Source organism: Paramacrobiotus metropolitanus, unplaced genomic scaffold (assembly GCF_019649055.1).
Source record: "Paramacrobiotus metropolitanus isolate TYO unplaced genomic scaffold, Prichtersi_v1.0 Parri_scaffold0000092, whole genome shotgun sequence".
In the NCBI taxonomy this organism is placed as follows: Eukaryota; Metazoa; Tardigrada; class Eutardigrada; order Parachela; family Macrobiotidae; genus Paramacrobiotus; species Paramacrobiotus metropolitanus.
The window spans coordinates 85,022-155,661 of record NW_026570312.1 but is presented as its reverse complement, the minus strand read 5'-3'; the positions used below and the strand labels follow the sequence as shown (position 1 = coordinate 155,661).

General features: G+C 46.0%; 5 protein-coding genes across 8 annotated transcripts; 2 read left to right on the top strand and 3 right to left on the bottom strand.

Annotated features, from left to right (window-relative positions):
• Positions 1–20,482: 20,482 nt before the first annotated feature.
• LOC129596571 (uncharacterized) lies at positions 20,483–21,956 on the bottom strand. The gene is made up of 3 exons (XM_055493898.1): positions 21,732–21,956; positions 21,625–21,663; positions 20,483–21,476 (listed from the first exon to the last, which is right to left on the bottom strand). Exons 1-3 carry the CDS (start codon positions 21,754–21,756, stop codon positions 20,890–20,892), a joined length of 651 nt encoding a protein of 216 aa, XP_055349873.1. The 5' UTR covers positions 21,757–21,956; the 3' UTR covers positions 20,483–20,889.
• A 12,401-nt stretch (positions 21,957–34,357) lies between these two features.
• Positions 34,358–35,755, bottom strand: LOC129596577 (probable hydrolase YcaC). Its single transcript, XM_055493904.1, has 2 exons — positions 35,402–35,755; positions 34,358–35,081 (listed from the first exon to the last, which is right to left on the bottom strand). Exons 1-2 carry the CDS (start codon positions 35,621–35,623, stop codon positions 34,548–34,550), a joined length of 756 nt encoding a protein of 251 aa, XP_055349879.1. The 5' UTR covers positions 35,624–35,755; the 3' UTR covers positions 34,358–34,547.
• A 13,731-nt stretch (positions 35,756–49,486) lies between these two features.
• Positions 49,487–53,745, top strand: LOC129596583 (uncharacterized). Its single transcript, XM_055493910.1, has 3 exons — positions 49,487–50,340; positions 52,253–53,062; positions 53,354–53,745. Exons 1-3 carry the CDS (start codon positions 49,729–49,731, stop codon positions 53,504–53,506), a joined length of 1,575 nt encoding a protein of 524 aa, XP_055349885.1. The 5' UTR covers positions 49,487–49,728; the 3' UTR covers positions 53,507–53,745.
• A 4,449-nt stretch (positions 53,746–58,194) lies between these two features.
• On the bottom strand, positions 58,195–60,980 carry LOC129596552 (putative per-hexamer repeat protein 5). 3 transcript variants are annotated; one of them, XM_055493869.1, is made up of 4 exons: positions 60,842–60,980; positions 60,324–60,777; positions 59,442–59,797; positions 58,195–59,123 (listed from the first exon to the last, which is right to left on the bottom strand). In XM_055493869.1, the coding sequence occupies exons 2-4, from the start codon at positions 60,508–60,510 to the stop codon at positions 58,434–58,436; spliced, it is 1,233 nt and encodes a 410-aa protein (XP_055349844.1). In that variant the 5' UTR covers positions 60,511–60,777; positions 60,842–60,980; the 3' UTR covers positions 58,195–58,433. The 3 variants fall into 3 exon arrangements, with proteins under 3 accessions (XP_055349844.1, XP_055349843.1, XP_055349845.1); XM_055493868.1 differs by lacking the exon at positions 60,842–60,980 and having other exon boundaries at positions 60,324–60,792; XM_055493870.1 differs by lacking the exon at positions 60,842–60,980 and having other exon boundaries at positions 59,442–59,779; positions 60,324–60,792.
• Positions 60,981–61,147: 167 nt separating this feature from the next.
• LOC129596561 (uncharacterized) lies at positions 61,148–63,662 on the top strand. Of its 2 annotated transcripts, none has more exons than XM_055493887.1 (3): positions 61,148–61,476; positions 61,830–62,567; positions 63,006–63,662. In XM_055493887.1, the coding sequence occupies exons 1-3, from the start codon at positions 61,425–61,427 to the stop codon at positions 63,053–63,055; spliced, it is 840 nt and encodes a 279-aa protein (XP_055349862.1). In that variant the 5' UTR covers positions 61,148–61,424; the 3' UTR covers positions 63,056–63,662. The 2 variants fall into 2 exon arrangements, with proteins under 2 accessions (XP_055349862.1, XP_055349861.1); XM_055493886.1 differs by having other exon boundaries at positions 61,150–61,476; positions 61,830–62,642.
• The last annotated feature ends 6,978 nt before the right edge of the window (positions 63,663–70,640 follow it).

The window sequence follows — 70,640 nt, the reverse complement described above, 5'->3', positions numbered from 1 at the left end:
CTTGCTAGTTGTGTCGATTACCTTCGTCTCTGGATCGCGGTTATTCTTTACTTCCTCGGCCACTTCGAGCACGAAACGTCCATCGCGGCTCATCTTTTTGAGTAAGATTCCAGCATTAATAGCGTCGCCGAGGAAGAAATCCACTCGTTCTTCCGTGAAATCATCGTGCATTTCCACAATGAATTTCTTGATTGATGACATGTCCACATAATATCCCGTAATGTCAGCCTCAAGGATGCACGCGGGGGCTGCCGTATGCATCACCAATTGTCGACGGTTTCGGATGGTTTCGTTTGGCTGCAGAGGCTCCGCCATGGCAAATGACGCTGGATATGATTAAAATAGAATTCAAAAGAACAACAAGAGCTAGTAATAAATGAAACAGACGCACCAAATTCACATGAAAAAATCCACTTGTCGCAGCTGTCGAAACCGCCGCTGTCTATCGGTGTCAATCCGTGTATTCTGTGTTGTATTTTGGTAGTTTTTCGCGTGTCGGTGCCATGGTGCACCTCGGTTTTTGAGTTTTATGTCGGTGCCAGTGCAGGTTGTTTGTTGTGCTTTTTCTTTGCACTCCAGTTTTCTTTGCGCTCTGAATCTGCTGGCATTTGTTTTATTTTTGTTTTCCTTGTCTTCGTACGATTTGTCATTTTCACGTTTTGAGAATGTCGCCTCCCGCAAAGAAAGCGACTGCGCGGAAGACTGCATCACGTACTCCGCGTCCGAATCGTGCAACAGCGGGATTAAGTTTTGGTTATTCTCCGGACAGCGATGAAGCCCGTTCTTCATCGCGTGTCACTCGATCTCGCGTCTCTCGCCGTACTTCTGCTCAGCCAGTGTTTTCTGCACAATCTCCTGCACCATCTGCAACTGTAAGTGCAGCAGTGAATCAACAGTCTTCAGCCAGTCGGGCAGATGCGATATTCGATGCTTTACAGCGCCGATATGATAAGCAACGGCGACGAACGATTTTGCGACGCAATGCTGCTGTGGTTCGCCGTCAGGCCCGCCGAGGATCGTTCCCTGCCAATCCTGACGTTGAGATTCCTCAGCCATCACCGAAGAAACTGCCGACACAGGCAGAGAGACAGTTGGGCACCCCTGATTTGACTGAAGAGGAGCCTTCATCGTCTGAGACCCCATCTGTGCGAACAAAGCGAGGTACCATTATAATACCTTGCTGTTGTGGTTTCTTTTACGAAATAATAACGATAGTATTCATGAGCGTCCTGAGTCATTTCTTGCCAGATTTACTGGCTTAAGGCTTCGGTTAAAATACTGGTGAATCTGTTTGATGTATTTGGTTGAAATTAACTGATAACTAGCCTCTAATGTCGTTGTCTGTCAGTGATACCGTTTAACGGGGATAATTCTTCGCCCCTGCTTGTGTTAATTGCTGGCTTTTGTTAATAACAGATGAAGAGCATCTGCGTAAAGGTGGCATCCTTTATGCCCCGTATAACCCGGATGCACCGCGGCCGGTCTTCAAGACCAAGCAGACGGCTCGCAAACGAGCACATTCGGGCGTCTTTCCAAGAATGGCTGTTGCGGATAAGCGCGGTGAGATGGTTATTTCTTCAGCCTACTTCCCTGGCTTAAATCGCTTCCATCGTTATTATCCTCGGCTTTATCTGTCTCGTTTTTTGTTTTCTAATGGCCGATTGATTAATCGCTACGACTTGTCTACAATCACTATGAAATTGCCTACTGAGCTTGCGTTCGAATTACGACGCCAATTCCTTTATCTTCACCCTACTTTTATTCGTTTATTTGAAGAATTGGGGAAGCACCAGCGTGATGCGGTGGCTCGTCAAGCTGTTGTTGATTCTGGTCCTGTGGAAAATGTTGAACCGCAGGCTTCAACTTCTGCTGTCCGCCCGTATAATTTCCGCACTCGTGGGGAGAAGCGCAAGTACAGGGAGGTCTCGCCGTCATCATCCTCTGCGCCCAGTGAAGTCTCCGTTTCGGATGATGGGGAAGATCGTGAGGATCCTTCGGCCGTGTTGTCCCCTGATCAGAGTGCTGATGTCGAAACCGACGAGAATGTTGATATGGAAGTTGATTGTGAGGGCGACGATGGATCTGACTTGGAGAAGATGGATGTAGATCCCTTGCCGTCTCTGCAGCCGGCTGTTCCAGCTTTGCCACCTGTTGCTGCTGTCGCCCGCGAGGATTCGCCTGAAATCGCGGAACCGGCACCTTTCGGTCAGCATCAGCCGCATTCGGATGAACTGTAAATTGTATTTCTCGGTATCGTTGGTCTCTTCAGTTGATATCATGATGGTTCCTTTCATTTTATACTTGTAGTAGTATCTCGTAGTGTGGTATTTCATCGTCGATTACAAGGAGAATTTTCTGTCTTATTTGTATTTTTACTCTTTCAATTTTGCGCACTGAGTCAATGAACTGGTCGTTCAGTATTTTGTATTTGTGCTGTAGCTATCAGTGCTGAATCTTTCGTTGTACCTGGATTAGATCTGATCTTCCGATTACGTTGAATTAAAGGGATATAGCGCGAAGCGCTGATTGGCTGTTTTTCTTACCTGTGTGGAATCTGCCGCACTCTAAATTTCGCTCTAGCAGACGCGTATAAAATCACTTGCGAGTGGCGTGCAGAAATCGGCATTGTGGATTTTTCGTTTCGGCACCAGTGGTGTATTAGATTCCTTGTTTCTCTGAATGTGATTCTGACGCTTTTCTCTCTTTACTTTTAGCGTTAAAAGGTCACTAGTTTTCATTAGTTGGGCATGCCGCCTATTGATCCTAACCGAGCTTTTGATAAGCTGGTTGACGCCATTTTTCATTCGTCTTCTAACCAGCAGCAACAGCAGTATAATGCCGGTTATAATCACCGAGGAAGGGGTGGAGCCCGTGGTTCTTACCGTGGCAACTTTCGTCCGTACGGCCGAGGAAATCATAGGAATTTTGGAGACAATAACTTGCGTCGTGGAAACGATCATTGGCGTCGTAATGGCCGACCTCTGGGCGCACCGGAAGTTATTGAAGTACCTGATGGAGTCGATCACCCAGTTGCTCCAGTGGAAGCTGCCGCCGCAAACAAGCTGTCGTGTATAAGCGGCGTACAGTCACATTGGGCATCGGATGGACGCGTGGATTGTGCGGTGGATCGGGATCAGGATGGATGGAAGTGCACAATCGCACTGGGATGTTGCGGGATGGATTGTTTATTTTGGCACGGCCAAGCATCGTTCGTGGGGGTGACGTATGGGAGTAGGATCATACGCCGGATGTACGTACGGATGCTGACTGTCCGCCTTCCACCTGTAACACAAACGGATAATCTAGTCGATTTCTTCTGTGATTTGCTGTTCTCTTTTACTAGCGGTGTATATGATGTCATAACGCAAAGTCTATATAAGTTCGTGTCGCCACTAATATCGGCAATCAGTAGTCTGAGATTTACTTCGGAGACTGCTTTCTAATGACAATTTCCTAGCGTTGTGAACTGTGATGTGAATTGGATAAAGAGACAGCAATACTTGTTCCTACGGAAGTGCATAGTCGTTCCCGGATTATCGCTTAGTATACAGGTTTGCTCGTGACACAATCGTCCTAGCTCTTGCCGATCCTCACAGGACTTACGACCGGAGGTTGTAGTTGGACTATCGTTTAGGGATTCCTGAGTTCCTGCGTTCCTGAATCGTTTACCGCTTTCCTACCGTAGTTCTTCTGTTACAGTTTGAGAGTACGAGTGCCTACCGACTGACATTTACAGGCGTGGAAGAGTAAAGATAGTTCATGGAGCCTTAAACGGCGTGAACGCTTATACACGACAGGAGTGATCAAGTGGTTGGTGGTATATCTCTTCTTCACTTTTACGCTTTTTCAGCTTCAGGGCTTCTTCAGCTTTCTATGCTTCCCAGCTGTTGCAAAACGCTAGTTATTTTGCATTTATCGCTGCGAGCAGAAAGCCGCCGGGGACCGTGAGGAAATCAGTTATTAGCGTGACGAATCGCATGCGCGGCACCCGGATTCTGTCTGTATCAAAACGCCGAAAGTCTGCAAAGCTTATGCATTTATTATAATTTCGGTTCAGTCTACTTTATTCGAAAACCGAATCGCACATAGGTAAAAGAAAAACACCACAACATAAGAGCGTAAGAGCGAGCGAAATAGCTACACTACAACATCAAGAGCTCATTTAAGTTTTCCGCTTCGCCCGTTGTACCCATAACTGACGCCGCATTGCCTCGCTTTGTCTCCAGTGAGAGTCGCTGCCGGAGGAATTCATGCGAGCGTTTTTCTCCTGAGTGGTCCCGCAGACGCTTTCCTAGCTCCTTGGTAAGGGCGGTAGCCGATGGTCCCCACGGCCCCATTGTTTTGAGAGCTATTGGAGCGAAAATGTATCTTACGTTCAAATTACGAGTACGTTCCGGACTTCTTTTCTTCCGCCTGAATGGCGGCCGCTTCCAGATATGTGGAAGTGGATTTGACATGGGAAGCAGCGACAATATCGACGCAGGTTACATCCCATTCCCCTTTTACACGCAGAGGTTGTACACCCATCCGAACGTCATTCACTTGTGTGAGAGGTGTCGCGTGGTTCCACTTTAGCTGGGATACCGGCCGAGACGAAGGCACGGCCGGTGTCCCAGCTATTATTCTTCGTTGCCCAGGCTTACGCTGCGCCGGTCGATGCCACTTGAGCCAAAAAGTAAGTAGGAAAAATGAAAATGCAGCGGGCCCAGCAGGAGCGGGCGGTGGTGATGCGACGGCGTGAGGAACTAACGCTGCTACGGGAAACGATGATGCGACAATCCGTGCTGGTTACGGGGATTTTCTTCTTTCTCTTCTTGAAGCACTGAACAGTAGCTGCAATGTGAAATACGAACGGCAGAACGCGCGCGCGATTCGCACGCATTTGAAGGCGAAAAGGAAGCCGTGGCGTATAGTGCAGTTGAAGGTACAGGCAGATACAAGTGCAGCGATGTGTGTTCTCGCGAATGTGAATAATGCCCAGTGTCCAGTGTATGCCGTAGTAACTGGAAATGAAAGACTTATATTTGTCGTCCATTTTACCGGGTGTACTGAGTTGTGGTGTTTAAATACGCTGCAGTGTTCTTGTTTAAAAAGCTGCTGTATTATTGTTTAAAGCATGATCTGAAATATGTATTGTGTAATCTGGAGAGTTGTTGTTGTTATGAGTGTCTGCGGCCTCGAATTGGGATCTTTCCCTGAATGTGTGCGGACGTTTTAAACTAAGCGCTAACGTAAATACTTAAGACAGATCAACAGATTGGAGTAGGAATTTGAAGGCAGGTGCCCAACTTGCACCTAGAATTTTAGGGTTAACAACAAAAATTTTTCAAGATGTTGCTTTACCCGCATTTCCATAGTCGACTGTCTTCCGTCTATTCCTGCTACGCTTCGGTCATGCAGTGCCCGCCAAAAGCAAGTGCACTTTCCTAGTTATCTTAGTCCCAAGAGCAAAATAATTACTGCTAGATTTACGCGAGAATCGATTTAAATTCGGCTCCCTCGTAAAGCAAGCAGTAGTTCTTTTGCGGATGCCCTATTCTTCAGCAATCGGATACAAACATTTCCGGACTAAACCGGCTAAGCTAGACGACCCATCTTGCAACAGAATAAAATTGAAAGACTGATAATTTAATTTTAGCTTTTTTCTGTAGAAATAGGTCGGCCACGTATAGCGTCAGTTGTTGAAAGTTCCTGTTCGTATAGTGTATAACGAATGCAGCTTGTCTTGAACATTTTAAAGTTCTCGTATCAGGAATTCTTTATCAGGAACACGAACACAATGACAACTGTATAAACAACGCGATAACGATAACAAGTAGAAGATAACAGCCATTACTCATTACTGCACAGGCGTTCTGAAAGTTGCTCTACAACAGAAGTGCAGATTAGTGGGATTACTGTAATTTATGCATTAGGCAAACAAAGTTGAGTCAGACCTGTGCCGTTACCGAAGGTTACCCGAAGTTAGAGTTACAGAGAGCATGCGAAATGATGCAAGAAAATCGAGTTCAGACTTATACCGCGAGTTACGCTACCATAAACAATAACGCGGTAACGAAACAACCGCAACGGCTGCGATACATGTATATGAGCGCCCCAACTAACGGTAAAACTAGTTATACCTAGCATACGGTAGGGGCAGCAGTGTATAAAGAGCGCGAAAATTAGAAAGTCTTTCCATTTAATTAATTTGTATGCAAATAAGGGTGAACAACTTTTTGTACTCGACTACACGAAATCACAGTAGCCAAAAAACCTTATGACAAATTTGGGTTGTTTAGTGCAACTTGGGAGTTGTGTCCATTGATATTCACCGGCCGATTCACTAACCCGTAGGGGCGATTCACGTACCTTTTGATTTTGCCACAAATTAGTTGTTGTTACATGTACAAATAGGAAAATTTACACCGCACTCTTTTTTGGTACGTAATATTCATTGGAGAAAAATGGATGAGCTCGTCATTACACGACATATTTTATCGAAGGTACTATCATACGCGCCAGGCGAACTTAATCCAAAACCGCATTGATCAAAAACTGTCCCAGAAAAAGAAAGGAACACACGCCGTTATGTGCGACCTTCTGAAAGAAAAACAGCATCTCTAAAGCAACACCAACGCGGTATCGACATTTCCGCGGTCCGTCCACGTAGGGAAATGTATCTGGACATCACAACTGATATACTTAATAGCTACTTTCCAACTAAAGGACGGCAACATTACTGAGATGGAGTTTGTTTCTCAGTTGATCCATACTTCAGCTAATTTAAAATAGTTTTGGATCAGTTCGTATCATAACGTTGGCAGCACTAATTAAGTCACAAAAACCCTAGTCATAAGTAAATTGTTGATAATTGCTGATAAATGAATGTTCATCGCGTAGCGACATTGATGTTTTGGTTGATTATTGTAATAAGTGAAACAAGTAGCTAAAATAATGGTGTACGGGTAAGGTTCGTGGATCGCTCGTGTTCCACCGCCAAGCGAATCGACCAGTTACTTGCGTAAACTAATTAGCGAAAAATACAATGCGCCATTTTCATTCTACAGCCATTGCGCACTATTGTTCGCGAATCGCCCTCTGGACCGTACGTTACCGAGATCTTTACAGTGTGATCGGTAACAGTCGGTAAGGTGTCTTCATGTAACAGACTACATTTTGTCTTCTCAAACAGAATGCCATAAAATTAATGTTGCATTTCCATCCTTACTAACGGATCACCAGTACTATATCACCGTCAGTAAATTCCTGATAAATTATTTGGGTTTTTCTAATCGTAACTTCGTAGTTACGGAAATATAAAAAAAATGTCATTAACTGGATGTCATAATGTTGTACACCCTCCAGCTTGCAAACCGATCTTTGGTACATACTTGACATACGTTCAATAAGATTGATATCCCTTTGACCACATCCTGCCAGTTAATTGTAAGTTTTTTAAAAAACACAAAATGATCAGAACGATACACTCGATTTCACTGGTTTGTTTTCTGCCTTAGGGCAAGCAAAGAATTCGCCTTTGACAAGTAAAGAGGCAACAAAATTTGATATACGTATTACTGGCACTCGCATTTTTCTTGCCCGGTGATATGGGGCTAGAATACCGTATAAAGCGTGAACACATTTGCTGCCAGTTGCCACGACACTTTTACCACAAACCGGTTGCAGTTGATTTTAAGCGGGAAAAGAAACACAACCTTTTTGACCGGCTGATATTTTGCACAGGCAGCTTGCAACATCATGTACACATGCATTCACCAGTAGCTACGCCGATGAAGCAGCCGACATTTTTAAACATAACAAATTATTTTTAACAGTTTTGTAGCAGCTCAAAATTCCTCCATGACAACATGAATTTTAAGATTTTTCGTATTTCACAACGTTTACAGCGATAACAACTGCAAGTCTGCAGCAGCAGAAATGTGTTTTTGCTATCAAAAATGTCGTAAAACGTCCGAGAGACCTTACTCATGCCCGTCTTTTTAGGTTACTTGCAATTAGCATTTCTGTTTGGGCACATGCTCCGGTTTGGCAAAGTAGGTTCTCCCCGATGGCCGGCCACCGCGGCCCTCCTTATTCTTCAAGCATTTCCCGTCCTTCCCGTTGACCACCTGTTTCGCGAAGCTCTTCAGCCGGCAGCTGCCGCCCATGTGGCTGACCCCGTCCGCCCCGATGGTGTACCCATTGCAGCCGCTGTACAGCGCGCACAGCATCCCGCACTCCTCCTCATTGACCCCGATGGCGCCGCCGTACGCCGTAAAGCTCCGCTCCGAGCAGACAGGCGTACGGCGGCGCCATCGGGGTCAATGTTTCACTTGAACGACCATCGCTCATTCACTTATCATAGTGTTTCACTTGAACGAACATACTAGCACAGAGTAGCTTGCTGCGACCACAAGAAGACGCCCGAAATACGATAGTGGTAACGGTCTGGTATCTGTACATAATAATTATATCAGTTTACCGAATCCGCTTGAAGATACAGTAAGAGGGATAAGAGAGGTAATACAGTAACACGGGTAGGAGAGGCGGACGAAGAAGTGAAGTTTAATAACAAGCCCTCAAGCAACCGCGTGCTCATTACATTACAGTTAAAATTTAAATATTAAAAAAAACAACCAAAATTTCATTCGAGCCGCGGGTTAGAAAGCAAGCCAGTTAAAGCAGCAGTAGCATTTCTCCTTAATAACAGCCGCATTGAAGGTTGCTTCATACATGCAATTCGGCGCGCTTCTCCTGTTAACTCACGGTTTTTTCTACCCGTAAAATGTACCAGTTGCTTGCAAATCGGCCGTAAAAAACACCCAGCTTTGCTATCACGAAGGGATAAAAAAGGTGCCGATTTTTTCTTTTTGTGTGGGTATGAAATGCTAAATGAAAGTGTCCATTTAATGATAACACGAAGGAATCGGTGCATGTGATTCCGGGAAATAAGGGAGAAAGCATGCTTCTGTCGGATACAGCGCCGTGATGTGCATTTGGTGCGTTCCCTCACGGTATCGTCATGGGATTTCTATATCGCGGCACAACTTCCAAGAAGTAGCGTACAAAAGGTTACTGCGCTCTTGGAATAACACATCCGGCTTAACTGCCTTAACGTAGCTTAAGTTTACCAAATTAGCGGAAGCTGATCTGTGTCTTCATTCACGAGGTGCAAGATTTTGGTAAGGAAATCTGTATATTATTTGGACGTACAAGATCCGCCTTTAGTCTGTTTGGTCTGTCGTGTGGTTTGCTTAGCCAGTATAAGCGTTGAGTATAAAAGGCCGGCGTACTCTGTCATTCCCCTTCGCATTGCTGTCATTTGCAGTTCGCAAAATTTTTTTTTGTTGTTTGTTTGTTTTTGTGGGTGTTTCGGCTCGGCGTGTTACCTCGCCCTGGATGTTTTGGCAATAAAATCCAATCCCCCTTTTACATAGTTATGTGTTGTGTTTAAGCGCGATACCACAAGTACAAATAATAGAAGCATCCCTGTGTTCGCCATCCATAGCTTAAGACCGGAAGAGGTATCACAAAGGCCAAGTTAATTTCCGCATCGTAGTATTTCTTTTGCAATTCCTTACCAGTAACCAGTACATACCTCAGATTAGGTGGCTCCCTATCGGTCTCTCCGTGCAACATAAGTCCATGTCGGATTTTATCTGAATCTGCTCAGTCCCGTGTCACTGTATAAAAGTCAACCACACAATCCAGCTCAGAAAATTGTTGACTCCTTTCGTTAATTTTAAGTTATCGCCTGCCGTTTGCAACCACTGTTCCCGTTTCAGTGTAGTTTTTACTGGACAGTGTTTCTCCGATAATTATTACTTGAATGGAGCTGCTAGTCAATGCGACGATGCGCAACGCAACAACCCACATGACCGCGATTGGCGGATTAAAACTTCAAGCTCATGCTACACCCCTTTTCTGCGTTAGGGTGTTTGTTACCCGTATCTTTACACGGCTACGTCTATGACCTTTACGATATCCCGTAACAACGATGTTTAGTCGTTTAATACCGTAAGCTGTATTCTGCACAGATCGTAAAGTGAGAATGATTCCATCATTTCCGCCAGAAGCACACTACCACAAAATGAGACCGTCTAGCCGCATGCCAATGCATTCAGTTCACAACATTTCCAAGGACATTCCTCTCCGTTATCACACTTTCCAACATACCACCCAAGACTATCGATACACTTCCCATGACAAATGAAAGTTAGTTATGCAACAGCATGAACAACAGGTGCACGCGCCGGTCATGCGCATCCACGCATCAACACGCGACTGGCAGCGCGTTGTTAGTATATGCGGTTCCCCTTGGGAAGCGTTATCAGCGTTATGCGGCTAGCATATCCCCCTCCTTAAGACTTTTGGTCCTCCAAAAGGAAGGGACGGTCAGGCTTCAGGCAGAAATCCCACGACGCGCAGGGACGGATCCGTTTCCTTCTTCCAGGTTACACTATCCTTGTTGACGGCCACGCTCGAGGCTTCCTCCAGGTCCACAGGGGCGCTTCCGGATCCATGCATCCGACCACCAACGCCATCCTCCATGTCCGTCGTCGCTTCTTCCATCACTCGCGCTCCACGTTCGGATTTCCGTTTCCGGTTTCCTCCCCGCGTCGGGTATCGCCATAGGCACGCGAACAGTTTGGGCCATACTTCAAAAACAACACAAGCAAACAGGCGCAAATAAGTATACCTGCTATACTTCCACCAATGCTCTCCCACAGTTTCATTCGGTAGAATAGTTCTGGCACTTGTGCGGACTTCGACACACTTTGCACAATCTGGCCAACATCAGCGATCCCATGCTGATCCATCGTGCCGGCAAGTTGACCAAGCAAGCTGAACTGGAATGAGTGATCTTTTTCAACCACCGCTTGCAGTGCCGATCCAGACAAGTCTGTGGACTCTTTGAAATGTGCCGCCAGGAGCAGGTGATTGACACTACTGACCGGTTTCACCAACACCCACTGTCCGTTTCTTGCTTCATACGGTTTACCGTTGAAATTCACAACCGCAGATTTCCAGTAGCACTCGGTGTAACTGGCAAGGGTGTAACCGTCGGTAGCAATTGTGAAGTTTCCGCTCCTAGGCTGTGGTCCACATTTGGAGCCGTTGTGTACTTCGAAATCCATTACCGCTGCTCGACACTGGCGTATAATACCAAACGTTCCCATACTCTCCAGTGACTGGCATTTCCGAAGTTGCATTTCGCGCGCCGCTAGGACACCGGACAACCGCGACAGCGCGTAAACATTACTCAGGCGCGCACGGGCCACTTGGCAGTCGAGTGTGTTCACCGCGTCGCCCACAGCATTTAGGTATTCGGTTTGCATGTCTTGTTCGAACTGCAGATGCGGCTGCAGGATCTGGTCCAGGTCAAGTGTAAAGTTGTCACCACCAACATCCCGTCTGCCGCGGCGCAGTGGCCTCCTTCTCTTGAACTTGCTGGGCGCCGGTTTCTTTACTCCGTTCAGCTGATCCCGTGCTTGACTGACATTCAGCGGTTTCCTGTCTTCAGTGTACAGTGTAACAAACAAGTCCGGTTGTTGCGCTATAGTAATCAACTGATAACGTACTGTACCGCACACCGCTGTGACATTTCCCAGGATAAAATCCAGCTGATGAACTGAGTCGCGTAATCGCAGTCCATCCGCTTCAGCGTAAAGGCTTCCCTGCCACTGTGCCATTTTCTTCACTTCACATGGCTTCCTTACTGCTTCCACTTCTCTCCATACGAACATATGCTGCCCTTGAACTGAGTATCCATCCGAACGTTTATGGCTGATTTCCCCAATCACGCTTACCACCGGGCAGCTGTCACAATTCTGTTCCAACGTTACTTCTTCCATTTCACAGTTTCTGGTTGTGAAATCTTTTACGCTATTCCAACTTCCTTCGCCAGTTGGCGTAGCTGTGTAACTCCATACGCGTCCTGCTTTAACCATAGGTGAGTTACCGCATTTCATGGTCTGCACCATCGTCCAGCAGTCCTGTGCGCTGGTGGGCACATGCGCCACTTCTCTTGTGGTATCCGTCTGCCACAGAAAGCTTTCCGCAATGTGTAGTTGGCTGTCCCACTGCCGGCATACATAACCTTTGAAGGTTTTCCCATCCGTCTTCCGAGTCCACAAGTCGAAATTCACTGGCATAGACTTCAGGCTCGTATTCTGTGCCTTGCAGTTGAACAGTTGCTGGAAACTGACCACTCCCACATACTGCGGCTGGTTGCAGTTGCAGACGTCCACTTTCATTCCCAAATTTCCGCTGGCGATGCTGAGCACCAACATCGACATAAACAGCAGTCGGGACATCGTCGCTTGCGGCTCAATGCGCGAGTTAAACACCGTTGACGTGTTGTGGTTACCGGCCGGCTGTTGCTGATGACCATTCATGTTATACGCCAAGGACGTACCGTACTCTTCAATGTAGCGCTTCGTGGTGCGTTCGCCTTTGTTTGGACGGCCTGAGCGGCGTGTCTCGACCACCGGCTCCGGTCCAACATTGTTGTACGGTTGGCCATACATGTCCACCCCGCCTGCCGGTTCCCCTTGGACTTCCCCTGTGGCTTCAACCGGGTAGGTATCCACAGTGTTTGCACCGTCCATCTCGTCGCCGGCGTCACTGCCAAACTCCTCATCGTTCGAAAAGTACCGCGTTTCATCATTAATGTCATCTTCCAACTCCCGGTGATCGATGGTCTCGTTACCAACACGATCGCCGTTCACGACCACAATGTCCTCTTCATCTTTGACCACTGTATCTTTCAGCTCCTCATCGTCGGAAACTGATTGACCACTAACTTCTTGGTAGCCACCATTGTCATGGTCCATTTCCGCATTACCTCCGGCCGGCTCTTCCCAGCATCCATGCGTACTGCCAACGTTCTCTTGACCATCGACGTCTTCTGCATCAGATGACTCATTTCCGTCGCCGATGTAGAAGGTGGCTTTCTTGGTCGGAATATCGTCATCCGGGTCATCGTACATGGCGTTTCTGTCCTTGAACAATTTCAACTTTGATACATGTACCACAAACGTTTTGCGACGCTTCCGGCCTTGAGTGTGCACTTCGTAGTTCACTGGTCCTGTACGCCGTAAGACCAGGTACGGACCGGTCCATCTGCTCAGCAGCTTCGTTGCCCTACCGACTTCTCCCGCGGGGCAATACACCCAGACTATGTTACCGGGGAAATACTCTACTTCCGGGTGATCGTCTCGCGCCCATGTCTGGTTGTGGCTTGCTTCAATCCGGGCATTGGCCTCTGCATGAACGTCCCTTAGCCGGTCTGCCACATTACGGACAAACGGCTCTTTTACCGTTGGGAGTGCCAGGTCCACCGGGAGCGTCGGCTCGCGCCCATACAGCATGTAAAACGGGGAATAACCAGTGCTGTCATGGCGGCTCGTGTTGTATCGAAAAACAACAAAAGGTAGCAGTTCACCCCAATTCTTTTGCGTAGGCGTCACATACTTCGCAAGCATGTGCGCTAAAGTTTGGTTGAAGCGCTCGGTAGTGCCGTTGCACTGTGGCCGATATCCTGACGTTGTCGTACGGTGAATGCTGAGCAACTCGTACAGTTCTGCGCTCAAGTTGTTCAAGAACGGCGTTCCCCTGTCGCTCAGGACTTTTTCTGGCATCGAGAACTTCAAAAAGACTTCGAAGAGGAGGGACTTTGCGACGCTGGTCGCATTTTGTTCGGTCAGCGCCTTTGCACATGTCCACTTGCTGAACAAGTCAGTGGCAACAATTATGAACTTGTATCCAGCACGGGTCCGGGGCAGTGGTCCGAGGATATCCGTCGCCACCGTGTGGAACGGCACATCCGGACAAAAGCTCTGGACTGGACCAGCAGCTTTCACAGTAGGACGGTTTCTGGCTTGACATTTGACACAAGACTCAACGTATGTCTTTACGAAACTCAGCATGTCTGGAAAGGTCACACGTTTGCTAACCTTTTCCCAAGTTCGGTCGAATTCCAGATGACCAGACAGCGGGTCATCATGTAGGAAGGCCAGGACTTCGAACCGCAATTTCTTTGGCAGCACCAGCAACATGCGCTTCGTCCCCTGTGACTTCCACCATCTGTACAGTATGCCTTCCTGGAGTACGTATGTCTTCCGCACATTCTTCTCGTGTGGTATCCGCTGTACAATATCGCTGCAAAACGCATCTTCTTTTTGCTCGGCTGCAATGTCAATGTCCATACCAATATCATCCGCGATAATGGCATTAAACTGCAGCGGCTCCACAGGGTAGCGAGACAGGCAGTCTCCGTCGGCGTGAATTTTTCCCGCTTTGTGGATAATTCGTAGGTCGAATTCCTGCAGCTTCAGTGCCCATCGTACAAGGCGGGAGCTGGGTCCCTGGACATTGATGAGCCAGCACAGACTGTGGTGGTCCGTTACCACGGTCACCAGACGCCCCAGTAAATAATACCGAAACTTTTCACAGGTGTACACAATCGCAAGACACTCGCGTTCGGTGGTGGTGTAGTTGCACTCCGCCTTGTTGAGTCTGCGGCTTCCGTAGGCCACCACACGCTCCCGGTCCTCTTCATCTCTCTGCACTACGACAACTCCGATTGCGTAGGCCGACGCATCTGGATGGACTTCAATGTCACGGTCAGCGTCGGAGTGGACCAGCACAGGGGCAGTGCACAAAGCCTGCCGCATCGCGTCGAACGCCTCTTGCTGTTCTTGGGACCACTCGAACGGAACATCTTTCTTTGTCAGCCGGGTTAGCGGCTCCACTATCGCCGAGAATCCCTTGATGAAGCGGCGATAGTAACCGCAGAGGCCCAAGAAGGAACGGCACGCTTTCAATGTCACCGGTCGTGGGAAATTCTGGACCGCTGTGACCTTCTTGGGATCCGGTTCAATGCCTTCTGGTGTAACAATAAACCCGAGAACTTTGCAGCGTGACTTTAAAAAGTGACACTTACTGGGCTTCAGAATCAATCCGTAACGACGGAACCGAATGCAAATCTCACCGACGACTTCATTGTGTTCCTTCAGTGTTTCGTGCCCACACACAACGTCGTCGAGGAAACAAAACATATTTTTGAACAGCATTCCGTGCAGGACATCATTCATCGTCCGCTGAAAATGTGCCGGGGCGTTGCGCAAACCAAAACATACCACGTTATACTCGTACAAACCACCGGCTGCTTGAAATGCTGTAATGGGCTTCGACTCTTCCGCTAATGGCATCTGCCAAAAACCTGACTGCAGATCCATTGTGGTAATATACTTCGCCTTGGAGAGCACCTGCAGACAGTCAGCCACGTTGGGGAGTGGGTACCGGTCGGCAACCGTGACCGCGTTGACCCCTCGCATATCAGAGCACATCCGCTTGGCTGTGCCGTGGTCCTTGTCGACTAGCATTGAGGGCGAGCACCAGCTGCTCTTTGACCGCCTTATCACCCCTTTCGCCAACATGTCCTTTATCTGCCGCTCCATCTCTTCGAATTCTTTCGGAGTTCGGCGGTACTGACCTTGGTAGCGAGGCTTCGTGCCGGGTTCCAGTACAATCTTGAATGGCTCCACTTTGGCCATTCCCATCATCTTGTCATCTGTATGGAACAGATCGGCAAACTGTTCCAGGAAGGCTGAAAACTCCTCCACTTTATCCTGTGTACGAGCGTCACCAATATCGAATTGGGTAATCGGGACTTTAGGCCAAGAATAGTCCCAGTTGTCCATATCCAACTCATGGGCACCGTCCATTGCGACGGCCAGTCTGCGCTGCTGAAGGACTTGTCCACCACCAGTCTGCTGATGAAGAAGTGCCATCATGAATGCCTTCACTCTTGGCTGCAGCCTTGCCGCTTCCCGCTGGGCTGGGACTGTTGCTGCGGCACTGGTGACTTGCCCCTTGGGTTGCCCCTGTGACTGTCCGTTGCGGCCCACAGCGGTGCTGCCGAACTTGCCGGTGACCTTTGCCACTGCTGGTTGACCACGGCTAGACGTGGGCTGACCGGCACCGCTGCTGCTCTTCAATGTGGACATCCGCTTCAGCTGCTCCTCCTTGGACAGTCCGAGCGTTGATCGTTGCACTTCGGTGAGCCCCTTCGTCAACACGTAGTCGCTTGGTCCCAGCAACCTGTTGTTTGCAACATCAACCAATATGCCGGGTATACCGGTCACATTGCACCCAATCATTGCGTCATATTTGCCACTGTTGAACCCATCGAATACCTGGAATGGTATGGTTCCCATCAACCCACATACCTCCACTTCCAGGAAGACACGGCCAGTTGTGCGCACTACGCGGTTGTCGGCCATCGTGACCTCGACGCTTTCCGGCATCACTTCGCATCCCATGCCACGCACAAAGCTCGTGTTGACCACAGACAAGCTGGCACCGGTATCGACCAGTGCAGTAGCAGGTCGTCCGTTTATGCGAATGGGCATTATAGGTACTGACCCTGACATCTGTAGCGGTTCTTGTGCCGGTCCAAACGCCTTTGTGTCCGACTGCATCTCCGCCCTGTGGTGCTTCACGGTCATCATTGCAAATGTCTGCCATGGGTTCTGCCGACGCCCTCTTTGACGCTGCATACGTAGTCCTTGCTGATACCGATCAGCATACGTAGCTTCCGGATCATTGAAACTGAATACGCCGGTTGGTCTGATCCGGCTGGACACTGGTTGCCTTCGCGCTGTCCCTTGTCGTGATCCCTGTGCTGTCCCCTGTGCTGACCGTTCGCTGCGCCACGCGCTTCGGCGCCGATTTCCAGATCCACTGGGACCACTCCGATCCACCACATGGCTGTTGCGTACCCGAACAACAACATCGTGGTCCTGCAGTCGCTTCAGCGTCCTCCGTGGTCGCGGGACTTGGTGACGCTGCCAATCCACTGCGCCCAGACGCTCAAATACACTGCGACGTTGCTCTCCAATTGTGACGTGTACCACATGGACCACGCGGTGGCCACTCGGCTGGTGACCAACATCTCTGCTGTATGTCCCGTGACCTTGGATGCGGTGTCCCCTTGGGACGCTTCGACGACCTCCTCTGAGCTGAGCTGCTGCCGGTCCCAGCATGCACTGGACGTGCTGCTCCCACCGGGTGTTGGCCCGCATTGCGCCTCCATGCGCGCCTCCATGCGCGCCTCCATGCGCGCCTCCATGCGCGCCTCCATGCGCGGCTCCTTCGTCAGCCCGTTGTCGTCCGCTATCCATACACGCGCGCACATACGCTCGTTGTCCTGCACTGCTTTGAACATGCATGGCGTTATACATAAAGGATTCATTATCATGTAACGGCAGACTGTTCCAACCATAGAATCCGTTACTTGCCGTCTCCTTAACACCCCCAGGTGACCCGCCGGCAGCCGGTGACATTGCTGACAACGCTTCTCTTTCAAAGCGTCTGCCCGCTGTCCCAGCTGTGGCTCCGATCGTGGTGTTTCTTCCCGTTGCGCACCGTTCCGTAGTGCTAACTTCCGCTGCTTCGGTCACGATCATTGACCGGGCCTGTGCCGGTCCGGTGCCGCTAAACTTCGCTTTGTTCTTCGGGCAGTCCCTAATCAGATGGTCGGTGCTTTCACAGTTATAGCAACGCTTACCACTGACCGGCTTAGCGCCGCCTCTTCCGCCTGCGCCGCCGTTACCGCCGTGAACTCCGCGGCCGCCTCTGAACCTGCCGCCGCGCCATCCGCTGCCACTGCTGCCACCACTGTGGTCGCTGTTTCCGGCGCCGCTTGTGTCTGCACTTCCGTCCGCTTCTCTGCCGTGCCGCTTCCATTTGTTGAAGCGGTTGCTACCGTGCTGTGCGCCGCCTGCGCCACTTGATTCGGAGTGAGACGATTCACCACGACCGTCATTTCCGCGATTCTTCCGCTCCAAGCGGATCGCCTCCGAAACGCACTGAAGGTCGGACAGGAATGACATCGGCGTCTTCGCTTTGGACAGCGCGACACGTGACAGATACTCCGGCAGCAGCCCGTTGCGCAGCTTAGAAATGAGTGTCATCTTCCATGGCGCGGTTATATCTGTAACATAAAGTCACAATATCGTTATAGTAATCCTCCAGCGCTTCATCCCGTTTTTGCTTCCGTTGCGCAATTTGGATTTTCAGCTGGTTCTTGTAATCCTCGGTTTGGAAGCGCGTGGTTATTGCCGTCTTGAATTTCCGCCAGGTGTTGTATGGCTGTCTGGTGCCGTAATCGGTGACTCTGTCCCACCAGATAGCGGCAGTTGACGCCAGTAGGATGGACGCTTGTGTTATCTTCCGCTCGTCGTCCCAGCGCTGCGCCAGCGCCATCGTCTCGAAGCGTCGCAGCCACGCCACAACATCGTCCTTCGCGAGTCGCTGGAACAGCTCCAATGTCCGTGCTGGTCCGGCCAGGTGTAACGTGTCGAGTTCCGCCGCCAGCTCACGAGGACTGAGCAGTTGCGCGGTTCCCGTGCTTGATGATGTATGCGTTGCCGTCGTTATTGGCTGGCTGGTGTAGGTGGGCGTGTGGGTAGATGGAGTGGTTCCACTGGTGGACATTGTGGCAACCTACACGTAATTAGCAGAGAAACGGCAAGGTATTTACTCACGTTTCGTTCCGGACTGTGGACAACGTTGGGAACAAAGGGCAGATAAAACCACAAAATCAGCCTGATGATAATCCACAGTGTGTCACAACACACAGGAACACAATCACCAGAATATACCGCAATTTATTAGACTGAAAATTTCCGCTGCTGCGTATCGTATACACAGCAAAAACAGACGTACCGCGTATCAGGAATTAATGGCAATTATAAAAATCCCAAACTCCGTACGTTTCCTGAACTGGTTTCGGCACCAGTTTGTTACCCGTATCTTTACACGGCTACGTCTATGACCTTTACGATATCCCGTAACAACGATGTTTAGTCGTTTAATACCGTAAGCTGTATTCTGCACAGATCGTAAAGTGAGAATGATTCCATCATTTCCGCCAGAAGCACACTACCACAAAATGAGACCGTCTAGCCACATGCCAATGCATTCAGTTCACAACATTTCCAAGGACATTCCTCTCCGTTATCACACTTTCCAACATACCACCCAAGACTATCGATACACTTCCCATGACAAATGAAAGTTAGTTATGCAACAGCATGAACAACAGGTGCACGCGCCGGTCATGCGCATCCACGCATCAACACGCGACTGGCAGCGCGTTGTTAGTATATGCGGTTCCCCTTGGGAAGCGTTATCAGCGTTATGCGGCTAGCATGTTCATCGCGCTTCTATCCCTCCTTCTGAACGTGGCGCTGTTGATCGTGCACATGGTCCGCCCGTCGTATATCAACCACTTCACGGTGTATCTGCTCTTCCTCTACATCACCAACACGATCTACGTCATCGGAGCGTCGCCGCTGTTATTTCTTAGCGAAGTCTACACCGTCAGCATCGACTCCTTCGGCTTCGCGGTCTGCATGGCGTTCGGGTATTTCCAGTGGCTGATGCCGCAGTTCCCGGTCATCTGCCACTTGCTAATCGCCCTCAACCGATTGTGGGCGCTGCAATTCCCGCACCACTACCGCGTCTACCACACCAAGAAGCTGGCCACGCTCATCTGCCTGGTTAGCGTTGTATATGGGCACATTCTCAAACTGCCCGGCTTCATCCTGTACATGCCGCTGCCGTACCAACCGGCCCCCGGTGGCTCCGTGGTCTGTCGCGGTCCGCCCAATGCTTATCTCTTCTACATGAAATTCGACAGCGTCTTCAATCGATTTACTCCACTCTTCACTATCATAGCGATTTACGTGTACGTGATGATCAAGCATTTCAAGAAAAAATCACAGAAAATCCACAACAAGACCTGTGGTGTCATCAACAGCGTGCCAGAAACCGGTCCAAGAAAGCTAAAGAACGCACTGTTGTGCGGCCCTTTCTGATTTTGACACTGACGACAATCAGCGTGGTGGTGTGCTGGCTACCACTAGCGGCAGCGTTCTTCTACCAGTGGTTTGCCGATAAAAATCAAGCCACCACAGTCTTCACCATCGTGCAATATTTCCATACGTTATACATGATGCAAATCGTGTTTGATCCGATCATGTGGATTCTCAGCCTACGCAAACCCGGCGCACGCTGAAACCGTTTAGCTTCTGCTGCATAAGGCAATGATGTTTGCGTCACGATGCCGTATCTAGACCTTTATAATCACATCTAATTAGATATTTTTTGAGTAATTATATTAAGGCTGGCCAACAGGATCGATGTGATATTGTGAAGAAGTCTTTATCGAAGGAGCTTGTCGCAGTTCACCGAAAGTTAAAAGCGTGGAAAGTATTAGATTCTAGATGGTTTTGACCTTTAGTAATGGAAACGCTGGCAGTTTCGAACACATTTTCTTTTAACCCGAGAGAATATAGATTGTGGTAGCCTTTTATACATTGGAATTTCAGCTACATAATTATTTTCAAGTAGTGCTCTGTATACAAGCAGCACTGCGATGCTACCAGAAAATGCGCTCTGTCCATGTGGACCTTGCGTCCGCAAAGACTTGCTAATAGCTGCTGCTTTATTGCGAGCACGGTTGGTTAATGCCATCTTCCGCTATTGCCTATCAACCAGGACAGCCATATAGCCACAATTGTACTACCAATAACACCGTTTTATACTGCAAGGAGCAACGAGTATTACGGTTTTTTTGCGGCAGGCTCTATGCAGTTGAAATAGGCAATGAGCAGCTAACTCACTCCTGTGCGAGTCGAAAGAAGCCACTCTTCACAGATTAGTAATCTGTGAGGAGTGGCTTCTCCGTTCAATTGACGGTTATCACTTCTGCAACTTCTCTGCTCGCTGCCGCATTCAGTTAATTCTGGACAAAACCGAAGTTATTTTTTTGGCCACGTAATCTGCTTTTAACGAAATACGTAGAAGTTTGCTCAGTAAGATTAATAAGACTAATCAGCATTTTTGCTTGGGCACGTGCTCCGGTTTGGCAAAGTAGGTTCGACCCGACGGTCGGCCACCGCGGCCCTCCTTATTCTTCAAGCATTTCCCGTCCTTCCCGTTGACCACCGGCTTGGTGAAGCTCTTCAGCCGGCAGTTGCCGCCCATGTGGCTGACCCCGTCTGCCCCGATGGTGTACCCATTGCAGCCGCTGTACAGCGCGCACAGCATCCCGCACTCCTCCTCATTGACCCCGATGGCGCCGCCGTACGCCGTAAAGCTCCGCTCCTCTCCGGATTTGATCTCGGCCACATCGGAGCCCTCCACGGTCAGATCCTCGACCATGGTGTATTTGGGTGTGGGGATGTTAGCGTACAGTTGATGATGGTTGGATTTAAACGAGTAATTGTCGATGCTGGGTCCGCATTTGGCGCCCTTCTCCACGATCGCACAGGTGTCTTTCTTCACGTCGCTGTCGAAAACGGCGGCCAGACAATTGCGGTTCTTCTCGCACTTGGCGAAGCAGGCTTTCTGGTTTTCCTTCCCGGAGAATTTCAGCGGTGGATTGCAGACCATGCCGCGGGAGCCCAGATCAATGCCGGCTATAGTTAAAGGTCTTTTGATACACCAGAAATCAAAGCTGGTTTTGCTCGGCAAACGATTAAACTAGCAAATTTTAAACCCTTCATCGACTTCCATCAGCAGCTTTGCCACAAGACTCGTTATTAGCTTCTGACTCCTTCTACGTACCTTGCACAAATCCCACGCATCCCAAAACCAAACCGGCGACTACGAGGAAATAAAAAAAGAAGGCCGTAGAGTATTGTGCTGAAAATAAGTGGCATAAGTTTCCTCACCTATAAACTGAAGAAAGGTCGACATCCTAGCTGGGTTGCTGAAGCGTTGCAAAGGAAATATGTGCGAATAGTTTAAATGGTAAAATTAGCAACCGAGGGTGCGGTAGCGCTGAAACACTAACTGGCCGACAGTGCCTCGATACCACGTTGCAGCTGCAACTGAACAGTCCCGAAGCCGGCTGACAACTGACAAAAACGCTGCCATGAATCAGACTTAAATGCCGGCTTACTTCCTTCGTTACATAATAGCGCCCCATTTATATTAGTCAAGGCTTTTTGTGCTACAGCTGTCGCCGGAAGAAAAACCGAAGAGCAACCAGCAATTAAGAAAAAAATTATTGGCCATTTACTGGCATTGCTGCTGTACCCAAGACGATACAGCCACAAAACTTAACTGAAATTGCCATGATTGTGCGATGCGTTTAAGGCTCGCAAAACCGGTCTCTTTAGTCTTCATGCCATTGTTGGCAGATGGATCAAAACTAGTGGACCTATTAGTCATCACAGTCAGCGGCAATATCAGTAGATTTATGGCGATGTTTAATAATTGCCTAGTTATCTCACCATCTTTTTCACCGCGTTGCCTTGTTTTATAAGCCTGAAACTGATGTTGCGTAATACGCGCAAATATTTCCCATACTTCTATCCATGAACATCTGCGTATCATACTTGAAGTCCACACGTACAGATCAGCCCATTAAAACGTTTTTTAATCGCTATTTTCGTTGCCACAACATAACATAAGAATTTTGGCATTTCTTGAGATTCCCACCAAGCAAGTCGGTGTCGTGTCACAATCAACTGGCGACGGTTTAACCGCCACTGACGTATATGTACGCATTCGTAGACAAAAAAAACCAGCCAACCCCAAATTATTGATTGTGTTTGAAGTAAGTAAAGCCTGCCTAAAACCTCTTATTCGCTTGGACTCTCCGCCTGCCGTCAGCCGTACGGGACGTTCGTTTCCGGGACCCGTCTGACGTGGGGAGGAGTACACATCGTACGTCCGGATGCCCCGTTAATGTCCGCCTTTACCAGTAGATACAAACATCCGTGTTATTATCTAGTTATCTCGTTACCTGTGACCTGTGATTGGTTGTACCTAAATCCCTAGCGATGTATGTGATGTCAGAACTGCTAGTCTATATAAGCTTGAGTGAGGCCTAATATCAGAGCGGTCAGGAATTAGTGTTCTGATTTCTGATATTCTTACTTTTCTGACTTCCATGTGCCGAGGATTACGATGTGCATTGGATTAAAGGTCAGTATTTTCTAAAGGTTACCTAGAAGTTCGGGATTCGAGTCTAATCTTAGCTTTGGGTTGCCGCAGTATACTCGCGCCGCACAGGCCATCGCCTTTATCTAATCCACATAAGAACCGAGACCGGAAGTGAGAAGTAAGGCATTCGTTCGTGTTTCGCAGGGCTCCTGATAGGGATTCCTGGTTCCTGAGTTCGTACGCATACCTCCATCGATCCTCCAAGTTATTTCGCAGTACCAGTTTGGGATTCAAGAGTGCTCTACCGATTGAGATTTAGGCAGGGAAGAAGGCTACAACATTTCTCGTGCATACTAGTCTACCACGACATAGTGCTACCGGATGGTTGTAATCCCCCTTTCTAATACGACAGGTCTGTTCATCCTGACCAGAAGCCTGTTCGCGGAGCTGTTTTTCTCGAATTCACTTCACATTCGTTGGCCAGACAGCAAAGTATCGCATGTTATTTTAGCAAACAATTCAATGATGCTAACACAATGCATGCAGCTGAAAAGCTGTCCTGATATTTACAGAGCCACATTACAGTGCCATTTCCAGCAACCCCTGGCAGTTCTTCCGCCCATAGCGGCGGATACGTTCGCAGGTCAAAATAGTTAGTTACAACTTACAACTTGGCGTGGTTGCGAGTTGCTGCATTTGAATTTTGGACCGACGTCTTTTTCCAAAAGGAAAAACCGAGGGTAGAACGGAAAACCACAGAAAGTGTTATGATTTTACAGTTTTCGTCGTCAGTGCAGTATTTAAGTTCTAATTTCGACGATATTTTTGGTGACTGTTTGGCATGTGAGAAGCGAGCAAGAACGCTGCGATGCACCTGTACGAAGATGACGAGCATTTTCTGTACGCGTGGAACGCCGTCGACGTTCTGGTTGACGGAGTGCTGCAGCACGGCGAAGTGATGGACGTGGCGACTGGCGGCCTGATCATTGATTTTCGTTGTGCTTCGCAGCGAGCCCGCTTCATTAAATACGAACAGATCTTTCGCTTTATGTTGGAGCGTCCGAGCCGGCACTTTGTGATCGGGCGAAAGGCTAAGCAGCCTCAACAGGTGCTGCTGCGCCGCCCGTCCGACAGGGCCTGGATCTGGTATCCGGGAACGGTTGTCGATCTCGAATCCTACGGCAATAAGAACTACGAATGCGTGGAAGTGCACCTGCCCTACGGCATCATCAAGGAGCTGGTTCCCGGCATCCAGCTGCGTCCGCCGCCGACGGACGAGGATTTCGAGAGATGCCGCGTGGTGGAGATGGATTTTGTGGTGCGATGCAGTCCTCTGCCCGCGGACTACGGCGCAGACCCGTCCGATTTCTTCGAAAAGCTCTTCAAATGGCAGTTGGCGCGACTGTTCGGGCATCTCAGTTTCTCGCCGTTTTCAGACAGTTCGCTATCTGCAGTATGGGTATAACAGCCCATTACAATTTCAGCACGTGGTAAGTTTCTTGCACTGACAGTGGTTAAAGCACTGTAATGGACTCCCAGAAGCTTATCATATACTGTAAAGTCCGAATTAAACGCGGTGGGCCTTTATTGCCTCAAGAGCGTTGGCCGTTGTACAACAATCTGTAGTTATACTTATACACCACACAACCGCACACATCATCATTAATGCAGTATGGCTTTCTTGCGGCAAGACGCCTACGCGTGGGCAAAGCAAGAAGAGGCCCGTGGCAGCGCCTCCGCTGTCGGGCAACAGATACTGCGTCACCTGGCCATCAGTGCCACCGCTCGACATCGACATACCGATTGCAGCGACGAAGAGCGTTTGCCGCTTCCGCCTGAGCTGTTGGTGGAGATCTGTCAATCCCTGGACTCCATCGGACGCTTTTTCGTTGTCGTCGCGTCTGCGCACTGTGGAACACTCTTCTCACTACTGACGCTTACTTCCGCGATGTACGCGTGTCCGGCACGGATGCGGACTATGGGGATGTGGCCAGGGCCGTCTGTGTGGACGATCCGTACTGGGCGGCGGCTGGCCTGCTCAAATGTCTCCGCAGCACCGCCCAGAAGGCCGTTGTCACGAAGATGACTTTCTCCAAACGCATAGAGCTCTCCGGCCTCATCCGTCACATCCTCAAGCCCAACCGCATTCGGACGCTGGTGCTGCATGACTGTTGTTTCGGCGCTGGAATGAATGCGGTGGAGGTTATGGGCGGCATGATGGATTTGGTCGCTGGGGGCGTTGCTTCATGTCGCTGGGGGCGTTGCTTCATGGGAAAGCGTGATATTCAAGGATTGTCGTATCTGCAATGAACGTGTGCGCTCGCAGCGCTTATTCAGCGCCCCGTCGCGACGGGAGGCCGAGGTGCGGATGTTTGATTTCTTCAAAGACACACTGCAACGTCTCAAGAATCCGCGGGATCCGCAGCGGCACGCGCGCGCTGGATTCCAGCCATAGTAGTACAGGCGCTGGGCACTAGCGGAACGAGGCGTTGTTGTTTAAAAAATATGTAAGTATCTCTAGGTTTCTCCTTGTGAGTTTACACCGCATCGGTGAAAGTTGATGAGCTCATGTCAAGGTTGAACGCCGGTAATTGCAGGCTCTTAAAACCCACCGAAGGACGGATCCGCGCCCAGCAACTTTGCGGATGGTGCCCATTAAATTCTAGTTGAGAAGGTCAACAAACTGGCCAGCCTCCCACTCCCACTGAAGCAGCCTTGAGCGAGGATCTGGCCCAGACGATAACATTTATTGTATCTTTCATTTGTTCGCTTGTTCCTAAATCACTAAACTGGCCGGCAGAACGGATACTAATACTGTACATACATTTAAACTTTAAACTTGTAACCGGCAAAATGATCAAACTGGTCGAAGAAGCGTAATTTATACTTAAGCGTTATCCTTTTGTTGACACATGGGAGCTGTCGTTAGCTGGAGCCTCTGCTTATTTCCTAATCGAGTTCTTTCTTTTGTTGTTATTCACCAACAGCATGCAGTTGTCCCTCTATTGAACGTTAACACATAAGTTGATATGTTTCTGTGAGCGGTCTTAATGAATCAGAACAGAATAACTTGATTAAGTAAGTACTAATCAGCAGCCGTTTGTGTTTATAAGTGTACGTCCCCATCTGTCAGGTGCAATTGACTGGTGAAGTCTGCGTCACTGGCATTCATGTGCAACCCCGTTTTAGCAGATCATCTTTATTGGGCAAAAGCCATCAATACAACAAAAAGTGTGCATACGCAGAATACTACGCAAAATGATTTACACTAAACATTGAAAAAACAACCAAAATCGTAGCGCTATAAGTCATTTTATAACGCATACTCAAAGTGCCCAAAACAGCAGCAGCATTTCCTTTTACAACAGCTAGGCTAAATATCTGCTTTAAAAATGCAGTGGAACGGGGCTCCCCTGTGGCGTCGCGAATCTTTCTGCCAACGAAACGAATAAGCTCCGCAAATGCCGGACCAAAGGTTCCAAAGATCTCGACCGCCAGGGGATAAAGAAGATATCCCATTTCTTCCACAAACGCGTACTTACGGCGTTTCCTGTCTTCGGCCAAAAGCGCAACATTGCCGGATGCACTCGCGCTTGCCCGCACGTACGATAAGGCTACTGTGTCCCAACATATATCATCCCAAACGAGCGCTTTGCCATCTACAGGTTTTGTACTAAGTATTTGTAACAAGCGTAACATATGCATATGGTCGCTGCCGACAATAATGTTTTTCCTTAATTGTTGGCTTTTATTTGATGAATCCTGTGTCTCCTGAATGCTGTTACAACAATTTTGCTCTCTTCCATTTAGAAGATGATCTTGTGGCGGCATAGTCAATCCGACGCGATTCGAAAAGTACTTAAATGCGAGGCTACCACATGCGCTTTTTAAAGGCGACTTGTCTGCATGCAGCTGGAGCGGCTGGGGAGTTAGCTGGAGCGGTTCACGGAAAAAGGATGAAAGAAACACGAATAAATATCAATAGTATTCCAGAAAAGAGACATCGTGTTATTTTTCCATTTTGGAATAGTCGAGAAAAATATAAAGTTTTAAAAATCTTGGCACAGCGGATGGACGACGACGTCTTCGCAACACCATTTGCGCAATAAACAGCCGCACAACCAACCGCCCTGCGGTTGGTTGTGCGGGGTTACCGCCCCTCGTAACCGTAAACTGGCCCGTGCTGCTGCGAGTCCTGCGCTTTGAACTTTTTCTGCAACGTGAGTAACATTTCTCTGCAGTCAAGCAGCGTTTTACAAACAGCGCAGTGAATTCGTTTATACAGATTACATTCGTTTCTCTGACGATTATTGATCGTTTACGAATTTAGTGAATCCTGAAGAAATTCTTGACCCCGCTAAACTGTATTCGCTTTAGTCGGCCTGCTGAGAGAAGATTGCGGGCTGAATAAACAGTGAAGCACGAACAGCACGATGCATTTATACGGCAACGACGATCAGCGCCTGAACGCGTGGAATGCCGTGGATGTTCTCGTCGACGGACTGCTGCAGCACGGCAACGTCGTTAACGTGGCCAAGAACGGTCTGATCGTTGATTTCGGATGTGCTGCACAGCGTGCGCAACTAATCGAGTACGGACGCATTTTCCGCTCCACGGACGCTCCCAAGCTCCCGTTCCACTACGACGTCGAGGTGAAGGGACCAGTGCGGGTGCTGGTGCGACGGCAGCCCGACGGTGCATGGATCTGGTACCCGGGAAAACTGGTCAGTCTGGGAGCCCACCGCAATGACGCTTTCAAATGCGCGGAAGTACAACTGCCCCATGGGACCGTCAAGGAGCTGGTTCCCCACTGCCAGCTGCGCCCGCCGCACTCAGAGGAGGAATTTGAGGAGGGCAGCGTGTATGATAAGGAGTTCGTGGTTCGTCGGTGCAGATTGTCTGTCGCTGACTGCGTAAATGGATCGCAGCTGTTAGAAAAGATCTTCAAGCGGCAGCTGGCGCGACAGTTCCAGATCGTTTGCACCGCATTCTTCCCGCGCAGTCAGACGCTGCGCTATCTGCACCTTCAGTGGGTCACACCACTGACAGCTCAACAAGTGGTAAGTAATATGGTCGTTATCGTCAGTCACTGTACGTCAGCATACGATAAGTTAGGGATTGTAAGTAATTCCTAACATCGATTACAATTCCTAAGGATTACAATTCCTAACATCGATTACAATTTGTAATCAGATTTGCTTTCGCGGTTCTCTGCTGGAGACTCCTTCTTTCGATTTCCGTGCACTGTTAATAAGCACATTAAAAATTGCGACCGGACACCCCTGGGAACGCCAAAAACATTTTCAGAAAATATGGTCGTTATCGACCCATCTAAAAAATGTTTACGAAAAAAGAAAAATAATGTTTTCAGGTTTTATTGCCGCCCACGGTAGCTGCAGAGCGTTTTGGGGACCGGTAGCGAGACTTTTGTTTTGACCTTTTCGAATTTTTAAAAACATTTTCTCTAGATCACATAGAATTCGGTGGTTTTCAGTAGTGGGAAAAGTAACAGCAGGAAAAACATTGGCCCGTACAAATCTTGCGCAAATAAAAATTTTAGTGACAGAATTTACAAATTTTGCTATGAAGAGAGAGAGAGACTGCCACTCGTCACTCGCGCACCGATCGACAGTCGCTTTTTATATCCATGCGCAAACGACCGCTTTACGGTTCTAGTTTAGTGCCGACAGGTGATGCGCATCGGCTGTGCTTCTTTGCACAATTTTTAGAAATGACTTGACTTCTATTTTTCTAACCGAACTATTATACTCGATTTTTGGTTTTACTCCGCCGGACATTATACGGACGTCCGTTCATCTGGCTTGTTGCAGGAGAGCGTCTACGCGTGGGCGAAGCAAGAAGAGGCCAAGGGCTGCCCATGCGCGACGGCGCAGAAGATCCTTCGCCTTACAAGTAACGAGCAGCAAAATATCGATTACGACGGAGCGAACCTCCCGCTACCGGTGGAGCTGTTCGTGCAGATCTTCCAGGTGTTGGATTCCATCGGCCGCTTTCGCTGTCGCCGTGTGTGTCCACTGTGGAACACTATTCTTACCACCGAAGCGGATTTTTCCGATGTGCGCGTGTCCGGTAACGATGCGGATTATGGTGGTGTCGGCGGTGTCCCCAGCCATCCCAAGGACATCTACTGGACGCCGGCTGGTCTGCTAAAGTGCATGAGCAGCAGCGCTCAGGTGGTGGCCATTTCCAGTCTGGACTTTGTTGACTGCAAAAGAACCGTCCGCCTGATCAAGCACATCCTAAACACCCGCCGCCTGCGGGCGCTGGTATTTAGCGGATGCAGCTTCGGTTCTAGTTTCCTGAGCGTTTTCGAGCTGTTGGACTGCCTGGATGAACTGATCGCGATTGATTGCTCCGCGTGCGACAAAGTGATACTGAAGAACTGCAGTATCAGTCAGGGCGAGGATCTGCGCGCCGCTGTAGCACAGCACGCCTTCAGCGCCCCGTACTCGCGACCCGAACTGCAGATGGGGCTGTGGACCCTGTTCGAAAGCAACCTGGTTCTGAAGAAGCCGCTGAATCTACAAGCACTGGCGGATCGCGTTGTTGGTAGCGTTACTCAGAAACGATGCGGGGCGATCTTAATGGTATGTACTTGTTAAGTCTTGTTTGTTGTTTTGCTCTTCGGCATACCTCGACAAGGACTGACGTTGAAGACGTTTTGCAGACCCTAAACTACTTTGAAAGACTGAGCCCACGCCCGACCGCTCCCTACCGCGGACGAGTGTGGACGGAGACAACTCTATCCGATTTGGATGTTAGCCAGCTGACCACCTTGACTGCGAAGATCCTGAGTCAACGTCTTGAGGCGACCGACTAGGAAGGCACCCCCACCAGCTGCTGGTCTCTTCCTGAAAACCTGATTATTAATGCTTGCAATGACTGAAGTAGAACTTGCCAGTCGAATTTCAAAGCAGAATCCTCGAGTTAACCTTTTGATTTGTCCACTAGCTGTGTAAATACGGCATCGTGACGTATGGTAAAATGTTACTTTTTCGCATCTACTTGCTGTGCTGTGCTGTTGGAGCGTTCACGGCTTCTCGTGACTCATGTTTAACAGTTATGAGTAACGTATCTGTTATGCACTTACACTTTTTCGCAGTCACAGTAACTCGCTCACACAGCACCGAGCCCGTTTCACGAGCGATTATTCTTCAGACATTGCAAGGCTAGAAAGTGTAAGAGTTCGACTGAAAAGTCCTTCACAATTATTTGCAATAACTTTCAGTAGCAGACTCGAGGAGGGTTAGGGTGTGTAAGCACAAACCGCGCGATGCATCTGTATGACGAAGAACTGATGAACGCGTGGAACGCCGTGGACGTTCTCGTCAACGGGCAACTGCAGCACGGCAACGTGGTCAACGTGGCGGAGGGCGGCCTGAACATCGATTTTCGCTGTGCTGACCAGCGCGCGCAGTGCATCAAGCACGAGCTTATCTGGCACAGCTACGACGAGTCCGCGGACGAGACAAAGCCAGCGCAGGTCTTGCTACGTCGGCAGCCGGACGGCGCTTGGATCTGGTATCCTGGGAAAGTGGTCGGTATGGGAGGCTACCGTGATGAGGATTATCGGTGCGTGGAAGTACAGCTGCCCCGCGGCCCGCTCCAGGAACTGGTTCCCTGCGGCCAGGTGCGTCGGCCGCCCTCGGACGAGTTTCTTCTGAAGGCTCGTGTGAAGAACGACCATTTTGTTGTCCGTTGTTGTCGGCTGTCGGCCGGCAGCTGTGCAGACGGGTCGCCGCTGTTGCTGGAATTGTTTAAGTGGTGGTTAACGCGGTGCTTCGCAGTGCTGTGTGTAGAGTTCTCCCCGCGGACCGAAACACTGCGCTATCTACAACGTCAGAATGCCAATCCATTGACAACGGACCAAGTGGTAAGTACCCACAGAATTCGGAAATAAATTTGCGCTAAGGTTCTCCGACTCAACGGAGGTGTATTCAGGGTGGTTTAGGAACTGTTCCCTCTCGTGTTCGTTGGAATGCATGTAGATGACGTCTGTGTAGATAACAAACCACCTGCCGACCCACTGGCATCATTAAAGATGAACGAGGCAATTTACGGCTATAGCGATCGCTTCATCCGTTTAAGTTTCGTCTGTTCTCATTTCGGCCAAACTTTCTTGCCTACCGCTCCATCTGGCCAGTATTCACTAGAAAGCTTATAAAAAGCTAAGAAAACGTATGGAAGCAAGAAAATCTATAACAAAACCTAAGATATCTAAAAAACCAGGAACATTAGATACCAGAAAACCTGCCACGCAGATCTGCAGCCAAAATAAGCGGTGTCTGAACTGGTCGTCAGGCGAAACGGGGTAGAACAGAACCTTAGCCGAAGTGATAGGACTTACTGGTTTCCTGATCACTAGTGTCGTGTATAAATAAAGGAGGACGGGAAGGCAGACAAGAGAAGCGACTGACGAACGGACGACCTCCTAAATACACAAACGGTAAGTAAGGTTCTAGGACTGAACTTTTGATACCGCTACCGACCACGACAACATCGGTAGAGCGACTCTGAGAATCTCAATCTGCTACAGTGAAGAACTCGGTGGGAAATACTCCTATATCCTAGAAGCTCTGGAATCCCTGAAGATCCTGAAGAATCCAATGTGTTATATCCAGTCGACGTAGAAGAGACGAATCCGAAATCCTTAGCGTGACCTTTACTCAACGCTAACGCCAGATGGAAGCAGAGGCAATCAACAAGATTTACTGAGAGCATGTGCTCGATCAGGAAGCGACCTTTGATCACGAGTAAATGAGAGTGAACTGCAGATACCTGTGTACCACTTTACTGTAGTCCGAGAACAACTACGAGCAACAGTGATTTATAGGAAAATCTGTGAGATAACCGAATAAAATCGAGAAATCTCCAAGTTCATTCGACTGACACATTCCGCTGGCCTTATATAGACTTCGAGATGCGCGCAGGCATCGAGTAGGCGTGATACCAACAAGGATGTTCTAGCTAGCCATTGGCTACAACAGCTGAGAAACAACAACATTGGTCAAAACGTAGATCCGCGTCATCCGAAGTAAATAAGCCAGACAAGTATAGGTAAAACAAGTATGTACAAATAAGATATAAAATATAGGAAAAGCGACAAAAGTATAAAGATGTGTACAAGGTGTACGTTCCATCCCACCGGTACACGTCACTAGTTCTTGTTGCAGGAAACTGCTTACGCTTGGGCGCAACACGAAACGGCTGGTGGGCGCATTTCCTATGAAGCGCATCGTCTACTGCGTCATCTACCCATCAATGCAGCCGATCCGCCGGGAAACATTAACAGTAGTGGCGAAGCGAGCCTGCCGCTACCGGCTGAACTGTTGATCGAGGTCTTCCTCGCACTGGACTCCATCGACCGCTTTCGCTGTCGGCGGGTGTGCGCCGTGTGGCACACTCTCCTGACCACGGAGGCCTACTTCCCCGATGTCCGTCTATCCGCCACGGATAAGGATTACGGTGATTTTCCGCTGGAGGTCATGGATTTGTACTGGCTGCCGGCTGGCGTACTGAAATGCCTCCGCAGCAGCGCCACGAGGCTGGTTATCACGAACATCCGCTGTTACAATTTCCCCGACCTACCTGATTTGCTGTATCACGTCCGGAATGGCCAGCGCTTGCGGGCGCTGGTGTTGTATAACTGCAGTTTTATTACCGCAGTGGATGTTGTTGAGGCGATTGAGGGTTTGGCTGATCTGATCGCAGAGTGTTCGGTGAGGGTGTGCGACAGGGTGGTGATCACGAACTGCCACATCGGTGACGAAAACCTGCGGGGCGTTGTGCCACAGTACGCATTTGGCGGGCAGTCTGGAGATGAGATCAAAATGCAGCTGTGGAATCTCGTCGAAAGCAAATTGATTGCCAACAAACCGTTGGATCGGTCGGTACTGGAGGAATGGATTGCTGACCGCGTTGCGCCCACACAAGACGAGCAGATTAAAAAGCATGTTGTAGAGGTAAGTGGGTTTCTTAGTAGTTTTCTTATTTTGCGCTACGTAATGTTCCGTGGTGGAGCCGCACGATACAGACTGGAATGCAGTGGAAAGCGGTTAGTCGGTCCGTGGTTCCAAAATTTTCATTAGAGCTTCACCAAACCGTGTACAACATGTAAGTCGACGTTTTTCGCATTCCGAACATTTCCACGGTATGGATTTGCGTAGCGGACATGAGAGACACGGCTTCCCGTGACAAAAACTTTTAAAACAGTACATGATGGTGAACGCACGCTCACCGGTCTTTTTATATTTAGTATACAGAAAGGTATTAGTGAACAGAAATTATTGGTTTTATACAAGCTTGTGCACGAATAAATAAAATTTACTGTATCTAGTTTTAAAATATAGGAAAACCGGCAGAGATAAAACATCTCCGGTGTCCGGTACGCAGAAGACAAAACCGATCCGTAATGTGAAAGCGCTCCTAATTGCGAATAAGCGTCGAACCGTACATCCAGTGACTATAAATCGCCAGCACTGGTTTGGAAATGTGCCGAAGAGCGCTTGTTTGTATGATAGGCATTAACGCAAAGCATTCTGCTTGTTGGTTCAACATCGTGTCTCGATATTTGGCAGACTCTCAACACGTACCAGAGCAAGGATCCCCGCCCGACCACTCCGTATAGCGGTCGGGTATGGACGGTGTCCGACATCTGCGCATTGGACGTGCGCCAGCTGACAAGCCTAACGGCGACAGTCTTTAGTAAAATCATCAACTCGGTCGAATGAAGAAGCATCTGCTGTTGTTGTGGCCTCTGGAATTCGTACTCTGCCACCAAAAAAGGGGATAGTGAAGCACTGAAGCGCTGAGCAACGGTTGAGGATTGGAGCAGAAGAATTTCGAGAAGCATAGTTTACACTTTCATTGGTGGCGTAGCTAGCATTCCATTTAAGATTACTACGGTTACTGATCATGAGCAGCTTACGTTTCTTGCTGTACTGTATAGTTCAGGCTTTCTTCGGATTTTCTTTGACACAACCTGGCAAATCTTGACTCTTTGATTTCTTTATTGAGCCATAATCAAGACTTTTATGACTGTGTTCTGTCAAAGCAGACTTTACGATAAAGCTGTCTGATCGCTATTTCTAAGGCTGCCAGTATTCCATTGTCGGCTTACGAGTTTGTATGACATTTTAAAATTGCTATGATTGTTAATTTGTACGCTTGGTTCGATGACCTTTTGTAGTGTGTAGCACACGAAGCGCAAGTGCAGCCGGGTGTGTTAATGTCCGGTGTGTCGCAGCAACTGATAATGCTACGTTCTGAATATTAAGTTGGTTTGTTTCCTGCTGTCAGCAGCGGGCATAATGAAACATTCTGCCGCTAGTTACACAGTTATGCTACACCTTGGCTGTGTTTCCAGAAAGGGCTTAAGCTGTTCTAAAGGGATTCAACAATTACCGAAACCATTCGAGATTTACTGTTTAGTCAGATTATGCACTCGTATCAAAAGCGGGGAAATTAACAGAACGAAATTTTCCTGCTTGTCCAAGATACAGTATATGCGCATCGTGGTGTTCATACCAAGTCTAGTATTCAAAAACATATAATTACATAATCATATGTTATCGTGATCAGTTGAAGCCTTCCTTCCAAGGATACGTGGTATTCAGCGTGGGAATATACTGTTCAATAATGAGATGCTGCAGCACTTGCGCCCCATCGGGTGTCTGCCAGTTGTTGGCCATCTCCGTAATCAACATTCCGGCCGTGTACGTCTTGACACCGGCTTTCTCCCAGCGGCGGCGGGCGTTGTCGTCCGCCTGCTGATTGGGCGCGCCGCTGGCATCCTGCACGACGATGACGTTGAACCCGTCCTGCTGAATGGAGATGGCCGGGTTGGCCACGCAGACGTCGCTGGTCAGGCCGGACACGATGGCCGTCTTCCGGCCCCCGGCGGCTTTCATCACGGCCGCTTTGAACGCCGGTTCATCCCACGGGTTGATGGTTCCCAGGCGTTTGACGCGGCTGGCGTACGAGTCAGGGAGCAGCTGCTGCAGATCGTCCACGACGGGTCCGTCGAACTGGTCCTCCAGGCTGGTGGTCATCACCGTGGGGATGTTGAGGATTTTGGCCAAGTAAGCCAGGTATTTCATATTGCCCAATATCTGCGCAAGAAACGTATCATCATGATTAAAGTTATCACTTTTATTGCAAATGTAAAATATACGCAAACCGCGGTAAAAATTCCACAACGACCCCTTCTGATAATTAGGTTTATGTTAGGAAATCAGTGAGGTCAACCGTTCTGGGTAACGGATGCGAGCCCGGAAACCGGTACACATAGAAAACTATCAAAGAGCAAGCTGGAAATAAATAAACACGTAGAACAAGAGTACTTGCGTGCAACAGTTGTGTCTTTAATTTAAAGTGTTAAAGTATTTGGCAGTTGTGTGAATAAGTGTTTTGTGCGCCAAAGGAGACCAACCTGCGAGCGGGGAACATTGCGGGCGAAGTACAGTGTGCCGGTCTGATAGTCAATAAACAGCATAACGGAGTCCGAAGCATTAACGCGAGGATATACAATCGGACATGATGTGGAACAGCTTTGAGAAGGACCGGAGCTTTGCCCGTAACTTTGTCCGCGCGTGAATCCAGTTAGGAAAAGGATGGTTAGTCCAACAAAGAAGAGATACAATAGCCGCGACATTGTGGTGGATTCGACCAAACAAGAAAACTGCTATTGTAATGTCTTAATAAGATGAAAGACTGTATCACGGCTTTTTATCTCCATTAGTCCATGTTTATTATGTGCGAATGTGTTTGTTATTTGACTGCTTCACACTCGCGGTGGCAGTAATGTCTGATGAATCAAGATTGATGGGGTTGTTTTTCCGCTGCCTTATGCAGTTCGATCGTTCGGAAAATTCTCAACACTTACGACAAATAACAAACGACGACAAACAACGGCGACGATTTACGACAAACAACAGACCGGGCGGCAAGTAACCTAATTTGCCCAGAGTTATCGTTCACACAATTCAGCTCATAATTGTTACAACTTTAGGATTTCAGTATGTACGCGTCGCTTGAAATGACTCGGCGGATTTGTGATGGATGGTTGTTTGTCTGTCAAGGTGACATGATATTGATAGGTGCAGTGTAAATACAGCAGCATGTGTTGTTTTGATAAATTCCTAAGCGACAGTTGTCTGTGGGGCGCTGATTTCCACCATCAGAATTCGCATGGGTGGTAATGAGAGACAGAATCGTGCAATATTTGTAAACCACATTCCTTCACAGTACGGTCGAACGTGTAATGTGCCGGGACCAGAAACTGTGCGGTAACACTGTTGCAGCTGTTACGCCGGTATACGCATAGCAGTCATTTGAAAGGCGACAATGTTTATGAGCTTTATTGCTAAACTTGTGTTTGTGCATGATGCGTTTTATTACAGCGTGTTGAACTGCGTGTGTGTGTGCATGGATGAGCACGTTATGGCTTTGGCCATAACGTTTGACAATCTAAGAGATTTTTCTCGTGTTTTATTGTCATCATGAAAGTTAACGAACTTTCTAGAATTGTTGCAACACGGTTGCACTGAGATATAAGGTGTTGCTTTGCTGTGAATGATATCGATCATTTCAGCGATCGGTCTACCATTTCTTGTTGCTTTCCATCTCATTGTTATTCTTGCTTGTGTGATTAAAGTTATAGTTAAGATTCTAAGAACTAAATCTATAAACCTTTAATAAGTATCATGGTACGAGTACAAACTATGCACCAGAACAAAACAGCGCTTACGAAAGAAACACTTCCTTTATCCTATCCTGATCGGGGATCGTACCCATTACACAAATCGCGTTTCCCCGTTGTATTTGCATAGATATTCGCTGTTTAAAAACTCTTTCGCCCGTTTTTGGCCAGCTGAAGTCGCTATACCGTTTCCAACCGTTTCTACTAGCTTTTTAGTACCGTCTCCAAAAAAAGGTCCGTAAATTTCGAAGGCTGCAGCAACGAAATCGTATCTTGGTTGCATCCAAGCGTGTTTCGCTAATTTCTTCCTTTCAGCAAGCTCGGCTGCTACGCCGGCATTCACGGAAGCGCGGTCGATATACGAGGCTGCCAGCGTGTCCACGCAGGTAACATCCAATGCCAGCGGTTTTCCGCGCTTCCACGGAATGAGGGTGATCACATCCGGCCTCTTCTTATCTTTCAAGGATAGACCTTTTGGTTCCATTCTCGAAGGAAAGCCAGCTGATTTCAGGCCCCGAGTGAATTCCGCGCTGATTCCGTCGTGTCGTGATAATCTTCCGGTGTTATTTATGATTCGAAACAGTTGTTAGGCGAAATGTCCTTTAGGCGAAATGTCCCATAGGCGAAATGTCCCGTAGGCGAAATGGGTGGCAGCCCAGGGCAGGGAAGAATACACAGGTCATAATTTCATATTGTACAACGTTGTCTTACTGATGACTGGAGTGTGAAAATGTTTATTACCCAGTGCCAAAAGTGCATTTGTATAATTGCGCGTACAAGCTTGTCCCGAAATTTCTATAGCATTAACTAAACAGCGACGAAATATAAATTCACGGGTTACGTTAAACTCCATACGACGGCACACATCGGTTGGCACATACATATTTAGGATCTGCAGGCGTTTGGCATGGCTGATGCTTAATTGCGCCTAAAATTTATCTGCATAAATTATCACTATTGGTGTAAATTATAAATGTTGACTTCTACCTTTTATCCTAAACCTTAAATATTGAGAAGAGTAAATTTGCTATTGTAGACGTAGTAGAGTGGTAGAAATCAAAGTGAAAATTTTTGCGCTAAATACAAATTACGTTCCATCTATAACTTTACGATGAAATTACGGGACAAGCTTGTAGTACGTCAAAGTGCTAATTAAAAATGAAATAACTCAGTTCGCAGCATAAATTATACACAGTATTGACCGCGTGCTAACGCTAAATAACAAATCACCTATAACAATACTGCATGCACTTTTATCAATCGAAAGCTAATATCAAAGTAACGTTAACGATAGCGATACTGGTGTTAGAGATTTACTCATAATCATAATTAACGCGAAGTGGCTAGCAACTCGGTCCTTCTGCGGAAACGGGCATACCGTCGACGCGTTACAGTTTGAGACAAAACCGTAGCATATGACACATAAAGAAATGATTTTTGTACTTTAAAATGGGTTCAGTAACGTTGACGCATTTGTTGTTGCGGAGAAATTAGCTTTTAAAGTGAAAAATTTGAAGTCGATTTTTACAGAGTACAGATGTGAAAAAAATATTCTGAAACGGCCATTTTATAGAGCGAAGTATTATAAGCTTATTATACGGACAGAATTTTGATTGATAAAAAACAGAAAAAGAAAAAAAATCGGGGGTGCCAAAGAAGTGCTTGGGGCACCCTACCCCTGGATATTTCTGACCATATCTGCCGAACAAAACCCTAAACAGAGATTCTGTCCGTATAATAAGCTCAGGCTGCGGTACTTTATTTTAGAGATGGCAACGGCTGGCTTAATGGCTTATCGGCTGCCTGCGGCTGGCTAAAATAGCAAGCCGGCTCGAAAGCATCGGCTCACCTACCTGAGCCGGCTCTAACGGCAGGGCTCTGAACGCGAGCCGGCTAAGCCGGCTCCGAGCCGGCTTAGCCGATAGTTTTTTAGCGCGGGAAAACACAAGTACTTTTTCACTGAAAAGCACTTTTTTCTGTTCTCTTTTAAGCAAAAACTGTTTTTGATCAGTTTTTATTGGAAAAAGAGGTCTCCGAAACAAAAATTCAGCACTTTTTTATAAGATCATCGGTTTTTCAAGTCTCTAAATCGGCTTTGAACGGGCCAAAAGAGCTAAAATTAAACTAACACATTTTCGCCCACAATGCGCAAGCCGTTAGCCGACATCGGCTTACGGCTGGCGCGCGGCTGGCTGAGACTCCGAGCCGGCTCAATCGGCTCGGCTAGCATCGGCTACGGCTTCAATTTTGGGTCGAGCCGGCTCAGCCGAAGCCGGCTTAGCCGCGGCTCAAACGGCTTCGGCTGAGCCGTTGCCATCTCTACTTTATTTAATGCGATTTTATTCGTAATTTTTGGCAAACAAATGTATTCACAGCTGATTTTCAAAGTTTTTTTACGTTTTGTTCACTGTTAGCTTGCAAAAGTATACCTCTTTCACGGCTTTGGTGCCGGTACCGAGAGGTGCTGGCTGCCGCACACAAAAGCACATGCACATGTGGAGCAACGCAGAACAGGCAGGCAGCCATATAACATTCATGCAGACTGATGCAGTCATAGACACTAAAACAAAAGACTGCAATCAGACGGCAGATTTGCGTTTATGGCGTCTTTTGTTTCTCTTTCTTGTCAACAAGCTCAACAAAGCTGGATGGGGCAGTTGCAGATTTTGATCGCACCTGATTGCGATTACTTCAATGCCAACCACTGATTGTGAGTGATGGCATATTCCTTCAATCGCCCCCGACATAAGTGCGGCGCAACCCATTATTTTGCGGTTCACCTTACGGCCCCCCTCTACCACTCGTACAACTCTAATTTTTGGCTTGCTAACGAAAAAAGATACACTCATTACAATTATCGCGTTATGTAGTATAAAAAACGCTCTGTAAGATGAGCTAAGGTAATTTTTGGGAATTATTTCGAAAATTTGCTAGCCACTTCGCGTTAACACCGATGTTCGGTCCACAGCGGATCAGGACAATCGGGCCGGTAGCAGCAATGCTGCTGATTCTCGTACAGTTACCGATACACGTACCGATACGAGTGCGAGTACCGAACGGGATCCCACAAACGAAGATGTAGAAGTAATCTTGATGCATGAAGAAACTGTCCGTCGAGATATCGAAAGCGAACGTAAGCAGATGCTTGATCGCATCGATCATCTCGAGCGTGGCCGTAATTCCGTGTCAATGTCCCAGCTTGTCGATGCTTTATCCAAAATGAGTCCTAATTCCCATTCGTCGTCAACTACCGTTGATCCTCATAAAGTGTCCGTGAAAGATTTCGGTATTCAGAAGTTCGCGAACAAGTCCGAACTGATTATTACCGATTTCTTCCGGAAATATGGCCGTGCTACCAACAGTCTTGGCTGGTCAGCATCGAAGAAGGTTCTCATGCTACCAGCATACCTCGAAGATTCCCGTCGCAAGTTCTTTGAGTCTATGTGGGAAACCAATCAGAATACCGACTACGATGGATGGAAGTCCATCTTGGTCAAGCGATATTTGCCTGCTGATTATAAGCTCAATAAGCGAATCGAATTGTCCCAGAAAACTTTCCGACCTGGTCAAGATGTTGATACATTCTTTGACGAACTACAGGTCCTGTTCGATGAAGTAAACCCATTAATGTCCGAAGACGATAAGATCGCTGAAATTACCCGAGCATTCATGAATATACCAGAGTACCGCAAGTTACTGGCAGTCACAGATGCCAAGTCAGTTGACAAGATGCGATCAGTGCTGACCAAAATCGCTAATATCGATAAAACCGATGCTCGCGGTGTTCAGAATGTTACCAGTGATAATGCTGAAGTGAATTTCATGAAGAATAATTCCCAGTCGAATTACCGTGGCAGAAGCCGTTCTCGTGATAACCGTGATCGAAGCCGTGAACGTTCTGATAGTTCGAAATACCGTGATTACAGACGTGACCGCAGTCGCAGTTATGATCGCAATTACCGCAGTAATCGAACTTATGCCCGGCAGTTCCGTGATAATCTGTTCCGTGATCGCAGAGATTCCCGTGACTATGACCGTAATCGTGACCGTTCTCGTGAGAGGTCCCGTGACCGGGACCGATCGCGAAGTTCGGATCGTTACCCTACCCGTCGCAGGTCTAATTCCCGTGAACGTCGTGATGCACCTGTGACTGAAAGGTGATTCCCTCGACACGAACTTGACTTTGAAAGCTACCGACTACGATCTGGTAAGCTTTTCTGTCCCGTGTGTCTCGATTACCGTCATACCTTTAAGCAAAGTACCAAAGCGAAACCACAGGACCTTGAGCACGTTGAGCCGATGTGTCCTCGTGGTGTGCTGTACCGTGTTCAGAAAGAATACGATGATTTCATCCGTGACAATTACACCCCTGATTTTTGGGAGTCCCGTGAGGGAAAAGCCTAATGTCACATCAGAACGGAGGTCAATGTGGCAGATATTACCGAAAGCCTCCCTACCGATATGATAAGTACCGACATTTCAAGTACGGTGGTCAATTTCCTAACAGAAGTACCAATCAAAACGTTGATGTCAATGATTTCTCAGTCAGATTTTCCGATAATTACGTGAGCACCGCTAAAAGTGACCCCGCTAAATCCCCTTTCCGTACCTTTGGGATGCCTGATATTGTGAAACCAGTGTATGCACCAGCAACCATCAATAACCAAGAGGTCATCGTGTTAGTTGATACCGGTGCTAGCTGTTCCATTATCAGCGAACACACAGCTTCACGATTGCGTCTGCAATTCCAAAGGTGTGATTCCAAAGCTCGTAAATTGAACTTCACCACTATTTCTCAAACCTTTCAGAAGGATGAAATGTACCAATCTGATATTACCGTTGAACTGAATGGCAGAACAATTCTCCATAAAGTTTACATCATCTGTAACTCTCCGAGAGAATTTGTGATTCTTGGAAATGATTTCTGTATAGCATCTGGTGTATGGATACATCCTAAAACCGATCGCTTTTGCTTCGAAGAAGACCTGAAACCTGAACCGTCTAAGAAGATTCAAATTAACAGTACGACCATTTCCGACCTGCAAGATTTGCACCACTCTCAGAAGAGTTTTGTACCTAATTATTTGCTGAGGCAAGTGTACAGTACCACTAATAAAGTAGTGCTAAGTCCCATTCCTGAAAATGAAGTGCCTACAAAAAATACCGCAGTTATGAATGTACCGAGTGATAACAAACCGGTGTCCGTGAAAGACTCTAATACTGATGCAGAACCGTCTGTTATCGCTCCGGTAAACACTAGACTACCTACTGAAGAAATTGTCAGTAAACCTGAAGCCGTAATCAATCATATTGGTCTTAAATGGGAGAAAACGAATATTCTCATTCAGAATACCATAGTAATTCCCAAAAAATCCGGAATTAAACTGATGATTGATTTACCTGACAATTACAGTGGTCCTGTCTTGTTAACTCCCAATAAAAAGCTAATGTTGAATCACCTGGCGTCTGTTGGCAATTGTCTCGCTACCTCTGTTGATGGAAAAGCTGAGATATTAATTACCAATTTCTCGCAACGTAAGGTCCGTCTGATGAAGAACGTTAACGTTTATACCTGTGAGAAAATCGATGATTTTGCCGATATTGAAGTGATAGAAGTGGAGTTTAATACTACCGTAACTACCAATGATAAAGACCCAAAGGCTAGTGATTCGAACATTACCGCTGAAGAATTTAAAGAACATATTACCAAGATGAAGTTCAACCCTATATTACCGAATTCTGATCATCAAAAGTTAATTCACCTGTTTCTCAAGCATAAGACCGTGTTTCCCTCTAAATCCCGTAAACTTGGCGAATTTTCCGAGGTTGTCCATGAGATTGATACCGCGGAAAATAAACCGGTTAAGAAAACACCATGGCGAACTTCCTACGCTGAGAGAATGACCATTAACGAGCAAGCGGATGAAATGCTGCGTGATGGCATTATACGTGAGTCGAAGTCACCGTGGTCGTTTCCCGTTGGTTTGGTCAATAAGAAAGATCCTAAAGACAAACCTCGATTTTGCGTGGATTTCCGTGCGTTGAATAAACTTACCAATCGTCCAATGTGGCCGTTGCCACGTGTGGAAGACGCGATTAGTAGTTTTGGAAAGTCTTAGTTTTATACTTCCCTTGACTTTAACAGTGGATTTTGGCAAATCCGTGTTAAAGATACTGATATTCCCAAGTGCTCATTCGTAACCATGGATGGCCAATACGAATTCGTTCGCATGCCATTTGGTTTGAATGGAGCTACAGCTACCTTCCAGCGTGCAATCGATTCCATCCTACACCACCTTAAGTGGAAAGGTGTAGTGTGTTACATTGATGATGTTCTTATCGGTGGCAATACCTTTGAAGAACATTTAAATTTACTCGATCAAGTTTTGACTGCTGTGGCGAAAGCTGGATTCACGATTAGTCCCAAGAAGTGAGCAATTGCTTTCAACCAGATAAAATTCCTTGGGTTTATCCTGAGTAACGACGGAATCAAACCAGACCCGTCTAAGGTTGAAGCAATTCAGAATTTTGCGATTCCCACAACGCCGAAAGAAATCAAATCCTTTATCGGCGCTTTAACTTATGACCGTGCCTTCATTAATAACTTCTCGACGATTGCATTTCCTTTGATTCAATTGACCAAGCAAAATGTTGCTTTTCAGTGGACGGAAGCATGTAATACCGCTTTTCAGAAGCTGAAAGAATGCCTAATTACCGCCCCGATCTTAAAACTATTCGATCCCGCGCTAGAGACTCAGATTAAGACCGATGCCTCTGGCGTTGGTGTGGGCGTAATTGTTGAACAAATGCATCCCGATGGATGGCATGTTGTGGCATATGGTTCGAAGATGCTAGATAAGCACCAAAAGAGCTACAGTACCACTAAAAAAGAATGTTACGCCATCGTATGGTCCGTTAAAAAGTATAAACATTACCTTTCCGGAAAGAAATTTAAAATAGTTACCGACCATACTGCCTTAAGGTACCTAATGCGTCTCAAAGAACCAGAAGGCCGTCTGAACCGATGGGCCTTGTCGTTACAACAGTATGACTTTGAGATCAAGTACCGCAAGGGCCGTTTGCATGCTGATGCCGACTTATGTCGAAATCCCTTTGAAAAGTCCGAGAAGAACGAAGACGACTGTGAAATTCCCTTATATGCCGTTAATACTAAAATTCCATTTGAAATTAAAAATACCGCATTACTCATACGTGAGCAAATGACCGACGAATTCTGTAAAAAAATCATTACCATATTGAATGATCCCGATAAATACATTAAATTACGTAAAGCGTACCAGAAGCGAATCGATACATTCCGAATTGTCGATAAAATTCTGTATAAAGTGCGCTCGCGTCATGGTAAAAATACCTTGTTAATTGTGCTACCGAAGAAGTTACGTGCAGATATCTTTTATGCATCTCATGACTGTCCGATGGCAGGACATGTTGGTTACCATCGAACGTTTGAGAAAATGCATGCCCGTTACTTCTTCCCTAAAATGACCAAATATATTGAAGCTTATTGTGAGAGTTGTGAGTTGTGTGTGAAGCGAAATGCCATGAATATTGCTCCTACCGGATACATGCAGAAATTACGCACTCATAAGCTACTTGAGTCGTGGTCCCTAGATCACCTTGGTCCCTTCCATGTAAAAGATGGATATCAGTACCTACTCGTAGCCGTTGAGAATTTTTCCCGTTATGCGACTGCAGTTCCCGTCAAGACTACCAGTGCGATTGAGATTGCCCAAGTGGTTCTCGCAGAAATTATCCTCAAATTTGGTCCCCCTAAATACCTTACTTCCGACCGTGGCACTGGATTTACCAGTCATATTATCGCAGCGATTAGTAAGCTGATCGGTATACAACACCGATTTACCACAGCTTATCACCCTCAGTCAAATACCCGTGCTGAGAGGATGATGCGATTCATCGCTGAAAAATTGACCATGTACATTAACCAGAACCAAGATAACTGGGTTGAATACGCTAAATTTATCATTTACGCGTATAATACAACTCAGCATAGTACCACAAATGCCTCTCCATATTACCTTATGATTGCTACCGAACCGATATTAACCGTTGATACCATCTTTAAAAATGCCAGTTTGCAAGAAATCAGTAAGCAGACCAATGCCAAATACTGGAATGAGTTACGGCAAAAGTGGAAAAATGCTCTTGATTTCTCTCAAATATTAAGTGACCGTGTGCATGAGAAAAATGCACAGAATTATGATAAAAATAAAGTTGAAAATCACTTTCACATCGGTGATAAAGTATGGATTAAAGATGAGCAACGTACTGTTGGTCGAACTCAGAAGTTAGAACTGAAGTTCAAAAGTCCATACGAAATTACCTCATTAAGTCCCGATGGAAATGTGACCTTAAAGTCCCTTGAGAGAGTGTCGGAAAATAACCTAAATAATATCGTCCATATTTCCAAATTAAAGCGGTTTAAACCGATCGATTTGGACGTTCAGGACAGTAAAAATGATTATTTACGCCGTTTATTCCCTCAGAAATCTACTATTTCTGACAATATTCCCGTGTCAAAATTACCTACCACAGTGAATACCGATGTGGAAGATCCTAAAGTACCGCCTGTTGTGCCAGTTAGCTCTGAAAATGAAGAAACCCTGTATTTAGACGATCTGACCGTATTCGTAAACAAGCGCATTCTGTACTCCATAATTTATACGAATACTTCGCTTAACATGTCGTCGCCGTGTACATTGTCTGTATTTTTCAGAACCGAAGATGGCCAGTTCGCGCTCGCAGTCCCGCATGTCGGTTGACCAAGGTCCATCGGCCAGTAATTCCCGTACCGTTGAACCCTCTGGTAATTACCATAATTCCGAAAACCTTAAAATTACCATTAATAATTACGATAATGGCGAATTCCCCGAATCACCGTCTGATTCTCGTTCTTGTGCAGAGGTCCTGCATGTGGACAAAGAACGACCACAATCGGATGTCACTGGTCTCGACGAAGCACATCCCAGTGATTACCGTCGTTCGTGCAACTTTAACAACACCTCAGTGAATAATTCCCAGCAGAATACCGCTCAGAATACTTCCCGTGGTAGAGTACCTATGTTAATACGAGTGTCCCGCGTCACGAACCTAAGCACCTGGCTGACTTACCCAACAATCCCTTTATTAAACGGAATCAGTCGCGTAGCTTCGACCGATACCTTGCTGATATGGCCAAAGCTATTCCTTTACTGCAACAAAAAGCTACCGATCCTACAGAAGCCCGCGAGAAGGCCATTTTAGCTGCGGAAGCTGAGGCTCTGAAACAGATGCGCGAAAACCTCTTGACCTTGATCAGTCCCACCGATTCGGCCGTCGGATATGTGCGGAAAGTGTACGCTTCATTTCCCGTACCCATGTCTACCTCTATTGCTCCCGTCCATATTCAACCAAATTTGTTCGACGTGTTTGCAACGACGCCATGGATTAAATACTTTAAGGACGGACACTGGCGCTATGAGCACCGCACCGGCTTCGTTTTCTCTTACCATGAGAAGAAGAAGCACTTCCAGCGCGTGGATGAACATCCCCTCCGTTTCAACCCCTTGCGTTACTTCGTGCCTGACATGGTTCAGTGGCCCGGTCAGAACATGTGGGATGGCGCATACCGAACGCCGGGACATGCTGATTATGTGTACCGTTCGTTGGTCGAGACTGATCGTTACCTGACCAACCTGTTAGCTAGCGACACCGTACCGAAAAGCTCATTCGTTGAATTGCTCAATTCTCCACCAACTGAGTACCATATCGTCGATATTCCCAAAATCTTGACCGATCTTGGTATCGAAGGATATTCCCCAACTGACATCGCCCATATTGCCCAGAATGGGGATAACCTCAAGCAGCGTTACCAGAATGTCGTTCAAGAAAATCAAGCCTTAAAAGACCGTATCGCTCAACTGGAAGCAGCTGCTGCTGCAGCGAACTCCCTTCCGAAGTAGAAGTGAGTGTCTGTGTTGAACATTCCCGTTTAAATCAGTGCCGAAATTCCCTTTAAATAATAAATTTCCCATAATGCTGATTTACCAAGAAAATTTAAATTACCTACGTTAAAATAAATACCAAGTCTGTAACATTGCCTCCCAAATGATCTGGCTCACACGTGTTTTGCAGTATGTTGTCCGCCGTTCGTGGCTACCGGCAATTGTTTACTGCATCGCCCTCATTCCCGCTGGACGAAGTGCGTTACCCCGGAAAATGACTATTTCTTACTTGAATGGACCGCCACCGTCGGATCCTCTGTTTTGACACCCTACGGATCTGTTCAGTTTGTATCGCCTTCTCCCGACCCATTTCCTCTCATTCGTTGCCAAAAATCACCTGTGGATCTCTAACCAGACCAAATTCCTTTTTTTTAACACGCTGTTTTGTTGTTGTTTTCGGTTGAAATGTATTCCAACCTCTTGTTGTGGGGGTGAAGCGTTCAGCGTAGTAATTTACAAAAGCAAAATTTTATTCTAAAACTGGTTAAGTGCGTGAGTAATTTAAAAGTTAGGTAATGTAGAAATTTCAGAATCATTTTCAGTCAACATTTGAATATTTATATACGAGTACTACGACTGTACGACAAACTGGTTTTAACAGTTTGCCGTTAAATCATATTATCCTGGTAAACTATTCGGATATTAATTCGAAAAAGGTTGAAAATGTAATTAGAAGTTCATTTAAAAGCAGTTAAATTAGAAGTTGAAATGTTGAAAATTTAATTAGTTTTGTTTAATTAGAAAACGATCTGACAATTATCTAAAATTTGAGAATTTATTTGCAAAAATAGAATTTAAAATATGTTGGAAATTGAGTTTCTGTTGGAGAAATCAATTTGGAAATCTGAAACCGAATTGACAAATGAAGCTGGAATCGGAGTGTAAAACTATAAATAATAAAACGACTCTGAACTAATTTTCAGATAAATCATAAATGATGTTCTTAATTTACGTTCTCTGTCGTGTTTTAAAGCCGCTCTGTTATCTGCCTGTTTTTTCTAAATTCTTGGTGATTGGATGCTAGTTGTTCGACAATAACTCTTAATATTCAGCCAGGTTTAAAATCCCATGCTAGACTGTCAACCTAGTCGGAAATGGGCTACCTGCTCTGATTGCAATTAAATTAAATTAAATAAATCTTCAAATTTAGAAATGATTATTCTGCAAACTTTTCTTGGAAGTTCGAAAGAGCATGTGGAACTCAATTCAAAAGTCTAAGAATTACACCTCAATTACCGTAAATAAGAAAACTCTAAATTCTTTGGAAATTACATAGCAAACTGTTTCTCTATACAGAGGACTTACGGCTCCTTGTAGCTTGTCGGTGATCATAGAGGGAAATCATGGAACGAGGGCCACACGATGGGTCGACGGGATATTTCGAAACAACGCTGGATAAAATTGATAGATGGTGAAATGTTGGACTTTACTGTAACGGGGCTTTTCGTATGAACGTAGAATATGTTTACATCACCTTACCCACCATACTCCAAAACATCATGAATAAAGTAAACAACTTTCGAGTTTCGTAGACGTATGGAGTATGCAGAAGACAGTCAGTCAGCCACTACGTGGTCTCCCCACCAGCGTACTGCATACTATGCCCAGTAGAATTCACTTCAATTCAGCCAAGGGAACTTGTAGTTGCGCTGTTTTCAGAACCCGCATTACCTGCCTGGGAAGACTCTGACTGTCATCTTGGTATCTAAATGTAGAGAATTCATTTCTCGACATTCCAATGCCCAGCTAGTCCGGAAGAACGCCAACTGTGAATTTTGAAATGCGTGGCAGTATCACAGTCGACATATTAAACACCACTGTCAAGAAGTGTCAATCGAAAACGTCTTGCCGTAGTCAGGGCCAGGATAGGCCCGCCCTCAAGCTCTGACTCTGACTCTGACCGCTCAAACTCTGACTCTGACTACTCAAAGTCTGACTCAGACTGTCCGAACTTTGACTCTGACCAAATAACCTAAGAATAATTTCAGAGACCTAAAAAACCTAAGAAACCTGAGAAACCTAAGAAACCTAAGAAACCTAAGAAACCTAAGAAACCTAGAAACCTGAGAAACCTAAGAAACCTAAGAAACCTAAGAAACCTAGATACCTAGAAACCTAACAAACCTAACAAACCTAAGAAACCTAAGAAACCTAAGAAACCTAAGAAACCTAGAAACCTAAGATACCTAAGAAACCTAAGAAACCTAAGAAACCTAGAAACCTGAGAAACCTAAGAAACCTATGAAACCTAAGAAACCTAAGAAACCTAGAAACCTGAGAAACCTAAGAAACCTAAGAAACCTAAGAAACCTAGATACCTAGAAACCTAAGAAACCTAAGAAACCTAAGAAACCTAAGAAACCTAAGAAACCTAGAAACCTAAGATACCTAAGAAACCTAAGAAACCTAAGAAACCTAGAAACCTAAGAAACCTAAGAAACCTATGAAACCTAAGAAACCTAAAAACCTGAGAAACCTAAGAAACCTAGAAACCTGAGAAACCTAAGAAACCTAAGAAACCTAAGAAACCTATTAAGAAACCTAAGAAACCTTCAGAGTCAGAGTCAGACTTTGAGCGGTCAGAGTCAGACTTTGAGTTTGAGTGGTCAGAGTTTGAGTGGTCAGAAGCAGAGTCAGAGTCAGAGTTGGAGTCTGGGCCGTGATACTCGAGAGTTCAAGTTGAGGTAAAGGCAGACAACCCCCCACGGAGTGACGCATACGTTCACAAGTCCAGATAACTTCAACTGGCTGCAAGTCACCGTTATCACCAAAATGCAAACCGAAGAGACATTTTTTGTAAATCGATATTCGCTGGTGTGGTGATCGCCACTGATCTGTGTACTAACTGATGTTATTTAAAGTCAGCCCTATTACTTGTTGAAAGAAGGAAGGCAATTTTATCGCAAGCGGTTTTGGTATGATGCAATGAACCTGTGCATTTTCCTTGGGGCTGCATATATATGACGCTACCTCATGTTAACTGCATCTTACGATTAATTGGGCGCATGAGATTGAGCACTGCCTAAAAAAGGTGCGATGCATGTGTACGGAGACGACGAACACCCGGTGCACGCGTGGAACGCCGTTGACGTCCTGGTCGATGGACTCCTGCAGCACGGCGAAGTGATTGGCGTCGCCAATGGCGGCCTGATCATTGATTTCCGCTGTGCTGCACAGCGCGCGCAGTTCGTCGAGTACGGCCGTATCTTCCGTTTCAGCGACGAATACGATTTCGTATTCACAGCATATGTGATGCAGATTTTGCTGCGTCGCCCGATCGACGGTGCGTGGATCTGGTACCCGGGGGAGGTTTCCTGCCTTACGAGCTATATCAATGAGGCTTTTGAATACGTGAAGGTGCAATTACCCCACGGGAGGGTCTTGGAGCTGGTTCCCTACGGCCAGCTGCGCCCCCCGCCCACGGACAAGGAATATGAAGGTAGCCGCGTGATGGAGGATGATTTTGTGGTCCGATGTTGTCGTCTGCCGGAGGTCTGTTGCTCAGGCGGATCGCAGTTAGTGAAAGAGCTGTTTAAGTGGCACCTGACGCGACGCTTCCCCATCGTGTGTATCGCATTCTCCTCGTGCACTCAAACACTAGACTATCTGCAGCGTCAGGATGCCAGTCCCTTGAAGGCCCATCAAGTGGTAAGTAGTTCTTAGGTAGTAGAAATCCTTGAAGATTTATTTCGTTATATCAACACTAAAAATATAATAATATAATTTTGTATTGGCTTACTTGGTGGTAGTTATGTAATATCTATTAATTCTTTGATTGTGTAAATATTCACAATTTATTTTGTTGCAAAAAACTTGAATTTTTGTAAATTTAAAAGGCCAAAATTTCTGTTAAGTTGATTGTTGATACAATATCAGGCAGCGGTTAATGATATACATGTAGTAAATCGTAAGAGTCTTACGATTTACGGTAAGACAGATAAAATTGGAGAAAAAGTTTAATGGCATTGTCGTGCACCAGGAGTAGTAGAAGGTCCTAAGAAGAAAACCTAAGGAAAACAAAAACCTAAGAAAATCCAAGATCATAAACGAAACACCGGCCCGGTACACGGTGTCAAAAATGGGATACATACACTTAAACTTTCGCTTTCTCGCACTCCGAATCACATTTTTGTAATACTTTATGTCGTTCTAAAGCTAACGATTTGTATACATTGCTCTGAAAACCGTTTGCGCGCGCAGAATCCGTTTTTTGCCAAGATAAGGCGTACTAAAATGGGCGAAAAGTTTAAATTTTAAAATTCATTTTAAACTCGGAAAAAAAAAATGCTTTAGATAATTGGATCTGATATTGGATCACTTTCGACTTTATGGCCATGTGCCTATTGCTGCAAAGTTTCAAGAAGATCGGGTAATAACCAGACTTTTGGTATCCAACAATGCATTTAAACTTTTCGCCCATTTTAGTACGCCATATCTCCGCGGATGTTGCGCGCAAACGGTTTTCAGAACACTGTATACAAATCATTTACTTTAGATTAATAATAACGTGTTACAAAAAGTTAGTTTAATGGGTGATTCACAAGATTACACGATTGTTTCAAAACAAATTCCGCACATAAGCAAATCTACCAATCTCTAAAAACAAAACAAACAAGACTGACGAAATTCCAAAAGACAGAACCCACACATGCTACACAAACTAGGTCACTGGTTGAATGGCCAAACGCAAAGCGTTGAATTACTAGCCCCAGATTACATCGTGCGTAACAAGCAAGAGGTCCGGCTCCTGACTCCCACATCTCATTCATCCGTTCAAAGGGCATGGAGGATTTACTAGCCAGGGAGTTCGCGAAAATGACTACAGGCAGTCACCAGTAATGCGAGAGCAAGCAATGAGGGTTCCAGGGGCCAGCAGGGTTCCAGAATGCAGATCCACGGTTCTCAGCAGCACCAGACACGGAAAAAACGCACATGACACGTCGGATGCACGCAAAAAAAACGCACATGACACGTACTTGCTAGGTCACCGGTCGAATGGCCAAACGCAAAGCGTTGAAGTACTAGCCCCAGATTACATCGAGCACAACGTCCAGAGATCCCACGCGGTCCGTCCCCATGACCAGCAGACTTTTCCCCGCAGCTCCAACTCCAGCCTAGCAGGGCTCCATACACCAGACGGGAAGACAGGGCGACATGTGATAACAGTTATGGGCTTGGGAGTATCAAGAAAATGTGAGAAATGCACTCAGGCGGGACAGGGTGAAGCAGCGACAAGTGGTAATGAAGGCGCGCTTGAGTAGCGAGGAGACGTGCGAATCAACTCCGTCAAATGGTTTGTCCCTGCCAGTCTAGTTCGAACCAGAAATGGCAGGGCTTCTTATTTTATCAAAAAGGTTGACCAAAAAACACTAAACTCGCAGGAAAAACAAGAGCTCTAGACAAAGTCTGTCCAGAGAAAAAGTAGAATATTTTAGGAATGCTCTATCTAAAAAAAGTGATTCGGAGCGCGGGAAAGCGAAAGTTTTAGTGTATGTATCCCATTTTTGGCGCTATGTACTGGTCCATTTTCCTTTACTTACCTTAAAGTGGTTTGTTGTAGGAAAGCGTTTACGCCTGGGCGCAAACAGAAGAGGCCAGTGGCTGCACGTCAACGGCAGCGCAAAAGATATTTCGTCTGGTTCGCCCAGCGAACATCCATGCAGCCGGTGTGACGGATCCTACTGACGGCGCTGATGAAGCGCGCCTGCTGCTACCAGTTGAACTGCTGGTGGAGGTTTTCCAGTCGCTGGACTCCATCGACCGCTTTCGCTGCCGTCGTGTCTGTCCCCTGTGGAACGACATTCTTACCACGGACGCGTACTTCTCCGATGTGCGCGTGTCGCGTGAAGACGCGGATTATGGCGGTGTCAGCCATGTGATAGTGCGTATGGGCACGGCTGACTTGTTCTGGCTACCAGCGTGCTTGCTGAAGTGCCTTAACAGCACTACGAAAATGGTAGTTATTACCAAGCTACCCTTACATAGGTGCTTTCACACACGCAACCTAATCAACGATATCCTGAAAAGAAACCGCATACGGGCGCTCGTATTGAGTGACTGCCGTTTCGGCGAGGGAATGCAGTTTGTCTGGGTTCTCGACAACTTGGCTGAGTTGATTATGGAAATCCGGCAGTGCAATACCGTCATACTGAAAAACTGCAGTGTCGGCGATGAGAATCTACGGGCCGTTGTAGCACAGCACGCATTCAGCAATCCGATGTCGCAGGAAGAGGTCTTGTGGCAACTGTGGGATCTCTGCGAAAGTTGTCTGGTTCTCAAGAAACCGTTGGTTGGATCGGCACTGGCGGAAAGGATTGCTGAATGTGCTGGGCACAAACGGGACGTAAAGATGGGCGACAAGATTGTGGAGGTAGGTCGCCGTCGTCCTTTTCTTTGGGGGTGCGCCATGAATGGGTAACGTGTTGGAGAGGCAGCCTCTCTCTGTAAAATCGTTCAGTAGACTGTAGAACCTTTCAATGCATTTTGTATGCTGCGCCGAAAGCTTAGTGGTGCCTCTCTCGGTCTTTGAGTATGGAAGTTGTGGGTTCGATTCCCCAATTGGCAGATTTTTTGCGAGTCTGTGCGAGCCTAGCCCAGCCCTTGCAAGGGTTGACAAGAGCTGCAGTACTGTCGAATCGTGAAATAATACGAATACTTGTAGGTCCTCAACTATTACCAGAGTTTGGATCCCCGCCCGACCACGCACTACCGCCAGCGGGAGTGGACGGTATCCACCTTGTCCGAGCTCGATGTCGGCAAGCTAACGGTGCTGACTATGACCGCTCTAGGTAAACGCATGGATCCAGCCAAATGAAAAGACATACGGATTGCCTCCATATTTGTCGCTTCTTGCTCAGTTCCTGATTTGTCGGACGGCAATTTTTTCTATATATAGACGGGCATCCAGTAGAATTCTCGAACTGCTTCCACAAGCTTCGGTGTTTAGGTTTCTAATTTCTCATTCAACGATCCTGGCAGATTCCGGGCCCGGATGGCATATCAGAAGTCTTTTTTTGCAGTTATGCCTTTTTCTATAGATTTTTCTTGTTTTAATAAATGGTCACTTCGCTGCTCCATGAGCATGAGATTTCCTGGCGCATAGTTAATTAGCTATGCGCCCCGAAAATTCCTGGCGCATAGTCCTTAGTTTTAGTTTGTATAGTGATTAATCTGACTATTGGATATCTGAGTTTAAGTGTAAATAATGACTTACACTTTAATACCGATTTACATGTATACTGCGACATAACAGTCAATCATTCCACTACAGCCATTACTGCACAATCAAGAGTAAATAAGTGTAAATAGTATTATTTTTAAATAAGTGTAAATAGTATAATAGTATAGATTAATTAAGTGTAAATAGTATTTCCCTGTACAAGTTCAAAATAAAATTAATTACACCACACGCGAGACATCAGGGTGGTTAAGTCGGTGTTTTTATCTGTAGAAGAAACAAGAATGCAGCGGTTGACATATTATACTGTACAGGAACTGACGTTGAACTGCTTCGCTAACGTTTCTTTGCAATTAATTAAGAATCGTGTTCGTTTATTGTTCACCAAACAACAACATTTTTCGGCACCTAGTGGCTTATTTGTTAACGAGGAGTATTGGGACTAAAGTTTCATACATAATCGAGCCTTAATAACTGTGCGCGGTAGTCACAGTAATCATAGTGCGCGGCAGGCTGCTGCAAAATAGCCGTTGTGCCGGTAACTAGCGCTAAATCGCTGATCCTAGGGCAAACGTCCACAGGATAACCCGATTTCACGATGCAGCAGCATTGCATTCCCTAAGGATTAGTTGACGGAGGTCAGGCAACGACATCATGAAGATTACGGGACACACTATGGGCTGCAGTTCACTTAATGTGAAAATCCAGAACATGACCGTGGGGTTTTGAACTTTGGCTAAGACAGGCATGAAGACTACGACAGGTGTCCAGCATACGTGTCCAGGTTGAACTGATCGACATCAAGGATCTGTTACCGCATTACAATCTCAGGAAGCCGAAACGAATCCAAGCCAGAGCGAAACAGAAAATCGGAGAAAGCACGCTGGCCATGCGGTTAAAGAATGTTTTTGAGCGGATTCAAAAAGTTAATTCACAGATACTCAGTGTAAGCGGTGTTAGCTTTTTCAAGTTCGCTCTGAAAACTATTGATCTGTCTAAATAATCTCTTCTGTAATTTTTCGCTGCACTTTTTACCGACCAGACATTGAAGTCCTGTTAAACGGGTTGTCTGCTCCTGATACATGAATGAATGGATGAATGAATGAATGAATACGAATAAGCTCGCAGTCATAATGTTCAGCAAGAGGAAAGCGTTGCGTTCTGGTTTCGCTTGTTGGGTATTGGAAGGCGTCGATGGTGTGTCGGGTTCGGCATTTTGTTATCTACAAAGGTCAACGCTGTAAGATTTGGGCTGGTTTAGCGGTCAGCGAAATGAAGCCATTTGGTCGGCTATTCGATTTATCGCATATTATAGTCACTTTAAGTATAAAAGTGTAAAAACCGTTGATATATATACACGCAACATCCAGCTGGAGCGTTATGTGTGAAATAGAATTCAAACAAGTCTAATCGAAAAGTCTCATTATGCAATACGCACCTTTCTTCTTCAATTTTACAAAAAAAGATAACTACTCTAGAAAATGGCAGGGCTAACGTTGCTTTAAAGACTACAGCTTAGGACGAAATGGTCGCATACCCAACTTCTCCACATTCAGTACGATTTACGAATGCAGCGCAGTGCACTGTACGACTGAGTTCAAAATATCCGTTTCGTACAAGTGCACTGCAGCGCTTGCGTACAGAATGCTGGGTATGGGGCTATGCGACCATTTAGTCCTACACTGTATCTGTGCAGTGGCCATTTGAAAACTGGAGTCAGTGTTAGAGAAGGCCTTGCTTACCGGCCTTCGGCAAGTTAGATTGGCGTACTTGCCGGCGTTTTCGTAAGCGCGTCCGGCGAATGTAGAAAACGACGGGAGATTGCGCCAGGACTATAAATACGACAACGCCGATCACCGCTTGAGCGACATACGGCCAAGCGTACATTTTCGGCGCCTTATAGTTCATCATGCGCCCGGCTACCGTTTCCGGTCGTCGGTAGAGCACCGCATCCACAACAACAGCCGGTACAAGCGTCAAATGAGCGGCTACGCCGCGCAGACCCGAAATGACAACGACGACATGGTTGAATTGTGGCGCTGGTGATACTGCACCGGGCAGATTGCCGCACAAAACCGACTCACCGCAACGGCAACATGGGCGAAATACCTGCAGAACGGAAGGACATTGTCGGAATAGATCCAGAACATGCACCAGGCTAAGCCCCAGCACCACACCGGGAAGATCGTGTTGATGATTTCCAGCGGTCCAAAGCACAAACCGTATCATAAATTGCAGCTCGACAGCGTAAAGTTGTACACATGAACGGAAGAAGGCGGAAGTTAGTGAGATGAAATACCAGTAACATACCGTTTAGCGCAACTGTCAGGATTATAATCGCTAACAGTGTGATGCCACCGAATGTCCAGGTGAGCGGACTGGCGGTATCAGTTTTGATGGTACGTGCGACTTTACAGGTTAGCTCTCCGAACTATTGATATTTCGGAAATCCAACCAGTAGAATCGCACAGCCGAAAAATCGAAAAAAATAGTAACAAGACAAATCGATTTGTCTTGATGGTGTTTTTTTTACCTTTCTTGCTGTACCGAACAAGCGCCGAAGTCCCGTTAACCGGGTTACCTGTTCTGGGTGTAATAATAATAAATAAATACAATAATTATTATAATAGTGATGATAGGATGGTGGAAATAGGCGCTAAGCGGACAGGGTAGGGTTGGGTAGTGGGCCTTACAGGCCCGTACGCTGCCTCCGTAGGTCCTTTAACAGTGTGAACGTTATGACGCCACATATATGGGGCGTCATAGACCAGCATGCAGATGTCAAAACTGGGAAGCCTTCAAATGTTTTCCGGCGCTGGCAGCCGGATACGGCACGATACAGTCAAACGCTTGTTTCCGGTGGCGGTAACTCCCCCAGCGCCCTCGCCGTAACCGAGCCGACGCACCCGACCACGCACCAGTCGCCATCGGATTCGGCGGCCTGGTAGCGACGAAAGCATCGCTGCGGCGCATGATCAACAGCAGATCAACAGTACTTCTATTGATGAGACAATCTTTCCGGTTGTCCCGAGTACCACAACCGGCCAAACCATTTCAAACGCATTTCATGACAGCACGTGCACCGATGCCGTTTAGTGAAAGGCTGAAAGCCGTATAAACAACAGCAAGGTTCATCTTAAAGTCCCTGGTATGCATGCACAATGTTAGAAATTATTTGGAAAATAGTAAAATTTAAAATTACTTGCAAACTCATGACCCTTGTTTAAAAACATGATTATACTGTATCTGGACAATAATACGGCGAATACTTTCTTTGAAATAAATGGGAAATTCAGAAATTCTACTGGAAGAAATAGATTTGTTGAAAAATTAGAAGAAAATAAATCGCAAATGCAGTTTAAAATGGAAGAATTAATTTCCGAACTTGGAAACGAACTGAGAAATTAGATTGAAATTCTAGAAAATGATTTAGAACTAACTTCTTTTGATAGATATTGCCAAACCTGGGTAAGGTTGCTTTCTAAACTGTTTTTCGGAATTCCGAGAGAGAATTTTTAGGTTAATTTTGAAAGTGAATTTAAATAAATTAGATTGCAAATCACGCTGCCATTGAAAATTAATTGTGGAACTGCGTCCAGGTACTCAGGACTTCCGGCTTACAGTCAGTGATCCTTTCCAGACAGTTACGGGAATCTGTACTAAAATTTGTGATCTTATCAGACGGCAAGGAAATCGAAATCACGGATCGGGGAGATCGAATGAGCCAACAATTGTTGGCTCCTTGTTGGCCAAGCATTCGCTTTCTATGGCGCTGTTTCGAAATATCTTAAGATATTTGGAAGTAGCTCCAGAGACAGAGAATGCTGGTTCTACTCTGTATCATGCAACCGCGTGGTTAAACAATTGACTAGCAGACGTCGGCCTTAAGTTAATAAGTGTCAACTGCAACACAACAAGTAGCGTTGAAATTTTCTACGCATTAGTCTGTCAACTACCCATATAAACGCCCAAATTCACACGAAATAAAATGAATAGATGTTGTGGAACACCATCCAGAATCGTAATAGCCACAGGAAATGCAGCGGCTGTTTTATTTTAGACATATTGAACGCATGTTCGAAGATCAGGAACGATTTTAAGAGAAACACGTTAACTGTCAACGTATGATCGGCTTTCCCAAATCAATCAATGCACTGCCTTACACTGGTTTCCCTTTTCCAGCGGCAGCACGGGAGCAACGTTGGCCGGGATGAGCAGATTAAGGGAGCAGCCGGAAGTGCTAGTACGGGAATGCTACGGGAATTTAACTATAGTGAAACGAGAGGGCGGCTTGTTGTATGCTGAGATGTCACCTGAGATTACAGTTGTCGCAGTTCATTCTTTTTATAGAGTCACTGTTGTATCAAGCGTAACATGTTAGGATCAATAAAATACTGTGTGTACTACATTCGCTGAAATTTCAAATAATTATAGAAATCACGGGTAATAAGGAACAAAAAAAATAGCAGCATCATTTCACGCACCACTTGCCGATGCGTCACCAGAGTATTGCAACTAAATTGTGCATAGAAAAACTCTTCCGATAACAACCACCAAAACCGGCTTATTTCGCGTAGCTCAATAAATTCCCGGAATTACTCCCACCGATCCCGTTCATCCCATTCATCCCGTTCATATTAAACAACGACCAGTCGATCTGTTTGGCCTTCTGCCCCTGCGACGAACCCCCGGCGGAGGCGGCCCCCGAAATATGGAGACCCTTGCCGGACGCCGTCCCGATGGAGTTGGAGCTGACCGCCGTTCCCTTGCCATTCGTCACCACATTGCTGTTCTGCCCACTGTTGGCCGTACCCTCCGCCGCTCCCGCCTGGCCTTGAGCGGCGCCGGTCCCCTGCGACTGCCCCTGCGTCTGCTTCTTCAGACTGGTGCTGTTCTTGGTCCCGTCCAACCCGGTGACCTGGCCGTTGGTCAGGCCGGTGTTGGTGTTGGTGTCGGTGCCGGCGTAGGTCTGGTCGGCGATCTGTCCGGACGCCGCGGCCTGGACGGCGCCGTTGGTCAGGACGTTGGTGCCGGTACCCTGGCCGAGGTTGGTCGAGTCCACGCTGGTACCCTGTTTGTTGGTCTCGGCGACCGTGTTCTGGTTGGAGGTCACGGCGCCACTGCCCACACTGCCGGTGCCGGTCGCGGAGCCCTGGTTCGTGAACTGCGATTGGAATTGGTTTTGGAGGCCCATGTTCTGGTTGCCGAGGAATAGGCCGAAGGATGGGAAGCCGTTGGATTGCATTTGACCTTGCTGTAAATAAAACCATACGCATAAGAAACATGAGAAACCTAAGGAACCACACATCTAAGAACCTAAGAATTCTAAGAAAACTGCACGTATAAGAAACCCAAGAAACCTAAGAAACCGGAAGTCTAAGGAAACTAAGAAATCTAAGAAAACCCAACAAATCTAGGATAGCACAGGCTTAGGAAACCCACAAAAGCGGCCCGTATAAAAAACCTAAGAAACCACAACGTCTAAGACACCCGAAAATCTAAGAAACCGGAAGTCCAAGATATATAAGAAACCTAAGAAATCTAAGAAACTTGGAGTCTGAAAGTCACTGACCTTCAAACCGGTATTAGCGCCGGCCATCTGCTGGTTCTGTCCCTGGAACTGCCCCTGGGTGCCCACCTGGGCGGCACCGGTGAGGGCACAGGTCGTCCCCCTGCACTGGTTCTGGCTGCCGCCCTGGGAGACGGTGCGACCGCCGGTGGTGTTGGTGTTAGAAGTCTGGGCGCTGTTGATTTCACCGGTATCGGCGCTGGCGTCGCCGGTGGATGCTGACTGGCCCTGGGTCTGACGCTGGCCGGCCGTCTGCTGGTTCTGATTCATGGCGGACATCCCGAAGCTCATTGGCTGCCAAGACATGGGTTGGAATGTCATCGGCGCAGGTTGGGGCTGAACTGCAGTTACCGGTATTACTGTAAATGCCGATGCCCGCGATATATACAGGTTTATATAATGCAATATCCCTATTAATAATATATATCCCTATTATATATCCCTATTAATTTATTTTTTAGCCGTATTTTTAATCGGTTATTATTTTTCCATATTCCTGATTGTTGTATACATTAAGCTGATTAAACAAACACACAAAAAATTCAGATCGTATGACGATGGCAAATCACAAGGAACTAGTGCGTGTTTTACTCGTATAAATGTTTTTCTTATTTCGAATGGAATTATTTTAATGATTTTTATACAAACACGTTTTCGAATCACAAACGGATATATAAAAATTACCAAAATAGAAAGGTCTGAAATTGTACCGTATAGGCGTATACTATGATTAAATACATAAATTAACAACTAATAAAATTAATAAGCAATATTAAAATTCAGAAGTAAAGAAAACGTAAATATACGTCAAAAAATAAATAAATTTAAATGAAACGAATTAAAATTTAATTAAACATAGACATAAAACCGATTTTCTGTACTCACGTGTCCGGCTGATGGGAGCAGGGGCGTATCCGTCGCTAGGCGCGGCATTATAGGGAGCGGACACTGGCGCGGGATTGTAAGAAACGGGCACCGGCGCCGCGACCACAGGGGCTGCCACCGGAACGCCATATTGCGCTCTCACACTGATTAAGCAAACGAGAAGTAACTGACACACCACGGATAACATGATTACAACGGGAATACTGGAAGCTATAGGAAAGACTGGGAAATAAACTCCGCAAGTTCTATTACACAGTTAAAAACTTTGTCGTTTAGCGCAGCAAATGTTTAACTTGTCACACGCAAAGTGCTTAGGAAAATACACAGGTTTCTTGCCAATAATATACGGCCACTGCGCATAATCATACGACTGTACAGTGTGCAGTTGAACATACGGCGCGAGCCGGTTTATAGCCACGCGGCCGATTCCAGTGAGGTAGGAAGTAGCAAGTCGCTGAAAAAACATAACAACCAATAATTAGCGCGTATAAACAGCGCACACACAGAGAGTAATATACCTGCTTCTTCCTGGTAAAAAATTCATCAGCGCTTAATAATATTACTAACAGAAAGATACGTGTGACGAAACAACCGCTCTGACCTTCGCTGCACGCTTTCCGCGCAAACCGGAGAGAAGACGGGAAGCCGGTTTCGGTTGGTTGATTTCAAGCTTATTTCAAGCGAGAGTTCTTACACATTATAGATTATGCATTCGCCCCTGGGGCGCTGCTTTTCCGGTGGCTTTGTTGCCGGTTCCGTTTTACCGGGTAGACAGCTGCATAATGCAGTGATTACCGTATAATAATATTTTTATACAGTCTTGTGTTCCGATATTAGCGCCTTCTATTCAGCGCTACCTGGAAGCCAATTGCGCCGGTTGTTAAGGAGGTATTGTTGGCTGGCGGAAGCGTTCGACGTACGCGTCACTCCTGTGGCTTTGTTGCCGCTGCCGCGACTCATAACTGAGATACACGAAACCCGGTCGCAGTTGAATATTTATTCTATGTCAACGCGTCGCGATAATCAGTCTCGTTTCGCCGCTGAATAATATTGTTCTACCTTATATTTTTCCAACTTCCTTTTTCCTTAATCGAATTGAACATGGCTTGCTTTAGATTTGCTACCATCCTGTTAATCGTGGCTAAAGTTTCAGGTAAACATTTTTCTCATAAATGTAAATGCTATTTTACTCTAGAAAATATACTGTATGTACAATATATTTTTAATAAACTACGCATAACGGTTTTATTGCGCCCCAAAAATATATATGCAATAATTTTTTTATTTTTACTAGAATTTCATATATAATTTATACTTTACTAGAAGTATGTTTCTATTTAATTATGCATAATATTTGTTCTGATTTTGAAATATTTGCGCAATATATTTTATTATAGGCATAACGTTTTGTCCGCCCCGAAAATATACACGTATATACATGTATATGCAGCGAATACTTTTATTTAAATTACTGTTGATTTAATTATAATTTAATTTTCATTCTAGAATGCCAGTTTGATATGGGCAGCTTCGGGAATTTCGGTAACTTCGGCGGCTTTGGAAGCCCCCCATCCAGCCAATCCTCCCCGCAGGGCGGTAGCCCCAATCGCAGCCCGACCGGCTTCAGCACCTTCGGCGGCTTCAACAGCCCCTCCTCCGGCTTCCCCTTCAACCAGAACAGCAATACCCAACCGGCGCCCTCTCCCGCCTTAACCGGCAACACCGGCGTGTCCACCCGCGACAGCGGCCGCAACGCCCAATCCGGCGGACAGTCCGCTATTTCCGCCGGCGCGCAACAGGGCGCGCAGACCAACAGCCGCACCCGCCCGGACGGCAGCCAAGACGAGAACACCAACACCCAACCGATGCGCTTCACCTTCGGTGGGAACGCCTTCTCCAAACCGGGAGCGGGCGGCGGCAGCGGGACGTTCCCGCAGTTCTCCGGGTCCTTCAATTTTTTCGGGAACAACAACAGCCCGTTTAATTCCGGGGGCTCCGGAGCACCCGCGCCAGCCCCGGCGGCGCCTACCTCGTTTATTCGGGACCGGGATCGTACGCCGGTGAATCGGGTGCCCTCTCCTCCGACCCAGACCAACGGTAACACGAATAACCAGGCACCCGCGGCGCAGGCTCCCAGTTTTTCGTTTAACCCCTTTGGTTCCTCCGGAAGCCCTTTTGGAGGCTCGTTCGGTGGCTTCAACCGGGCTCCGGCGCCAGCACCGTCCGCCGGCAACAATAATAACGGTAATAACACGCCCAGTCCCGCTCCCAGTTCCGGCTTCGGTGGTTTCGGTAACAACAACGGAAATTCTATTTTCAGTAAGCTTAATTGCCGGTTATTCTTACATACTTGTATATAGCCATAATTTATATTTATCCATTCATAGTTAATTTTTAATCAACAAGTTATGTTATTGAATCAATAATTTTTAAAAATTCTGAATAATAATTAATTTCCATAATTCTGTGTTGAGTTTTTGAAATACGTAAAACAATTTTGACTAATTAAGTTGGTTACTAAAATATTTTCTGAATCATTAATTTGTAAACCTTTTAATAAATTTTGGAATTTAATAAAATACTGGCATTAAATTGTGTTTATAATTTCAATGTTTGAAATTGTTTTTGCCAGATTTTAAATAAATAAATAAATAATTAATTACTTTTTTTGTTATTTGACAGACGGAGGCAGCTTGTTCGGTAACAACGGCTTCGGGAACTTTGGTAAATAGACCGAATTCTGAATTACGCCAAGGAGCCGTGCCTGAGCCGCGCGTGCGAATTGGATCCTGTTCCTAGTTGCCTGACTGTGATACTACATTTTTTCTGCATATCCGCCCACAGCCACCACGTTGAGACCTTCCCCGTCCACTTCCGCCGGCAGTGTGTCCCTATCCGCGACGACCGGAAGTAGCCCGCAAACGCTAACGCCGCGCGGCCGCTCCGACGACGCTGAAAATACAGTCCACACCGACCCCGATCCCCGGAGGGCGGGCGCCGACACCACGCCCCGGAGGCGCCGCCTACGGACAACGAATTCCGCCCCTAACCGGCAAACTTAACGTAGTCGCTTCCCTTGTTGGTCATAATTCAAAGAGCCTCTGTACAATTTGATTAAAGTATTAAAAATTGTTCTGCTGTTTTGGAAGTGCCGCGTGTTGTGGCTGTATTAATCAGCCGTTATATGTTGCCTTTAAACATTAATACACAAAATTATTAAATATTCCAGTTGTCTAGACTCATTCAACCCATAGATGCAGTGTGGTCGGCTATGATACGATGCATTGCAGAATAAGCTTGCTATAATACGCATGGAAGAAGCAGTTTCCACTTTCGTTTCTTGTGGTCAGCAGCTAATAATTGAATCTTGGAATTAATAAGTTTCACAAATTCCCCTAGTTTTTCACAACTCCTGTACAGACGAAAACAATAATCATAATACAACAAACAACCTGAAGAAACAACGAATAGTTGTTGGATAACACACTGCGCGCGGCAAACTGCAGATGCAACCGGTTTATTCTAGAATTTCTTCCACAGTTACATGTTAATTCAACTGTTCAATGAGTACCGGTCGCCTAACCAATGGGGGGGGGGGGCTTATATTCCGAGTATATGCTGTGAAAATTAAAGTAATTAAGTAGAATCTCGTAAAAATGCAGAAGTTCATTAAACTGATTTGATTTGATTCAGATTTGATTTGGATTATTTTCGAATAGCCAAGCCCGTAAACAAGCAAGTTCTGCCAGCTGTGCACACTCTGCCATGTACTTGATCCTGTTTGCGCTAGATACATTAGTACTACTCGAAACGCACTTTAAATGCATTCTGTAAGATACAGAGCCGGAAGTTCTGTAACGATTTGATACCACCCCCATACCGCTGATTGGACGCCCGAGTTAAGGTGTTCTGTATCTAAAAGGAACTCTCCTGGCTCCGATTAAGATACAAACTCGCATTTCTTGCTATGTCAAATTTATTTTTTGATGTGGATGCACAGTCCGCTGTAAGTTCAAGTCCTGTTTTTAATTTTCAAGTTTTGAGGGTGTAATTAACGGGAATTTAATTGGTTCTATCGACTCAACTTTCCAGTTCTGCTTTGTTCACTGTTTTTAGCTGCTCCGACTGTGCATGTTTGAATTTGTAATGATGGCAACAGGCAACGTCGCCATAGCCGTCAGCGCGAGAAATGGTAAAATTCCATCTAGGCGTACTTTACGTGCAATTGCCTTTCGCTTTTTCACCAGTCGTCTGATTTCTTCAACTTAACAAAACTTAAAATCGCCAGAAAAACAGAAAGGAAACTGCCACAAAATTGTTGTGAAAAATAAATCGTTGACCAATTCAACTACGGTAACTGGGCGCTTTTACAGTCCGTGGTCTCGTTGCTTTGTAGCGCTCTATAAGATTCAGCGCTGTACCATTGGTAGATTCACTTTTACAGAACTCCCGGCTCTGTATCTTACAGAATGCATTTAAAGTGCGTTTCGAGTAGTACTATTACTGTTACAAGCTGACATGCTAGGCAAGTACTCGTAGTTGCTATACTTACAGGTTATTTTCGTAAAGATTACGACTTCTCATATTTTTTTGCACCATTTTAGCTGCAGACTGCAAACACTGCATATCTGTAGGTAATAAACTTTTATAATGGTTTCCTTGGACACAGTTACGACAGCGGTTGTTAGGTATCGGCTGTGTACAATACAGTACGACTTTATTAATTTTAAGCGACGCATATCACACAATATCTATGACCTATCAGAAAAGCATTGGCAATAAGCGTTTCTTTGTCCCACTAAAACATCTGCAGCGAACAGTTTGTTGAACACTACTAGTACGTATTACTGCCAGCAGACAAAATAACTTTTATGTCAGGAATTTTTTGTATAACAAAATCAAGAATGCCGCGAAGAAGGTGACGTGTTAAATGCATATGAAGCAGGCGGCTAGTAGTGCCGGCTACGTGTTAGAATAACAGTGAGCGTCATAATAAGTAAATACAATGGACAACAAAAAGAGGTTGAACCGATCAGTAGGTCCGCGGTTCAAAAATAACCTCGCAACGACACGCTACCAGTGAAACTTGGACGCTTACTTTCTTTGTACGCTACTTCAAAACGTTCGCGCTCCGTGAATTTTGGAGTGCAACTATACAAATTGCATATCAAAAGGTGTAGAAAAAAATTCCAAACTTTTTGATACTAAACCTGCGGCTGTTTATGACGAACAACACAAATTCTAGCCATTTTGCTTTCTCGTAAGCACAGCATAGGATCTGTGCGCAAGACCGTTTGGCTTGCAATCTATGCTTAAGTCTATGAGAAAAACAAACACTGATAATTTGTTTCACTTCCCATGAATTGCCACTTATTTGGAATCAAAAATCTCGTGATTTTTTTCTGGATCTTTTGGGATATTGGTTGAGTGATTCTGTTTCGTAATTCATGAGAAGCGAAAGTTTTAAAGTAGCGTGCAAAGAAAGTAAGCGTCCAAGTTTCACTGGTAGCGTGTCGTTGCGAGGATATTTTGGAACCGCGGACCGACTGATCGGTTCAACCTCTTTTTGTCGTCCATTGTAAGTAGGCATATAAGCATGCATATGTAGTCTGCTAGAAGACTCCGTATCTTGATAGCTGATTTTAAACGAGTACTGTACAATACAATGCGACAAGAAATATGCTGAATTACGGTATTAATTATGTCAATATATGAGAGCTAAGAATGTAAATTGAAACTAGTATAAAAAGCGTCGTAGTATAATGAGAATTCATACAATTAAAAAACAGTTTACTGACAAGCAATAAAATATACGTGACTGGGTTATTTATGTACACCGTGAGCATGCCGGGTTGTCGCTGTAGTGGTCAGGCGCCATGATAGCTCACACACTGTCATGGAAAACCTTCGGGTCTCTGGCTGTTTCCCGCGATGACACGTGCCGGCCGCGATTATCCCGCGATTATTATGCTTCCTAGTCCGCACAACGTAGGATATCTTAAACACAACGCCAGTGACGCTCCCGTGTGCCGTTTTCCTCGGTTGTCACGCCCGGCGCACAAGCTTGGAAATGCAGTACAGAAGGTCGGTCGGCTCAACATCCGTTTGAGGAGTTCCCGGCATTTGCCTGCCTGTACGCGAGCTAGTCGGTGAACTATCGCCTGCAAAGCGCTGGAAGTGCGCATTGGTTCGGTCCAGTTGGCATGCTCCGCGGTGATGTTCCCAACGAATTCCGTCATGCACCGAGCATAGTCCGGATCCGAAACGAACCAGGCCGCACCGTCTTTAAAGGCGTCCAAAACTGATGCGGGAAAATCATGGGTGTCAGTTTTTCCGCTGCAGCGAAGAGCGACGGTACCAAGCAGTAAAAGCCACGATACGTTTGGCATCGTAACAGTTTAGCTCTGCAGGCTGATAGAAAAAAGGTCAATCTTCAAAATACTAGCGCGCAAAGACACCTACCGTATACGTTCAATAAAAACCAGCTAAACCCTAAGTTATTCTCGTACTGTCCGAGCTTTTGTTCTCCTATATTGCTTACTGGCTGAAAATCGTCCCATTTGATAACACTGTGAAACGTCAATTTAACAGGATGCACTGGAATCAATCTATGGCATCGGTCCTTCATCACGGTACATAACTTCTATAGTGTAGAGTTTTACATCAGACATGTATGTACAGATAACATCATGGCCATGCCTTCAGAATTACTTTTATTTCCTTTATGATTTATCGTATGATTTTGTCCATGGAGGTGTTGTTATGATGCGTTAACCAGGTTGGTTTACCGTGTATTAAAAATGTGATAAGAATGACGTTATGGAATTTGTGATTCATTTATTTTATTCGGCAATGGTGTCATTAGGAAGAAAGGAAAGGAAAACGGTCTAGGAAAAGTTAAGCAATCGTAGAGCAGCCTGATAAAAGTAAAGGAAACCTGTGGACGGTTGCCGTGTTTTTTAAACTGAAAAATGAAGTTTTAAACTTTCCTGGTATTAGCATTCATTTTTTTTATTAATTTTAAAATTTATGATGTTTGATTATACGACTATTGTACGTGTACGTATCTGTCTGTGTAAACTCAAAGGCGCATATAACCCTCCAATTTAATCCCCGCAGTAGCCAGATGCTTTACTAAAAATGTAAAATCACCCTTCCCATTGCACTGACGAACGCAATATATAAAACACACATCAAAATCAGAATAAGTAATTACAAAGTTAAATAGGTCTTTTTCTATCACGTAGCCACCGTTAGTGCAGTAACCGGCCACCATGTATCAGCAACGATATCGATACAGCATCGCAGCGTTATTTTTTGAGGGCTTCGAAAATGTCGGGGGTCACCGATACTAATTGATAACATACAGTAAGTAAATTAACCAGCGCGCGTGCGCCAACGGATGTGTCATGATTATTCCAAGGAAGAATCGTAGATAAATCGTTGGGTCGCCTGTTCACAGCTCTGTACGGGTTTATGCATGCGGGCAGTAAGTTCACTGACAGCCATTAGACTTTTACTGCTACCGCCCTGCAGCGCGTTTAATTAAAATTATTAATGGGCAATAGCCGCCAAGATAACAATGATTGCAAGCGCCGGTGCACTACATGAAAGTTAAAATTTAAACATTAAAAAAATTATGTATAATTATGTTAGCAATTATCGTATTAGGAGAGCCATTTACGCTTCTATACCTGTTTAAACATTAACATGTACATACGAGTCGATACGACCTATGCTACAATTCCGCCAAAACTGTAAGCGTACGAAAGCGCGGAAGTCTGGATTGGTGTAAAAACGATCTTCATGGCCCTGTGCGTTTTCCCTGTACATGCAAAATTTGGAGATCGGCCCATAATTAATGAACTTTTGGTACACCTGAATGCATTTAAATTTTTTGGAATTTTCTTGCAGTCATTACTCCCGAACCGGATGTTGCGCGCACGAACGGTTTTCACGCCAGTACGTGTATACAAAACCATCTGGCTACAAAATGTTATAAAACAACAGAAAAACGATTTGGGAGTGCGCGAAAGTCATGAAAGATTTCGTGCACGTACACGACACTTTGGTAAAACCATGTACCAGGTCACTTCCCTTAATTAACAGTTTTACAAATTTTTTCTGCCAGCTTCGTGGCGATTTTTTCTCACAGGAGAAATTAACAGAACACTTGGAGCGCCTTCAGACTAACCGGAATAATGATGTCATGGGCAGTTTCCCAAGTCCGGTTTCCGGTTGGCTTTTTGCGAATTATTTTCTTATGGGGACCGGTATCAATATCTCGCATTGCTTTAAAGGTGATCAGATACTTCAGAAAGTAGCCACTACTGCCATTTTAGAGTGGGAATCACAATTTCAAACATTTTTTTTCCAGCTGCAAGTTAAATCATTACGAAATCAAACCGCGGACTTCCGAAAAATCTTAGGTGAAGATTACGCGATTTTATTCCAAATTTAATAAACTACAATGGCAAAGTGAAAACTGCTGAAAACAATAATGTATACTTAATTATCAATATTTCGTGTACCCTTGTAATTCTGTTATGTAGAAAAAAAAACTCTATGTTCGAAAAGAAAGTTTTAGGAATTTTTTTTTTAATTTTACGTTGGAGTTGCCGAGTAAAATGTAAATGCTTGAACAAAAGAGCAACTTGCATATCCTATTCCCTGGAGCAGTGCGCGGAATTACACATAAAGGATAACAAAGGTCAAACTGCGCCGGAAACCGATCCAGTCGCGCGTTGAATGAACAGTCAGTAAATAGTTGTGCCGTTTAGTTGAAAGTTCATGATTTGACTGCGATCGGGGATGTTGTGATATCTAAGGGGCGGAAGGGCACACAGGCCGATCCGTCTATCCTCCCCAGCGATTACTTGACGCCTGACAGGTCAATTACGCCGACAAGCAGCCAACGCCGTCGCTGCCGTTAAACGATCAAGGAGTGTTTATTTTAATTGCACTCTCCTGTCTCCTTTTCGCTCAAAGCCCCCCAATCTCTCCACGGGATTCATCCACGGCACATTACTTGATTAACAAGGCATCAAGCAGAGCCTGTAGCAGCTTATCCTGTATTTTCTAACGCATTATCGCAGCGATAAATTCAAATTCTCGGGAAACGCCGAAGTCCATACTACGGCGCGCCCCGCCACACTATGTACGCCCTACATGCTAATATATGCCAAATCTAAACTGTAAACTAGCGATATAAATTATAAAAATAAAATAAAAATAAAATACCTTCTAAATTTCTGAATTAATTTTTTATATTGACTTTTTTCATTTAAAATAACTTATTTACAATAACAATAAATCTTCGGAGGAGTAAGTTTGTCATTGTGGTCGACGTAGTGCAGTGGCAGTCAATCACAATCGGAAGCATAACGCTAAATACATGCTATCTGCACCTTTACGTTAGAATTACGGGACATGCTTGTACACCAGAAATGTTTTCCTTTTTGCACTGGTTGCACATTATTATGAAATATTAATCTTTCTCCTTTATTATTACTTAAAATTTAATATTGAGACGAGTAAATTTGTCATTGTGGAAGTCGTAGTGCAGTGGCAATCGTCCACAGCTAATTTTTACTGTAAATAAGAAAAACGTAGAATTATTGTACTGTTCTAGTTTTTGAAAATTTTTGTCTAAGTGTTAAATGGCATTGCTTGTACAAATGAAAAGAATAAAGAAATCAGCCGAGAAAAACGTCGCGCTAAATACATGCTATCTGTAGCTTTCCGTTAGAAATTACGGAACCAGGTTGTACAAGTTTGTCGCGTGTTGTTTGTACAAGCAGGTAATTTCTGCCGGTTAAATACAGCGAAATACAGAAATTTGCGTGTTACGCCAAACGTAGTGTAGTGGCAAATGGCAATCGCCATTGCGCAAACTTCGCGCTAAATATGTGCTATCTGTACGTTTACGACAGAAATTACTGGACAAGCTTGTACACTGCGGGATTGACGCCAATGAGCGCCAGTGACGGATGCTGTTGCTGCTCATTCGGTGCCGGATGCAATTCTGAAACACTTCACTCATCATGATGAGATGGGATGGTATTAAGCGGCTATGTTCCGGTATTAAGTAGCGATGGAATGGAATGCACAGCCAAATGTCTATACTCCCTGACAAGCGCGACGTGTTAATCGAAATTCTGACACCCATCTCATTTTCTCTTATTACAAGTGCGCGCGCGATTAACTCTCTCCAGACTAAACAGATCACTATTTCCTTCTCTATCAATGTTTAACGCTCACTTTACGCGAAATTAAATCAGGCAAATGTATCGACATTCTACAAGTTTAATATACAAA

Coding starts and splice junctions, on each gene's coding strand:
- LOC129596571 (XM_055493898.1), bottom strand. CDS start 21,756: ATGTCGACCTTTCTTCAGTTTATAG. Junction 21,664..21,731: donor GACCTTTCTTCAGTTTATAG/GTGAGGAAACTT, acceptor ATTTCCTCGTAG/TCGCCGGTTTGGTTTTGGGA. Junction 21,477..21,624: donor ATGCGTGGGATTTGTGCAAG/GTACGTAGAAGG, acceptor CTTTAACTATAG/CCGGCATTGATCTGGGCTCC.
- LOC129596577 (XM_055493904.1), bottom strand. CDS start 35,623: ATGTCGCGGCTATTGTATCTCTTCTTTGTTGGACTAACCATCCTTTTC. Junction 35,082..35,401: donor GCAATGTTCCCCGCTCGCAG/GTTGGTCTCCTT, acceptor TTTCTTGCGCAG/ATATTGGGCAATATGAAATA.
- LOC129596583 (XM_055493910.1), top strand. CDS start 49,729: ATGCATGTGTACGGAGACGACGAACACCCGGTGCACGCGTGGAACGCC. Junction 50,341..52,252: donor CCTTGAAGGCCCATCAAGTG/GTAAGTAGTTCT, acceptor GGTTTGTTGTAG/GAAAGCGTTTACGCCTGGGC. Junction 53,063..53,353: donor TGGGCGACAAGATTGTGGAG/GTAGGTCGCCGT, acceptor GAATACTTGTAG/GTCCTCAACTATTACCAGAG.
- LOC129596552 (XM_055493869.1), bottom strand. CDS start 60,510: ATGTTATCCGTGGTGTGTCAGTTACTTCTCGTTTGCTTAATCAGTGTG. Junction 59,798..60,323: donor TGCTCCCATCAGCCGGACAC/GTGAGTACAGAA, acceptor CGGCATTTACAG/TAATACCGGTAACTGCAGTT. Junction 59,124..59,441: donor GCGCTAATACCGGTTTGAAG/GTCAGTGACTTT, acceptor TTTTATTTACAG/CAAGGTCAAATGCAATCCAA.
- LOC129596561 (XM_055493886.1), top strand. CDS start 61,425: ATGGCTTGCTTTAGATTTGCTACCATCCTGTTAATCGTGGCTAAAGTT. Junction 61,477..61,829: donor AATCGTGGCTAAAGTTTCAG/GTAAACATTTTT, acceptor TTTTCATTCTAG/AATGCCAGTTTGATATGGGC. Junction 62,643..63,005: donor CAACGGAAATTCTATTTTCA/GTAAGCTTAATT, acceptor GTTATTTGACAG/ACGGAGGCAGCTTGTTCGGT.